General features: G+C 39.1%; 2 protein-coding genes, 1 long non-coding RNA gene and 1 pseudogene across 6 annotated transcripts in view; 3 read left to right on the top strand and 1 right to left on the bottom strand.

The window, feature by feature from the left end:
• LOC126950791 (olfactory receptor 2F1-like) overlaps nt 1–145 on the top strand; it is a 936-nt gene extending 791 nt beyond the window's left edge. Inside the window, exon 1 of the mRNA XM_050784803.1 lies at nt 1–145. This exon is cut by the window's left edge and continues 791 nt beyond it. Within this exon, the coding sequence (XP_050640760.1) occupies nt 1–145 (145 nt within the window).
• A 13,047-nt stretch (nt 146–13,192) lies between these two features.
• Nucleotides 13,193–14,144, top strand: LOC126951044 (olfactory receptor-like protein OLF3; annotated as a pseudogene).
• Nucleotides 14,145–35,306: 21,162 nt separating this feature from the next.
• On the top strand, nt 35,307–36,340 carry LOC126951037 (olfactory receptor 6B1). The gene has a single exon (XM_050784917.1). The coding sequence runs from the start codon at nt 35,369–35,371 to the stop codon at nt 36,302–36,304; it is 936 nt and encodes a 311-aa protein (XP_050640874.1). The 5' UTR covers nt 35,307–35,368; the 3' UTR covers nt 36,305–36,340.
• An 18,009-nt stretch (nt 36,341–54,349) lies between these two features.
• Nucleotides 54,350–56,588, bottom strand: LOC126950772 (uncharacterized). 4 transcript variants are annotated; one of them, XR_007724288.1, is made up of 5 exons: nt 56,302–56,588; nt 55,466–55,617; nt 55,115–55,209; nt 54,829–54,885; nt 54,635–54,676 (listed from the first exon to the last, which is right to left on the bottom strand). It is a non-coding gene; the product is annotated as an uncharacterized LOC126950772 (long non-coding RNA). The 4 variants fall into 4 exon arrangements; XR_007724291.1 differs by lacking the exons at nt 54,635–54,676; nt 54,829–54,885; nt 55,115–55,209; nt 55,466–55,617; nt 56,302–56,588 and adding exons at nt 54,350–54,391; nt 54,753–54,790; nt 55,058–55,067; XR_007724290.1 differs by lacking the exons at nt 54,635–54,676; nt 54,829–54,885; nt 55,115–55,209; nt 55,466–55,617; nt 56,302–56,588 and adding exons at nt 54,483–54,524; nt 54,753–54,790; nt 55,058–55,067.
• Nucleotides 56,589–56,773: the final 185 nt, after the last annotated feature.

The following is a 56,773-nucleotide window of genomic DNA, read 5'->3' as shown; positions in this document are numbered from 1 at the left end:
CTCCTCCGTGGAACAGGAGAAGATGATTGCCCTCTTTTATGCTGTCGTGACTCCAATGCTTAATCCCTTAATCTACAGCCTGAGGAACAACGACGTGCGGAGTGTCTTACAAAGAGTGTTGCAAAAATTTAGTGAAAAAGGATGAAGATTCAATGAATTTCTCCTCCCTTCCAACAGTCCAAAGGAAGACATTACAAAGAAGAAATGATTGCTATGTCCTTTCTCCTAAGATTTTCTGACAAGGTAGACCAAGGGGAGCATGTTTTTGTACACTGGCTCTGGCACTATAGCTCTAAGAATCACAGCCCTGTTAAATATGTGAAAAGAAAACAAAAGCAAAAAATTCCAATTGTGAAACTGGGGTCCGCTTGGAAATCTAGCCTCCTAGACTTCACACGCCTCCTTTGTTTCAGGAAATATAATGTGGACAGGGCGAAGAGCTTCTGAGTGAGACCAGCCACACTTTGTGTCTTGACCCTACCTCTCACCAACAATGTGGCTTTCAACAATCTCTGACCTCTAGTTCCCTCAGCTATTAAAAGAAGCCATAATACCTAACGTGTGATGATTTTGAAGATTATAGATAATCTTTTTAAAATACCTGGCAGAGTGGCTGGCATAGAGTAGATATTCAACTACTTAAAAAAGATTTTTAGGGTAAATTATAGGCCTAAGTATTATGCAATCCTCTCTCTCCCATATGGTTATTCAAAATGGGCTTTATAAAATTGCTGTGGATATAGTGGCTTGCTGTTCTCTGTCTGCTCCAAGTGATCTTACCCAGACTCGTGGCATCTATCACCTATCTATCCACACATCTATAATGACGTTCTTAATTTTCTTAGTTCCAGGATAGGCAAGATCTTTCTCATGGGCTCCAAACATGTGTGTCCAATTGCTTGCTTAATAACAGTTATGGAAAATGAATCATATTCTTAACATAGCTAAACTGGTACTATTGTGCTTGCTTCCTCTACGGCAAACTGCTCATCTCTTGCCCCAGTATACCATCACTATATCAATAAAAGGAACACACTCAGAATAATTCTGGATTCCTTCCCTTTACATCTAATTGTCAATGAATTCTGTTAGCTTTATCAACAATTATATATGATTGATCTGCTTTCTCTGTTTCCATCTCTACTTTCTACATTTTATTCTTTACACAATAGCTTAATTTTTAAAATTACTGTTTGTTTTTATGTAAAATAAAATACGGAAGCAGAAAACCACACTAAACACTTGTGTAACTTAGTGAATTACTCTTAGCCAACCTGCTTGTCAGCACTGCTCAGATCAAAAATAGAACTACCAGCTACTGCAGAAGCCCCTCCATATGCCCCATCCTAATCACCCAACCCCTTTTCCCAATAGTAACTACTATGCTGATCTTTGTAGTAATCACTTTCTTGCACGTCTTTATGGCTTTAGTGCCCAAACGAACATCCCTAGTCCATCTAGTTTAGTTCTGCACATTTCCACTTCGTGTGTCTTCAAAGTCCCTTCAACCTGTAGGTCCCCCAGGGGTGATATCACATATCGGCAGGTTCCGTGATGCCCACCTGAGCCGCAAAACCAGCAAATTTTTATTAGGAATTCTAAAAGGGGAGGCAGTGTACAAACAGGGAGTAAGTCACAAAGATCACATGCTTCAAAGGGCAATAAAAGATCACAAGGCAAAGGCAAAATTAGAATTCCTGATGAGGGTCCGTGTCCCACTGTGTACGCATTGTCTTGATAAATATCTTAACAGGAAACAGGGTTCGAGAGCAGACAACCAGTCTGACTAGAATTTACCAGGCTGGAATTTCCCAATCCTAGTAAGCCTGAGGGCACTGCAGGAGATCAGGGCATATTTCAGTCCTTATCTCAACCGCATAAGACAGACACTCCCAGAGCAGCCGTCTATAGACCTACCCCCAGGAATGCATTCCTTCCCCAGGGCTATTCCTTGCTGGGAAAATAATTCAGCAATATTTCTCCCACTCACACATCCATCTATAGGTTTTCTGTGAGAAGAAAAATATGGCTCTATTCTACCCAACCCCACAAGCAGTCAGACCTTATGGTTATCTTTCCTTGTTCCCTGAAAATTGCTGTTATTCTGTTCTTTTTCAGGGTTCTCTGATTTCACATTGTTCAAACACACATATTTTACAATCAGTTTGTACAATAGTGGTCCTGAGGTGACGTACATTCTCAGCTTACAAAGATAACAGGATTAAGAGATTAAAGTAAAGACAGGCATAAGAAATTATAAGAGTATTGATTGGGGAAGTGATAAATGTCCATGAAGTCTTCACAATTTATGTTCAGAAACTGCAGTAAAGACAGGTGTAAGAAATTATAAAAGTATTAATTTTGGGAACGGATAAATGTCCATGAAATCTTCACAATTTATGTTCTTCTGCCTCGAATCCAGCCAGTCCCTCTGTTTGGGGTCCCTGACTTCCCACAACACTTTTCCAGTGTTCCATTTATTAGACAATAAATTCTTCACTCATTCATTTGTAGTAATTTTAGTGTGTACTAAGTTTACCTATGTCTGGGTCTGTCTTTAAACTCTCTATTCATTCCTGTTTGTTATTTCATCTGCTCTTAACACCATGCAATTCTAGTATTCTATTTTTTAAATTATTTTGGCTTTCAATAAGTCTTCCTACAGGGTGTATAAGACATCAAATAACATGAGCATGCCTATTTTATTTGGTCCTTTTTTCAAAGTTAATCCAGCTATTTATAGAGAGATATATTTCATATAAAATTTTGACTAATTTTAGTCAAAAGTTTCCCAAAAATTTCACCTGAAATTTTAATTGTTTCTAGATTACTTCTGTCTGGAGAACTGATCTTCATAATATTAAATTGTCCAAAACAAAGCATGAAATATTGTTACAGTTATTCAGAAACTCTTTAATGTCCTATTTATAGTTTTAACACTTTCTCCACATTTGTTCAACAAATATTTGTTAAATATTTTTTACATGCTGGACACTTTTCTAGGCAAACAAAAATCTCTGCCCCCATGGAGTTTACATTCAACTTAAGGGAAACAGACAATAAAAAAAAGAAGTAATTAAGATATATGTTATGTTGGATGGTGTTAATTGCTAGGGAGAAAAATAATAAGGAAGGTAGATAAAAAATATTGTCTGGGACCAGTGGCTCATGCCTGTAATCCCAGTACTTTGGGAGGCCGAGGTGGGTGGATCACCTGAGGTCAGGAGTTCAAGATGAGCCTGACAAACATGATGAAATCCTGTCTCTAATAAAACTACAAAAATTAGGTGGGCATGGTGGTGCACTCCTGTAACCCCAGCTACTCAGGAGGCTGAGGGAGAAGAATCACTTGAGCCTGGGAAGTGGAGGTGGCAGTGAGCCAAGATCTTGCCACTGCACTCTAGCCTGTGCAACTGGGGTGAGACTCTGTCACAGAAAAAAAGAAAAAGAAAAAGAAGGAAAGAAAGAAAGAAAGAACGAATGAACGAACGAACGAAAGAAAGAAAGAAAGAAAAAAAGATTGAGAGGACTGAAAGGTCTGGCAAAGAGTACCATAGAAATCATGTATATTCTCTGTTAAAAAAACCCCTACTTTATACAATTTCAACTTTATAATTTGTGTTGCTGTTATAAATGACATTTTATTATATTTTTCTAGTTGGTTATTGCTGGTGAACAGAAATTCCATTGATTTCTTTCTTTATTTTTTTAACAGACAAATCTAACCCTGTCTCCTAGGCTAGAGTGCAGTGGTGAAATTATAGCTCACTATAGCCACAAACTCCTGGGCTCAAGCCATACTCCCTGCTCAGCCTTCCAAGTAGCTGGGACTATAGGTGTGCATCACCAAGCATTGCTAAATTTTTTATTTTTTGTAGAAATAGGGTCTTACTTTGTTGTTCAGGTTGGTCTTGAACTCTTGGCCACAAGCAGTCCTCCTGCCTTGGCCTCCCAAAGTGCTGAAATTACAGGAGTAGTCATTGATATCTGTAAGGTTGGTCTTGTGTCCAGTTCTCTTATTAAAGCTAATAGAGTGTTACAAAAAATTTCCTAGATATATAATCTTATCATCTGTAAATAATGATGGTTTTGCTTACAGTCTTTGTAAATCTTAATTATTTTCTTTTCCTATAGCATAGGTCAGGACCTCTAGTGTCCTGTCTAATTGTAAACTGTGAGAATAGGTATCTTTTCTTATTTCTAATTTGAAGAAATGCATACAGAGATTCTCCATCCAGTACACTGCTGTGGATTTGGAATAGTTAACCTCTACCAAGTTAAGGAAGTTCCCTTCTAGCTCTATTTTTAAATGATTTATTAAACCAATGGATAAATACTTTATCAAATGGGTTTTAATCCATTAATTGAAATAATCATATAAATTTTCCACTGTCAGTCTATTAAGTAGTTCATTACATTAGTCAATTATTTTATGGTGAGCCATCCTTGCATCCCTTGGGAAAACCCATATTTTATTATGATACATTATTTTTAAAAAATACTCTATTGGATTGCCTTAGCTAACATTTTATAATGTTATATTATATCATTATATAATATTTATTATATTTATATTGTGTATAAATATAATATATTACACATATTATATATAATTATTATATATTATATTACACATTATTATTATATAATATTATATTATCAACCCTAGTGGGCTTATAATCCACTTGCCTGGCCACATTCTTATTGCTTTATAGAATAAATACTATACATGTTCATAGAACGAGATTAGCAGTCATATGAATCAGATAGGGCAGAGATAATCCCAAGTAAAGACCAATCCGTAAAGCACAGAACTTACAACAAGAAATATTTATTTTCCTTCTCAAGGATCTTCTGCATGTTAGCTGTCCAAACAGTCAAGTAGTCTCACCAAGGCTATAAAGAGGGCTGTGAAATGTCATGTATTGCATTAAAACTTGGAAGAAAGAAGTGGAAATTGGATATTGATGGACAGAAGACAGTTGATATGATTTGTATATCTTTAAAAGATCCAAGATATTCAATTACCAAATTATTAGAAATCATTGAGAGCTCAGCAAGGAGATTAGCATTTCCATACCCAAGCAACAACTAAAAAAATAACAGAAACTATCCCGTGTACAATAACAACATAAACCATGAAAGAATAAATATGAAATAAATCTAATGATACACATATAGGACCTTTAGTGAGAAAACTCTAATGATTTTTTAAAATACATTTTAAAAAGTCCTAAAATAAATGAAGCGATAGCTACTTCTGGCAGCAAAGCAATTAATATCATAAAAGTCAAATTTTCTCAGAGTATGTAATTCAAGGAAATAGCAATCCAAACCTAGAAGACACTGTTAAAAATGGTACTTGATAGATTGATTTAAAACCTCACATGAAAGAAAAGCTATCAAGCAAGAGTAATAAAAGGTTTGTGTGAAAGAAGTGAAATAAAGTGAGAAAGTACCTGTTCCATGCCATATCAAAGCATATCATGAAGTAACTACAATTAAAACTATGGTACTGGTGTAGAGAAAGACAAATGCATCAGTGAATCAAGATGCAGTCCAAAAAAAAAACTTTCATATGTGGGAATTTAATATATCATATATTCATAATTTCAAATAAATTTAGGAAGATATATACTACAAAAAATGATGTTGGCACAAGTGTCTACACTAAAAGGCCAAAGAAATGTCATTTTTGTTTTGCTTATACACCATAGAAAAAAATTATTTCTTAAAATCTGAAGGTGAGGACGTGTATTTTACAAATGAGTTTCTATTTGTTTCCTCCTAGAACTGTAAAAATAACGGTAAAAAGAATAATAAATTAGATAAGAAATCCACAAAGTAAAGAAGACAGCAAATAGGAAAAAAAAGTACTGAATGAGAGATATCAGCAACATTTTGGGAGCTAGAAAGCAAATTTCTTCTTTTGCCCGGCCCTGCACTCCTTATCTCTTTTGTTTTTAAGATCCAGAGCTACCTCCGTCTCTAATGAATTTCTCTCTCCAATTCCAGCACTCACAGGGGTGGGGAACTCTCTTTAGGTATATTGTTCATTGTACTTAGAAAGTGGTTCTCAGACCATTAGCCAGAAAAAGATACCATTGCGTCAGCTTCAGAACAAGCCAGGGAGTAGAAATCACAAGGTAGTTTTCCCAGGGCAATGCCAGGTAGCTGAGCAGACAGTAAGAACAGCCTGAGGCTTTCATATTAACAATGCATGCATGGAAATCTCCACTCTCACCCTTGGGTAAGGGGAGAGAGAGAAATGCATTGCAATTCTACAGGTTTTGCTGCACAATGCTTAGCATCCTCACTAAAGATCTATTATTAACGCTTGTAGGAAGTAAAATATCTAAGTTAAAAACCAGGATAAGGTCTGTCTTCCTTTAAGTAAAGACAAGAGAAAAGTTCTAAGAAGGTTCCCGAAGGTGGTGGTAGAATTCCAAACCTGGAGAGCAAGCAGCCCACTCTAAAGCAACATCTCACTGGGGACTGGTATAAAAAAGTCTCCCTGCCCGTGCTCAGACCAGATGATGCACACAGAGAATTCCAATGGTCTCCTAAGTTGCCTGGACCAGGAGCTATTGCTCAAACAGAAGTTGAAATGGGCCAATTGGAATGAGGAAGTAGAGATTTAATTACATCTACAAGCCCATAAACTGGGCTCAAAGTTCTCTCCATCCAAAGGTGGCATAACTGAAGACATAAACGTAACACCCTTGAGAAATTAGTTTGGTGAGCTCCTCATACTCCAGGGACAAGGGGATAAAACTTTTATTTGCAAAGTTGAACGTAGGTTAGGATATTAGGTGCATACGTGACCATACAGAGAGGGAGGGAAAATAAAAGAAATCCAATAAACAAAATATAATTGGCCTCCTGAGATTTCATCCCTAAAGTTAAAGAAAGTTATCTGTTACAACTGCACTTTGTTCAAATTCCATGACTTTCCCAGCCCTGCCATCCTTCCAAGGTACAGGATGGCATTCTTAACTCTCCACAGGTGAGTCGGGAATTCTCCTTGATTCTTCAACATTTAATTATCAACATGAATAATGAAACCTGGTTCCTGTAATCCCTGGCCTTCTCCCATAGTCTTCAGGCCTGAGGGTATGGTGGCATGATGAAGTTGTCCACCAGTGGAAATCTGTCCTAAGAAAATGTGTTCTGGGTATTCAAATGAGAAAACCAGAACTTTTCAAGTGATTTAAGGGTTCCCAACCTTTAGGATGGGCCTATGCTTCCTAAGGAGTGAGCACTAGGTCCTTTTCCCTTTATGACCATTAGTTCTTTCTTAAGAGAAAAGTTAGAGTTTTTACTTTCTCCCATAGATAGCTTACAATAAGTTTCTCCATTTGTTGATTCTTATTTACATTTCAATATCCACTTACCTTTCCCCATTATCTCATTTTGTATAATTTTCTCTTTCAGGTATTTATCCATCTATCTATGTATCTATTTATTTATTTAAATCTGGCATAATTTTTTTTGAGAAAGGCATTTAATGTGTATATATATATATATCACAGTATGTGAAGATTTTTTTAAATTGACGTGAAATTTACACAACATAAAATTAACAACACTAAAGTGTACAATTCAGAGACGTTTAGTCCATTAACAATATTAAATTTCCATGTCTGTCTGTGTACAGGCAAGCAGGCATGAAAAGAAGTGTGTGGAAAGCTTGAGCTCGTGAGTGTGTCTGTATGTGGAATCCAAAGGGGGCAACATGGAGAGCATTCTTGTGACTATGCAAAGAACCCCTGGTTCTTTCCTACCTGTATGGGGATTTTGAGGTAACCACGTGGCCACTCAGCATTATACCTCTGCCTGTGGCATGATTAGCAAGTAACCTGGAAATATAGCCCCTTTTTATTCTAGTGTGACAGTAACTACACAAATGGTGGGAAATATGTTGGCATGATCTAAAAGCTCTCATCACTACAAAGAATAGATTCTAAGTTCCCAATGGGAAACAGCTAAGAAGGAACAAATCTTTCCAACTGGATAAGACATCATCTCTTCAGTCACTTCAGGATCTCTTATCATTCTTCACCTTTTTCTTGTTTCACCTACACAAAACTATGCTTAAGTTCAAATTTTCTTCTGAAAGCTAATTTTTAAATATGAGTACTCACCTGTATCTACTTCTGATGTTAGCTCATTTGTTATTAACAAGTTAAAATTGTATCTATTTATGGTGTACAACATAATGTATTTACGGTGTACATGTTTTGATACCTGTATACATTGTGGAATGGATAAGTCAAGCTAATTAACATATGAATTGCCTCACGTACTTATCATTCTTTTGTGGTGAGAATACTTAAATCCACTCTGTTAGCAATTTTCAATTATATCATGTATTGTTATTAACTATAGTCACCATCACGTACAATAGAGCTCTTGAATGTATTCCTCCTGCCTAATTGAAATTTTGTATTATTTGACAAACATCTCCATTGTGTTCTCATTATTTTCCATAATCAGATCTCTTTAATTTTTACTAGAGGGGAAAAACAGTCTCTCCAACATGTACCCACTGTAAGCTGTTGTGCTCATTACTGTATCAGACATAAAGCATGATTACCTTTTCAAGTGCATAAAAGAGGCTAGTTAATCATAAAAGCAAAAAGAATCCCTATATGAGGAAGATGCTGGTATTTCTCCTTTTTGACTTGTTGCTCATGAGGCTTGAAAGCCAAATGTCACCTTCATGGGCAAGTGGGGATAAGTGTACTCTGGTGCACTGTGACTCTTGGAATAGTCAGTCTCTGAACTGAATGAGATCAAAAGTAGAAACTCAATTAGTCCTCTTGATACATATCCTGATTTTTACATTCATTTACTCCTTGGCCTTTAAACCAGGCTTGTCCAACCCACAGTCCATGGGCTGCATGGAGCCCAGGGCGGCTGTGAACGTGGCCCAACGCAAATTCATAAACTTTCTTAAAACATTATGAGATCATTTTTGCAATTTTTTTTAGTTCATTAGCTATCATCAGTGTTAGTGTATTTTATGTGTGGCCCAAGACAATTCTTCTTCCATTGTGGCCCAGGGAAGTCAAAAGATTGGACACCCTGCTCTAAACAGTGGCTATTATTGTGCATGACACAAGGTCATGCTATAGATAGGAGTGGCACAATGGATGCACACCAGATTCACAGATAATCCTTCGTTTTCTACCGACTCCCACTATCTAGGCACATCGCCTCCTTTTTTCACCTGTAAAATATAGACAACAAGCAAAAGTTTGAAATGATGTTGTGATTACACTATATTTACTATATTATGTGAATAGATGTATATTTAGCATAATGACTGGCACAGAGTACGTTCTCAGAAAACAGTAAGAATAAGCTTATCCCAATGTCATATAGAGATCAATGCTTATTGCAATGTCTTATAGAGATCAATGCTTATCTCAATGTCATATAGAGATCAGTGCTTATCCCAATGTCATATAGAGGTCAATGCTTATCCCAATGTCATACAGAGATCAGTGCTTATCCCAATGTCATATAAAGATCAATGCAGTCACAACTTAATTCTTCTCCTAACATTCTTTCCACCTCATGAACTTTTGACTTCTTCTAGCCAAGAGTGCTTCAGGAGCTCGCTTGTTTTCTTCCCACCACTTTCCACAAAAATAGTAGACAAGATTGAAGAAAATTTTCTGAAACCAAATCCAACCATTCAATGATTTACTGGGCAATTGAGTCGGGTAAGTTATTTGAAACAATTTTACAAAGAAACAGGTTTTGCTTTGAGTTTAATGCCTGTCACCTTTAAAAATGTCAAATATATTTTGTATGGAGAAAAAACCCAAATTGACTACACTGTTTCTGAGCAAAAATGACATGGCTTGAAGTATAAATACTCTCCTTTTGCATAGGTTTTTGGAGAGAAGTAGAAAAATACCACATTTTGATTGTTCAATGTTTGTCCACTTTTTTCTTTAAGCCTTTGTTATAGAAGTGTCAAGTGTAAATGAATCCAACCTTAACGATAATTTCCACATGAATGCCACCTGTGTGCACATCATCACCACTGATAATATCTGGAAAACTTGCTACATCACAGTTGCATTTGAGCTCTTGGTAGGCAGCACTAAAGAAAGGGTATTTGAAGTAAGTCTTACATACAATGTAGGACAAATCACTGGTATTCCTTTAAAGAACAGGTCACCATAGAAACATTTCTGAGAAATTCTTCATCCCATTTTGGTATATTTTAAGTTTATTTGTGATATACATAGTTGTTTAGTTCATTGTTTAAATCCTATAACAAAGTAGTAAACATAAAACAACTTCGATATTCATACTGTCAGCAATAAAGAATTCTTGGGGAGAGAGAGAGAGAGTGTGTGTGTGTGTGTGTGTGGATAGATAGATCAATAGATTAGATAGATAGATAGATAGATAGATAGATAGATAGATCAATAGATAGATAGATGATAGAGAGTTATAATTCCCTTCTAAACCTGAAGATTTGCAGATGTCGGCAGCCATCATGATGTTAGGTAGGAAGGAGAAAATGAAGGAAAAAAGCAAATGCCCCCATATGGAGTAAATATAGTTCAAATCTTCAGATTTAAAATAACACCCCCAGAGAAGGTACTTACAATGAATTTTTTAGAGAACTCCCTTGCCTGTCAAAATGAACCTAGCAACCCCCCTCAATCTGAACTGTATTCTGAGAACTACAGTGTAGGAAGCCCTAGGTTGGGAACAAAGCAGTAGGAAGAGGAAGAATGGATGGGTCCTACACTTAGTGGTATATTATGTAGTGTAGTCTCTTCAGCTGTTGGTAAATCTCTAAAAAGCATGCGGGTACCACAAATACATTTACACCAGGATAGATGAACATTGTAAACATCACCAGTGCATATTTGTATCAGGCCTTTCATGACTAGGAAGTTTCCTAACCCGTATGTCTCTAGAACAAATACTTTTTATGCTAGTATAAAATGGGGCAGAACAAAAAGAAATTGATGAACAAATAGATCTAGCCCAACAGAAAATTACAAGAAAGGAAACAAAATAATTAATAACGTCATTATTTTTAGTTATGGGGATTAAAATCTGTTAACTTTGAACGTTTGAGCAAAATATTGCTCTTAATTATAAATGACCTATTTGTGATGAAGATTTTGAATCCTTTTATCTTTTCACACTGTGAACAACCTTACACCTTTAAGCATTGTGCATTTTTTCCCCAGTCTTATAGTTGAGCATTAATTGTCTGATGACTTTGGGATGGATGACTGAAAATTCTCAGTGCAAGGCATTGAATGCAGTGCCTCATGTGATGTGATCATTTTCACAAATTTTTATTTGACACCCAATTTCCGAAAGCTCTATGTTTTTAGCAAATTCCTTGGTGTCTTGAACCCTATTTATAAAACAATACTAAATCGTGAATATTTTATGAGCAACCATCTGAATATTGCAGTCTGCATAATAATGAACTTCAAAGTACCCCTACCACCTGTGTTATAAGTCATGTGATCTCTAACAGTCATTTCAATAGTTTTTAGGCTGAGACTAGAATCTTTCAATAAATTCAACTGTAGTGTGCTGTCCCTTATAGTTACATCATGACTAGGGTAAAGCCATTGGAATACCAACCAATTTTTGGTGTAAATCCTTTATGTACTTTTGCAAGATTCTCTCCAAGAACTCACGCTCTGTCTAAATTCCCTGGTTATGAATCACTTCCTTTAGTAACTAAGCAAATATTTAAAAAGTTTTATTTTGGGGTTCAAAAAAACTACTGCTAATGTGAGGTGATCTCGTGACTTTTCTTTGCATTTCTCTGATAATTAGTGATGCTGAACACTTTCTCATATACCTGTTGACCATTCGTATGTCTTCCTTGGAAAAATATTTATTCAGTTCCTTTGCCCACTTTTAACCTTTTTTGGGCTATTGACCTGTAGGAATTTCCTGTATATTTTGGATATTAATCTCTTACCAGATACATGGTCTGAAAATACTTTATCCCATTCTGTAGGTTGCCTTTTCATTTTGTTGATTATTTCCTTTGCTGTGCAGAAGCTCAAAAAAGTAGTTTAAAAAAAGAAAAATTACTACCTATGTCACTATGTTCTAGAATTAAAGCCTTATCTTCTATCTTTCTATCTTCACTGGTGAGAATTGATCCATTTTCTACAAGAAATGAATAAACTATACTATCCCTGAGAAAACATCAATATTAAGTAATAATCTGATGTCACTAACTACTTCATTAACTTCACCTTTTGGGGGATAAGAGATTAATTTTAGCAGTTATGTGTATCTTTTCTTCGTGCAACACCTGATCCCTAGAAGTTGGTTACCTTGGGTTGGTTTTGGTTTACTGGGCCTCTTGCATGAGATAGGTGGGGAGGAAGTGTTTCCACTTGACACTCTAAAAGTAAAAGGGCAAATTACAGAAAACGAACTCAAAACTGTTTAGTTATAAAATGTCTACAAAGACTATTTAAAATGTTCAAGGTCTCATGGATGCATTCCACTGAGGAGGGGTGAGTAGAGTTGTGTCTGAGAGGTCCAGAGGAAAAACCCAGTAAACAAAAAGAAGTTAGATGGTAGTGAACAGCAGTCAGAACTCAGACATATATTTCGTGTGAATAAAAAACTTTCTCATTTCTTCTGTAACAACTACTAAAATGAATAAACTACTAAATGAATAAGCCTGTAATCCCAGCACTTTAAGATCACTAGGTCAGGAGATAGGCGAATTGAAACCCCGTCTCTTTACAAAAAACTTAGCCGGGCGAGGCGGCGGGCGCCTAGTTACTCGGGAGGCTGAGAGAATGGCAGCTTGAGTGCTTCCGGCCACTGCACTCCAGCCGGGGGGACAGAGCCACAAAAAAAAAAAAAAAAAAAAAAAAAAGCCTAAATATATAATTTCCTTCCGCTAATAAAAGCAGATGTTTGGGAGACAAAATTATATTCCAATAAACTGAATTTTAAGAAGGTAATTTCTTTTTTCCTTGATTTCCCCGCACAGCTGGGTCCCACTGTGGTCCTCATGCCTGGATGCATTGTTCAAGCAGAGTTTGGATGGTGATTTGGCTGAGACATTCTAGGGGGAGTTTATGTTCAGATGGGTGGGCTCTCCATATGCCCTATGAATCACCTTCCAATTCTTCCTTTCCATGACTGGTTATTTCTACATCTTTAGTGTGACACTTGGAAGCTCATGGGTCAGGAAAATAAAAACCAGACATGGGTGAGTGAGTTCATTCTGCTGGAGATTTCCAGTGATTGGGGCATTCAGGTCTCCCTCTTCGCCCTGATCCTGGCCATGTATTTGGTGACTATTGTAGGAAACACCCTCATTCTTCTTCTGATCAGACTGGACAGCAGGCTTCATACCCCCATATATTTATTCCTTAGTGTTCTGTCATTTGTGGACCTTTGTTATACAAAGAGTATTGTTCCACAAATGCTGGTCCACTTGCTCTCAGCCCGAAAGCCCATCCCCTTCCACAGTTGTGTGCTGCAGCTCTATGTTTCCCTGGCACTGTGTGGGTATGAGTTCTTCCTGCTGGGGGCCATGGCCTATGACCACTACATGGCCGTGTGTCACCCACTGCGCTACACACTCATCATGCATGGAGGGCTGTGCCTGGGGCTGGCGGCCGGCTGCCTGGTGGCTGGCTTCTCAAATTCACTGACGGAAACAATTATCACCTTCCAGCTTCCCCTGTGTCACAGTTATTAATCGCTTTGTCTGTGAGACCTTAGCAGTGCTACGGCTAGCCTGTGTGGACGTCTCCTTCAACAAAGTCATGGTGGCCATCTCTGGATTGCTGGTCATCCTGCTTCCCTGTACCCTGGTTCTATTCTCCTATGCTCGCATAGTTGCTGACATTTTGCGCATTTGTTCTACCCAGGGACGCCGCAAAGCCTTTGGGACCTGTGCCTCTCACCTCATTGTGGTTTGCATTTGTTTTGGGGCTACCATCTTCACCTACCTGGAGCCACAGTCAGCCTCCTCGGCAGAGGAAGAGAAGATGATTGCTCTCTTCTGTGGGCTGGTGTCACCCATGTTGAACCCCTTTATCTACAGCTTGAGGAATAAGGAAGTTATGGCTGCTCTCCAGAAAGTTTTAGAAAGATGCAGATAAAAGGTCAAGACTCTAAGAACCTCTTGTTATCTATCATCAAAACCAAAAACGAGATAAGATCGTTGTAGACAGGACTCCCACACTTACACTAAAAGAAGACTATGATGGTCAAATCCTTGCATTTGAACAAAGTGTTCCTCCAAATGCTTAACGATTTTTTTTATATAGACCAATATCTGAAAATATACATGTCAGGGCTCAATAATATGGCTTCTTTGTAGACATCTTCTCTCAGATATCCAGAGACTTGGGGGCTTCATCTGCCCACTTTTGGTTTTATCAGTTTGTCAGTGCGTAAAAAGAATGGTCCCCAGCTTCATCAAGCAGACCTGACTCCTGTTCTTTGTTCTGTCTCTCACTACCTGTCCTCTCTGGCAAGTTATTTAAATAATATATGCCTTAGTTTTCTTTTTTGTTAGATAAGAAAATTGTACTTAGCTTCCAGAGTGGAAGCCACTTTTAATGTGATATTGATGGGAATAATTTCCTCATGAAACAAACAATAAGGATATGCAACACTTATTAATGCATTTATTTCAGTGGAGTCAAACTGTGAGAGGCAGAAAATATTGAGAAATCATGGTTTAAATAACACAGACATTAACTGAGATTTAGGTAACGTAAGCCTGCCTAACTTGAACTTATAGGAATTGAAGCTTCTTCTGTTTCTAATGCACCAGGCATGTAATTTCTACCTCATAGTTCAATAAATGGCTTGAATTTCAGCCAACACACTCACATGCTGTCCATCAAAAATAAAGAAGAGGCCAGGTGGGGTGACTCATGCCTGTAATCCTAGCACTTTGGAAGGCCGAGGTGGGGGAAATCACTTGAGGCCAGGAGTTTGAGACCAACCTGGCCAATGTGGTGAAACCCTGTCTCTACTAAAAGTACAAAAATTAGCCAGGCTTGGTGGTGCACGCGCCTGTAGTCCCAGCTACTCAGGAGGCTGAGGCAGGAGAATTGCTTGAACCCGGGAGGCAGAGGTTGCAGTGAGCTGAGATCATGCCACTGTACTCCAGCCTGGGTGACAGAGTGAGACCCTGTTTCAAAATATAAATAAATACATAAAAATAAAGAAGAGAAGAAGGAGCATACCCACTTCCTTTAGAGACCTTTTTAAAAACTCACACACAAAAAATTGTTGTATAAATTTTGCTGGTTAAGTTAAACTCAGTTAGTTGGCCAGGTACATACTCAAAGGTGATAAGTGTAATTGTTAGTAATCATGTGTCTAAAGCACAATCAGAGCTTCTGATATTAAGAAAGAAGGGGAGAATAAATATTGACGGATCTAATAATTTCTGACCATAGTACTTGCAAGAAAATTAAACACACTTCGGCTCAATGAAAGATGAGGTGATGGGACAGCAGAATGAGATACAAAAGAAGCTAAGGATTACAAGTAAAGTCCACACGCACACACACACAAACTATTTCAGATTTTAAAAGGACATTAAAGCAGTAAACAGCAAAAACTAATACTATAGAAAAGCTAATCTGTTGTTTGGAATCCACAAGAAGATAACTGATACAGACAAGAAAGAAACAACATATGGATAATTGGTATTTCTGAAGAACAGACTGAATAAAAATATTTTTTACTTTTAACTATAATTAATAAAAATATCATTTAAATAAAGGAAGAATTTGTTTAGATGAAAGAGCCTTGCCATGTACCTGAAAATTAAAGAAAAGTAAAAATATTTATAGATACATTGGTAAAAATGACTGAATTTCAAGTATAATGAAAGGATCATAAAGATTCAGAAAACAAAACAGAAAAGTCACTTAGAAAAATGTTAAGCAAGTGCATTAATTTTCTAGTGCTGTGTAACAAATTGTAATAAATTTATAAGCCTAAAAGAACACAGATTTATTATCTTGACATTCCTGTTGGTGAGAAGCATAGCTGGGTTCTGAGCTCAGGGTCTCACAAGGCTCAAATCAAGGTATCAGCTGGGGTTGTGATCTCATCTGGGACTCAGGGTCCTCTCTCAAACCCACCAGTCATTGGAAGAATTCATTTTCTTGCATGTGTGTGACTGAGGTACCCATTATCTTGCTTGTTGCTGGCTGGTGACTCCTCTCAGCTCCTGGAGGCCACCCTCAAGTCCTTAATACATGGCCCACTCCTCTCACTACATGGCAGCTTGCTTCGTCGAGAAAGACAGGAGAATCTCTATTGTGTCAAATCTCTCTGATGGCTAAGAAAGTCTGGACACTTTTGAAGTTCTCACCTGATTAGCAGGCTCCCTCAGGATAACCTCCCTTTTGTGTAAATCCAATTCAGCTGATTAATTACATCTTCAAATTCTGTTTTTCCATATAGTGTAACATTATCACAGGGGTGAAATCCCATCATATGTCACAAGTCATGCTCATATTGAAGGAGAGAGTATTGTACAGGACATGTACACCAAGAAGTGAGACTCTTGGGGGCCAGGTTGGAATTCAGCCTATGACAGCTAGAATTGGTCTTTGAAATATTAGCCGACAGGGACAATAACATCTTTCTATAGAATCCTGAACATATATATTGTTAAATAAAAATTGCATACCTAGTTAAGCCATCATCCGTTTTTAAAGGCGATAGATATATACATTTACATATGCAAAAATTCAATAAAATTATTACACATATACCCTTCATGATGACTGTAAAAACTCTAACAAAAATGTAGGCTGGGCGTGGTGGCTCACGCCTATAATCCCAGCACTTTGGGAGGCCAAGGTGGGTGGATCAACTGAGGTCAGGAGTTTGAGAGGAGCCTGGCCAACATGGTGAAACCCCATCTCCACTAAAAAATACAAAAATTAGCTGGGCGTGGTGGCAGATGCCTGTAATTCCAGCTACTTGGGAGGCTGAGGCAGGAGAATCACTTGAACCCTGGAGGCAGAGATTGCAGTGAGACGATATTATGCCATTGCACTCCAGCCTGGGAGACAGAGCAATAATCCGTCTCAAAAAAAAAAAAAAAAAATTGTAGAAACAACTTAGGATGGCTTAAAATAAAATGCTTGGAAGCATTAAAGTTGTGATAGGATAGGCAACAAACTAAAGCCTTTTAAGTAGATAATTGAGTTTTTTAAAAGCCTGCAAATGAGAAGGCAGCCACTCCAGCTCAACCAGAAAAAGCAGCAAGCTGCGACTCGACTAACTGGCCACGTGAGTGCTCCAACCACCCAATGAGGCAGCAAGAGAAGGATGCGAGCCTGCGAGCCTCACTCCGGGCTCTGCAGAACTCCAGCCCCTGCCACTGCCTCACTCCTATGCTTGGTGCTACAAGCCGGAATTTTCCTACACTTAAAATGCCACCAGCAGTTGGAAGTTAAGTTGGATACACCCCTTCAGACGGAGGTTGGGGTGGGCAGTTTAGTGGAAGCTTTCATTTCCATCAACTTCTCTCAGCATTTCTCAAATATATTACTGTTTTCTTCAAAGAGATGGAAGGTCTATTCCATGCCACCACCAGCGAAGTGTCACAGATGTGCTCCGTCATGCTGGCTGTTACGTAAGGTGGAGGTCTCATCAGCAGTATCTTGGTGAATAATGCGACAGTCGTTCAGTCATGACTGTTGGTGTTGCTTGTCAGGCTGTGGTTGATTGTGGCTTCTTTCTGTAACATTATGCAGGAACTTTACTTGTGTATTGGAATCATTGGAGGTCTTGGGCTTTCCTTTAACTTGAACCTAGCTTTGACCATGATTGGCAAGCATTTCTATATGAAGTGACCACTGGCCATCAGACTGGCCATGGCGGGCAGCCTCTCTATGCTGGCCCCCTCAATCAGGCTTTCTTTGGTATCTGTGGATGGAGAGGAAGCTTCCTAACTCTTGGGGGCTCCCTACTAAACTGCTGTGTAGCTAGAGACCTGATGTGACCAATAACGTCCAAGCCAACGAAGGCAGGGAAAGAGGTCTAAAGAATTCCTTCAGGAAACTGAAAAATCAGATGCAAAGAAAGGTACAGGTGATACAAATACAGATATTATTGGAGGACACCCCAAAGAAGGGAAATGATTAATCTTCCAAACAATTAATACATTCCTGTACTTATCCCTGTTTACTCAGAGAGATTTTTTGCTGTATCTCTCTGGAAATGTGCTCACATTTTTCTGGACTCTTTACACCTTTGGCGTTTCTTAATAATTATGACAAGAGTCGGTATCATTCCAGGAGCACTCTGCCTTCCTTCTTTCCCTTCTGGCTTTTGTTGATACACAGCAAGGACTTCTATGGGACTTGCAGCCAACAGAAAGCGGATAAGGTCTCAGGTTCTCAAGTTCAGTATTTGTTTGCTGCTTCCATTTTTGTGAACGGAATGTGCCATTTGCTAGCACCTTTATCCACCAGCTATATTGAGTTCTGTGGCTCTGTGGGATTCTTTGAATTTACCTTGGTGACTCAATTCCGTATTATTTGGAACACTGATGGACCTCATTGGACCCAGAGGTTCTCCAGCACTATGGGTTTGGTTACCATTGTGGGATGCTGCTGTGTCCTTCTGGGGCCACCACTTTTAGGTTATCTCAATGACATATGGAAATTACAAATAGACATGTGGACATACAGCATAATCTTAATTATTGCAGGTGTATAGCTCTTCACTGCTGATAGGTATCAATTATCAACTTTTGGTAAAAGAATAGAAAGCAGAGGAGAAGCAGGAAAAGGAAAGCAAAGGGAGAAGAGCAGCATAGATCTTGCTGAGAAGCCTGAAGAAGTTACTAATGCAGAGGAATTCCCCTAACTAGAAAGGCACAGACAGTGGCCCCAAAGAAGAGGAGAGTCCAGCCTGTACCCATTCGACTAACGGGTAAATGGAGCAGTTCATTACCCAAGATATCTGAAAATATTCTACTGGCCTGGGATCTACCAGTGGTGCTCAATGCAGATAATGGACATTTGTGTGGAAACCATACCAGGTGTTCATTGATGGAATTTTTGTTTCACTCCTTACCAATAGCTTAGGTTTAAAATGCCATATGCTTTGAGGAGGGGGTGGTTGATGGTAAAGGATGAGGGGAGGAAGTTAGTTTTGTTTTCATCTTAGCTTTTAACAGTGTCATGGAGATTTTAATATGTACCTTACATTTTAGTCTTTAGAAATCTTCAGAGAACTTAACTTTTAAAATAATTCTGCTGAATTCATCTATTTTGAGTGTTGTGTTAAAAAGAAAAATAATAACTAACTTGAGATGAATTTAAAATTAAAAAGTAATCTTGCTTCTTTGGTATTTGTAATGTATTGTCAGATATGGTCACTGGAAGATTTATGAATAGAAATGTTGGTTGAAAGTTGGAGATTTTATAAAATGCTGATAAATATATTTTTCCAGCACAGTAGTTTTCTGGTATATGGTTCTGCTATCTATATATTTAGGAAATTTGAAGCATAAAACTTTGGAAACATCTTGGATGTTCTAGCCAGACTGTACTTGTTGACGCTTCTTGGGTACCATTTCTTGGGATACTTATCAGAAGCCAAGTAAGTACTTGAGGGTTGTTTTCATTAAATTACTACTTTGCTCCCCTGTTCAAAGACAGATTTTGAATGGTTATAAATTATTGCCCCTGCTGAAATCACTTGGTATTATTTTTCTCACTGTAAAGGTTAGTATTAAAAATTTCAAAACTATATATTTGTGCCTTCTTAGTAAATACAGCACATCCAATCAAATGTAAACACATTTCAAACATCAGTTGAATTCAGCTTAGGTTTTCCCAAAACCCTGGTTAAATCATGAGACTATTGGATTTTTTTTTTTTTTCTGAAAGTTTTCTCCTTTGATTCACAGAGGTCTCAATTATATCTTATTCTAGCTTAGAGCTGTGTGTGTGTTTGGTGGGGGTTTTTGTTTTGTTTTGTTTTGTTTTTAGTTTCAATCTTTGCAAATTAAAGAGGGCCAGAAAAATGTGGCATCAAGCAAGCAGATAAAGATAAGACTATGAGAGAAATTGCTAAGTGTGCCTAGCTTTGAGTATTTTCTTCTTTTTTCTGAGAAGGCCTTAAAGAAATTATGGTATACTTAGAATTGTTGAACACATACTTACTCTCCACACAAAGCTACAAATTGTGTGACCCATTTCACTTACCTGAAAAGTACAGAAATGGCTTCTGCATCAGGATAAAAAGGGGATGGACCAAAACAAAAACTAAATATTTCTTATATTCAATGCATTTAAAGTACCCCTGTAATTGACAGAATGAACATATTAGATACAAAACCTTGTGTAAGAGGCTGACTTTTCCAAATAAACTTCTTTTATGGAAAAAAGTTGTACATTTCTCTCTGTTGAAAGAAAAGAAATAAAAGCCAGAGTGATAACTTAAAAATGAAGCTGCCACCCACAGGGGAAGAGGACTTGGATAGAGCCCAGCGACAACAAGTAAGTTTTAATTAGGTCTGATTAAGCACTTCCCTCTAGGAGGCCATCCTAAACGATTTCTTCCTGCTTCACAACCCTGTTTATTTGAGGCACAGCAGGAAGTTTATACTTTACAGGTGGTCTTTCTTCATCTTGGTTTTTATCTCCATTTGGCTTACACATCTGAGCAAATTACTCACCTCCTGTGATTCCAAAATCAACCCCAAAGTGATATTACAAAGTTATCGTCATGAAAATGTGATCAGATAATATGTAGCCAAAACAGTAGGGAGCAGAGATTTATAGAGTTGTATCAGATATTTAATAGAAAAAAATATTTTTATTTTTATAAAATATTGATGTTTAAGGTATTTTCAACCTTGTAAAACTTAGTTATCTATTATTTTATACTCTAAATAAATGTTTATTTTCATACAAACTTTGTTTATTGTTTTATGTTCTTTTTCCTCAAGGGTATCTCATAAATTATCTGTTTTCATACCCTGCAAAATCTGAATGTATCTTTGCCTGAATTATTTAAATAATAAATTTTTCATTTTCTCTTGGATCATTTCCATAAGCACAAATTCGATATGCCTTTGCCATCTGAAGGAAAAAAGAAACTCCTTAAGACCACATCATGCCTACCACTTGAGAATAAATCATTTTTAGATTTAAAAAAATAGACCACACTATGCATCACCTTACAGACATGGTCCCATTTCACTATGCTCCTTTACATAGAGATTCCCTGAAGGAAATAACTGCACCTTTCACTCTCATGTTCTCCCCTTCCATCACTCCCCATGAGATGCAAATTAAAGAAAGAAAAAATAAAATTAAAAAGAAAAAGAAACAAGCTTTCCTGTATTGGGCTGACTTATCCCAGAGGCAGCAACAGGCACAGCCCAGACCTAGGAAAACCTCAATAAACACTATTTGAGGAACTAGGACACAAAGGAATGTGCTCTGGAGACTCTTCCAGCACTCCCTCAACATAGGAAGGAGAAAAACAAATTTTCCTTTTTCTTATGGTATGAGTTTATAGATTTCTGTTCTGTGTAAGTAGTAACTTTAAATTTTCCGTTTTATCTAAGTGGTACAGTGAAGGTCATGAGTTGTCTGAGCAGGCCTGAGCAACAGCCACCTGGGCGTCATAGCGAAGGTTATGAGATAAGCCCATTCAAGATGCTAGAGCAAACCCTAGATAACAGCCATCTGGGCTGCATAGCAAAGGTCATATGTAATTCTGAGTTATGCACCTGTCACAATTTGATTAACTGCCTTTGTTCTGCCTCTGTATCCTTGCTTTCATGCCTCTATGCTTCATGCCACTGTAAGCTTGTTTCAAGCTAGCCCACCCCCTTTCCAAGGTATGTATATAAGTCAAGTGCTGTCTTTGTTTTTGGCCCAGCGTTTGGATGTTAAGTCTGCTGGGTCTGAGTGCACTCAATAAAGATCCTCTGGTATTCACCCCGTGGTCTCTCTGGTCCTCCTGATTCCTGCTAAACTAAGGTTTTGATCCTACCATTTGCCCAAAATCACTAGTGTATAAATCACTAGAATTTTTCATATTGCTAAAACCAATGGTCAATTTCAGTCCTCATCTCACTCAGCCTCTCTAGCAGAATATGATACAGTGGATCCCACATTCTCCTTGCATTCCTGTTACCTCATTAGAAAGTTCTCAGACTCCCATGCGGAAGCCACATTCTCTTTTAGATGTCTGTATATTAGATGGTTCACATTCAATCTCAAATCCAAGTACACTAATACCCAAGCTGATCTCATCTAATTTTATAATATCGGTAAACACTAAGGACTCCCAAATTATACACACCCAGCACAGCTCCAGTATCCAGCTGCCTACTTGATAACTCTATTTAGATTTTCATATATCCAGGCAAGTCTCTACTTTTACTCCCACCACCAAAATATTCCTCTTTATTATCTTAATATATGGCATAATTTTTATATCCTTGTTTCCTCCATTTTCCTCATTACATATTCAATCCATAATAAGCAAATTGTTTGTCTCCACATTCAAAATATTGATTTTAGAAGCTGTGTAGAATTATGAAAAGAACACCTGCCATGAAAAATTAAAGAGCTTCCTAAGCAAAAAAGTAAAAATAAAACTATTTTTCAGTGTTTGAATCTCATCTTTCATGACAGGAAAGTTTTGATTGAGTGTTGGACACTGTATTTGGAAAACTGTAGGGGTAATTTGAGGCTCTACATAATGTTATCCTCCTCAAGAAATGATTTATTTGACTTCTAACAGGCAATTATCTAGGAGCTACTTTATGAAGTGTTTTTATTTTTGTAATTTCTTCTTACTCCTAGAGAAGACTACTTTAGAAATCCCAGCTGACAGCCGGGCGCGGTGGCTCAAGCCTGTAATCCCAGCACTTTGGGAGGCCGAGACGGGTGGATCACGAGGTCAGGAGATCGAGACCATCCTGGATAACACGGTGAAACCCCGTCTCTACTAAGAAATACAAAAAACTAGCCGGGCGAGGTGGCGGGCGCCTGTAGTCCCAGCTACTCGGGAGGCTGAGGCCGGAGAATGGCGTGAACCCGGGAGGCGGAGCTTGCAGTGAGCTGAGATCCGGCCACTGCACTCCAGCCTGGGCGACAGAGCGAGACTCCGTCTCAAAAAAAAAAAAAAAAAAAAAAAAAAAAAAAAAAAAAAAAAAAAAAAAAGAAATCCCAGCTGACTATATAGATGTTTAGAAAAGATCTGTTCCTTAATAAGCCTGGAAAGGCAGCTGTTGCTTTCTCAGTTCTTTGAGTCTATCATAAGTTCTGCCCATTTTCTTAGTCTCTTGACCACTGTTACTCCGTAACATTGGTTTTAAGGCATTTTTCAGTTTTATGATTCATGATAAAAACAATTCCAAAGAAATATAGACATTGACACTATCAGACTTAACTACAAAATAACTGATTAACATATTAACATGTTTAAGAAAAGAGAAACCATGCTGGAGAATATTATCAAAAATCTGGAGTCTACTAAAAGGAATCAAATAGTGTTTTTAAATTTAATTTTTAAAAATAAAATTAACAGTCTCAATAGCAGACTAGAGAGAACTGCAGGGGATTTGTGAAGTAGAAGATAAGTCAGTAGAAAATAACCTGATTCAGGGGAGAAATAAAAAAAGAAGAAAAATTTAAAACAGTGTTAGTGATTTATGGGATATGCAAAAAAGGTTTAACATTTGGATCATGATGAAAAGGTCTAACCTACTTGTAACTGCAGACTCAAACTGAAAGAAGAAAGAGAATAGAAAAAAGAAATTTGTAAGACATAGTGGTGAAACATTTTCAAAAATTTAATAAAGTCATCAAAACACAGATGCAAATCTCAAACCGGAAAAACACAATAGAAGCATACCTAGGTATATCAGAGTAAAACTGCTGCGAACCAAAGGTAACACAATTTTTCTTTTTCTTTTATTTGTTTATTTTTGTGTGTGGTGGGGGGAGGGGTGGGACAGAATCTCACTCTGACCCCCAAACTAGAGTACAGTGGCACAATCTCAGCTCACTGCAACCTCCATCTCCCTGGTTCAAGCAATTCCCCTGCCTCAGCCTCCTGAGTAGCTGGGATTATAGGCGCATGCCAACACGCCTGGCTAACTTTTTTGTATTTTTAGCAGAGACAGGGTTTCACTATGTTGGCCAGACTGGTCTCGAACACCTGACCTCAGGCAACTCGCCCACCTCAGCCTCCCAAAGTGCTGGGATTACAGGGGTGAGCTGCCGCACCCAACCACAGTTTTTCTTTTTAAAGTATTCATAGAAAGAAATAAAATTATCTTTAAAGAACCAAGATAGAAGCAAAATGTTTTCTTCCCTAAAGGAGGATCGGAAATCTCTCTGCTCCTACCATAAGCCTTGCAAACAAAATCAACATTTGTTTACCTCTAGGGAAAGGTCAGAAAGCCTTCATGCCACTTGTCTAGACAAAAGTGAGTTGCTACTGAGGGAAAAGTAGAAGTAAAAGCAGTTTGCTCTTAGGGAAGAGGTAGAAATCCATTCAAGCTAAGATCCTGCCCTGCTACTAGGAGTCCACTAGGAAAACGGCAGAAACTCCCACCCATGACCAGTCACAAATAAAAAGCAGAGTCTGGCTGCCATGACGGGTGAGATGAGGTAGGAACACCAGTTCACAAGTCTCAGGTTTATAGGGCCTGACTAGGATGGAGGCTGGATCAGGGAAAACAAGAATATCTTTGTCCCTGTCACAAGCCTTGCACCAAGTAAAAATCAACAGCACCTATTTCTGGGAAAGAAGCCAAAGTATGGAGATATCTTGTATTACAAAGGCAATGCTATGCTTGGTAAAATTTGGGTAGAACAGGAACACTGATTAAAATCTCCTATTTAGGTTCAACAAAGCATCAATTGTTCATGGTTGGAAGAATTTGAAATCTGTGGATCACTGAAAGTAATTATAGTAACAGTATCCAAAAACACCTCAACCACTTACACACATAGTCTGACAGAAGGACCAGCACCCCATTTTTAAGTATAAATACTCTATAGCCTAGTCTCTACTGTTCTTTTACCAAGAATTTCCAGCATTTAATAAAAATTACGTTTCAAAAGCAGCAAGAAAATACTTACTCTTTGTTAAGTGAAAACATTCAAAAGAATCAGAACCAGGAATGATCTAGACTGGATCTATCTATTAAACAGGAATTTTACCATAACTATAATTAGGATATAGCAGAAAACATGAGCAATGTGCATGAGAACATGAGAAATTTTAGTACAGAAATAAAACAGAATTTTTATTTTACTTTTTTAAGAAACAGAAATAAAACTGTTTCTTAAAAAGCAAAATAGAAATTCTGGAAACAAAAAACACAACAAAAAAATAGATTACTTCTTTGATGAGATTAAGACTGACTATCACACAGGGAAGAGTAAGTGAACATGAGGTTATGGAAACAGAAATTATCCCAACTGGAATAAAAAGAGAAGAGTGAGTGGATAAAAATAGAACAAGCTGTACAACAACATAAAACAATCTAACAGATGCTTAATTTGAGTCTAGGAAGAAGAGAGAGTAACAAGGCAAATGAAATATTTTCAGATATCATGGCTAAAAGTTTTGCAAAATCAATGAAAGAAATCCCAGATTCAATAAGCTCAGAGAATCATAAGCAGGATAGAGAAAAAAAAATCATATTCAAATTGCCAAAACTCAGATACCAAATAAAATCTTGAAGCTATGCATAGAAAAAGAAATATTATACACACATACAAAGATAAAATGACAACTCACCTATCATCAGAGATAAGGCACAGCATAAGACAAAGGAGGACACCTTTAAAATGCTGAAAAGAAAAACAAAAAATCTAATCTGGAAATCTATACACAGTGAAAATTTCTTTCAAATATGAGCATGGAATACTTTTTCAGATAAACAAAACTGATGTACTTTATCGCATGTGAGTGCACTACAAGAAATATTAAATGAAGTTCTTCAGGAAGAAGAAATGTGATTCCAAATGGAAATTTGAACCTACAAAAGAAATCAAGAGTGCCAGAGATGGCAAAAATAATGAAGGTAAAAAATATTTGTTTTTATTATTCGTAAATAAGAACTGACTGAATGAAGTAAAAGTAGTAACTGTATTGTAGAGTAAAAGTAAATGTATTGTGGAGTTTATAACACACTTAGAAATAAATGCCAACAACAGTAGCACAAAGATGAGAGGGAAAAAAATGGAAGTGAACCATTGTAATCTTTTTATACATTTTGTAAAGGACTATAACATTATTTAAAATTGGACTATGATAGACTAAATATTTATGTTTTAGGCTGGGCATGGTGGCCCATGCCTGTAATCCCAGAACTTTGGGAGTCTGAAGTGGGTGGATCACCTGCAGTCAGGAGTTTGAGACCAGCCTGGCCAACATGGCAAAACCCCGTCTCTACTAAAAATATAAAAATTAGCTGGGCATGGTTGTGGGCACCTGTAATCCCAGCTACTCAGGAGGCTGAGGCAGAAGAATCACTTAAACTTGGGAGACAGAGGTTGCAGTGAGCTGAGATCGCACCATTGCACTCCAGCCTGGGCAACGAGACCAAAACTCCGTCAAAAAAAAAAAAAATTATGTTTTAAAATTTAGAGCAACCACTAAACGCATTTCAACAAAGGTATAACTAATAAGCCAATATTAGGTATAAGATGAAATTAATAAAATTAGTTAATAAAAAGGTAAAAGTGTAGAAAAAGAAAACAAAAGCAAAAGCAACAACAGCAACAAAAAACAAATAGCAAAATGGTACACTTAAATACAACTTCATCCCCTAATAGCAGTAAAGGTAAATAGTCTAAAAGACAATGATTAAAAAGCAGAGAACAACATGTAGAATTGAATAGAAAGATCCAACTATGTGCTCTCTACAATCAATCAACTCATTTTTAATATAAAAGAATAAATTGATTAAATGTAAAAAGATAAGGAAGATCTACCATGCAACACTGTGTCAGGCAGCTGGAGTGACTATAATAATTTCTAATAAATTCCCACAAGAAGGTATATTACCAGAATTAAAGTAGCATATTGTATAATAATGGAGTTGATTTTTCAAGACAATATAATAATTTTAATAATCTAATAATAGCACTAAAAATACAGAAAGAATAAATAGACAAACCCATCATTATTAGTGGAGATGTTAACATAATTTTCTCAGTATTTGATAGATCAAGTAAACAATAAGAAAGTCAGCAAATATATGGACGACCTGAACAATACCATCAACCAGGTTAACCTAATTGACATTTTTGTAACATTCTACTCAGCAACAGAAGACTACAAATGTCAACACATCTGAAATTGAAATTATACAAAATATTTTCTTTTAACACAATGATATTAAATTAGAAATAAGGAGCAGTGATACTAAATAAGAAATAAAGAATAAACCAAAACCTATGGAAAAATCCCCAAATGTATGAAAGTTAAACTCTATACATCTAATTAATCAATAAGTCAAAGAAATCACAAAGAAAATTAGAAAAAGATATTTCAAATTGAACAAAAAACAGCTTAGAGAAAAATATGAAGCACTAAATGCTTTTGTTAGAAATGTCTCAAATCAATGACTCAGAGTTTTGCCTTATGAAACTAGACTGAAAAGATAAAACTAAAGACAGAAGATGCAGAAGAAACAAAATAAGATAAAAAATGATGAGGGAAAACAGAAAAATAGTAGAGAAGTTTAATGAAACCAAGAGCAAGCTTTGAAAAGATCAATAACATTGAAAAATCCCTAGTTAGACTGATCAAGAAACAATGAGAGAAAACACAAATAAGGACACATACAATTAAAGAGAACACATCTCTACAGATCCTGCAGACGTTAGAAACAATACTAAGGTAATAGTTTAATAGCTTTATACCAAAAATTCAAAGAACTTGAATGAAATAGTTAAATTCCTGAAAAGTCAAAAGCTGCCAAAGCCCACATAAGAGAAAATAGGTAGTCTGACTCCCTATCTATGAAGGCAATTGATTTTATGATTAAAAATCTTTTTGTGGAAAAATCCAGGTCCAGATGGCTCCACTAATGAAGTCTACCAAATACAAAAAGATAATATAGTACTACTTCTACACAAGTCTTTCAGAAAATAGAAAAGAATACTGACTATATTATTTTATGAACCCAGATTTACCTGAAGACAAAACCACATATATAAAAAAAAGAGGCCGGCCAGAGCGGCTCACACCTGTAATCTCAACATTTTGTGAGACCAAAGAAGGCAGATTGCTTCAGCCTGGGAGTTCAAGACCAGCCTGGGCAAAATGGCAAACCCTGTCTCTACAAAAAAAAAAAAAAAAATTAGACAAGTGTGGTGGGGTACACCCGTAGTTTCAGCTACTTAGGAGGCTGAGATGGGAGGATCACTTAAACCTGGGAGTTTGAGGCTGCAGTGAGCCATGATTGTGCCACTGCACTTCAGCCTGGCAACAGAGCGAGACCCTGTCTCAAAACAAGCAAACAAACAAACAAAAGCAAAACAGTCCAATAACCTTCATGGACACACAAACATTCTTAATAAAATATTAGCCAATCAAGTCCATCAAGTTACAAAAATATAATAGATTATGACCATGGGGAGTTTATGCAGGAAATGCAGTGTTGATTAAATATCCAAAACTAATTCAAATCAATGTACTTCGTTTATCAACATACTAAAAGGAAAAATCAATTGATCATCTTAATAGATGCAGAAAAGACAGTAAATATAATTCAATATTCATTAATGACAAAGACTCTAAGACTAGTTATATAAGATACTCCTTAACCAAGGATGGTGTCTAGCGAATAACTTGCAGCTAACAACAGCTAACATGATGAAAGACTAATTTTCCTCTAAGACTGAAAATGTGACCTGTATGTTTATGCTCATCATTTCTCTTCAACTGTAAGTCCTAGCCAAAATCATAGGGTACAGAAAAAATAAATAATAGGGATACAAATGAGAAAGAAACAAAATAAAACAATTTTAAATTTCAGGCAATGTTATTATATACATAAAACATAAAGACTCTACATACATATATACACGCATTAGACATGAAAGAGTTTGGCAAGGTTGCAAGGGGCAAAGACAATATATAAAGTAAATTTATATACACACATACACATATAAATATAAAAAAACCATCATTAATGAACTAAGGAATTCCATTTCTTCATAGCTCCATAAAAACAACTAATGAGGCTGGGTACAGTGGCTCATGCCTGTAATCTCAGGACTTTGCGAGGCCGAGACATGTGGATCACGAGGTCAGGAGTTCGAGACCAGCCTGACCGACATAGTGAAATCCCATCTCTCCTAAAAATACAAAAATTAGCCACCATGGTGGTAAGGTGCCTGTAATCCCAGCTACTCAGGAGGCTGAGGCAGGAGAATCACTTGAACCTGGGAGGCGGGGGTTGCAGTGAGTAGAGATTGCACCACTGCACTCCAGCCTGGGCGACAGAGCAAGACTCCGTCTCAAAAAAATAAAAACAAAAACAAAAACACAACAACAACAAAAAACAACTAATAAGATGGCAAAAACTATCAGAATTAACTTTTGTTTAACTATGGATTCTAGCCAAAAGTTAAAACAAACAACGGAAAGATTAATGAAAACAGAAGCTGCCGCATCGTAGTAACAGAGTTTTGGGCATTTAAATTGCCCACCTGTCCTCTCTCACTTCCCAGATCGGTGTCAGCTGTGAAGATAACAGCCCACACTTCTGGCGCAGATTTAACAATGTGCATGAGAGACAGCAATATCAACCTTATTCTCAAAGAAAATTGGTTACAATCTTCTAACGATTTGGAAGCCAACTAAAGGGCTGGTGGAAGGGTTTACCTTTGTTTTGCTTGACTGGAGTTTTCCCAGGTCTGGGGTAGCTTCCTAGGTGCCATTTGCTGAATGCAGTGAAAAGCAAAAGTATTGGTTGCAGCAGTCTTGGTCTAGGGATAAAAGTGGGAACAAGCAACAGACAGAAAAGATTGGGAAGAAAATAGGCTGGGGAAGAAGGTACATTGGAAAATAAGGGATTTTTATAACTCAGGTGTATACCAGAAAACTAAGAAAGCCATGTGCATATCCAGAGCAGAATGCATGCTCAGAAAAGGCCTGTGAAGGCCCTAACATTTCACCTCTGAATGACCTTCAGGCTCTGCCCAGTAACAATTGACAGCTAAAACCGAGTTGTAATGGCCAAAGTGTTGAGGTGTGCCCCAAACAGAACTAGTGTCAACCAATGGTGAACAGAGAACAATAACAAAGAATCAAATGCTCCTTACAATAAAAACAACAACAACAAAAAAAAACTGGACATAACAAAAATACATGTGGACTCTGGAAAAAGAAAGCAGATAGCCAAGGGACCTCAGGCACAACACACAAGTTCTCAGAGTTTCCTTATTGCTTCCCATGTACACTGAACAGGGAACTGCAGAAGATTTCAACCTGAAACTAATTGGTATAGGAAAAAAAAAAAAAGAAAAACAAAAAACTCCAAGGAAAGCCTGTACAGCTGAATTCTAGGATAAGATTGTGTCAACATGTCCTAGAATACAGCCAATTTTTATCTACTAAATATCTCCATTCTAGAATTGCTTGTATAAAATGTTGACTCCAAGAGTCAAAAATGATTGTCACAGTAATTCACAGAATCTTCTCACAGTAGATGGACATTTTCTATCTTTGGAGGAGCAATGTGGTCCCCCTCAGTGACGACCATATCACAGCAGCTTAAAACCACGTTGAAAAATTGTGATTAATATCAAATAATACATTTTAGACAAGTCAGAGTTTTTCTGAGACTTGGAGATAAATCGAGGCCAGAGATTTGAAAGAGATGCCTTATTTTTATTTGCTACTATTTGGTTTTCGTACTTCAGTCCTATAAGAGAAATTGTATTGAAGACTGCTTGCTTAATTACCATAAACATGTGTGGCTCTCCAGACTGAATTGTTTATAACTTTTAATATGTTTATCTCCCATTGCATCAAATCACAGTGAATCTGATAGCTTTTCTTTGTGAGGGGGCAACTTAAGAGTTCTGCTGGCTACAGAAGAAGTGACTTTTAGTACACTAGAGCTTTGTACCAGAATGTGAACTATTAGTTAAATGGTACCCACGGGCAGCTGACAAAGTAACAATAAATTCTGTCATGATAAATTTACTTAGTGAACAAGTTGACATAAGTATCTAAAACAAAAACTGTCATTTAAACTTTTATTAAAATGTAGTAATATCAGTCTCCTTTGGATATCAATATCACATTTGGAGCACTTGCATCATCATCCTGTTTCAAGTAAGCCAAAGATGGAAGAATATTTGAAAGTCTGTACATAGAGATTTAACTGCAGTACATTTTTCTCTTCATCTGTCAAAAAAAAATATGGCTCTTTCCAAAGTGTGTGGTCCCAAGTGGACTTTTTTTTTTTCTTATGGAACTAATAACATATAAAACAATTAAGATCACCACAATGGGCAAATGGAAATTTCTCTTGAATCCCACAAGAGAACTGAGCTGCCATTGTCAAGGTTATTTTCTCTTGGGTCTGGACAGACATGTAGGGAAAGTCTTGGTACTCTATAAAGCCCTCAGAATCCAAAGGTCTTCACAGCTCAGTGTGCCTAAAATCACTGCCGTGTTCACCAGGAAGGTGATGGGCACCCTGGTCCCAGGGTGCTGGAAGAACCAGCCTGGTGCCACATCAGGCACATCAGATGTAGTCCTGGTGCCTAGGGCTCTCCTGTCATCTTTTCCTGGCTTTCAGCTTGAAAGCAGTGGGGTAATCTGTACCCAGTCACTCTTTCTAGGTTTAGAAAGTGGGTTCCTCACATCTATTCAATACCTGCATCTTTTTCTTCTACTTCTTCCTATTTTAGAATCGGTGAAGGCTTTGTTTTCACATATCATCCTATCAGAAGCTGCTGTGCCGAGGTAAGTGCTCCCTCTCAGAGCATTACTTTCTCACTATGCAGGCAGCCCTGTTTCAGGCTCCTACAGTGCAGCAACATTTAAACTCTAAAATGTTTAATGCTTCTTTGTTCTATCCACTCTCAATTCCTAGCAATCAGTCCGGATAATATTCTTGTCTCCCGAAATCTAAGTGCAGCCAGTTATGCAGTGAGCTGAGGGAGCAGGCTCCCCTTGCTACTTTGGAGACATCTCTTGGTGTGGATCAAAAATAAGTGCCCCAGATTATGATCCCAAACTTTAGATCCCTACCATGGACCCGATGACCTGATATCCCCGTACTGCAACCGCTGCATCTTCCTGGCAACTTGTTTGTGGTGGTGGCTACAAAAACTACTGCTGTTTTGGCAGGGGCAGAGGTTAAAAGTCCATCAAATTCAAATTACTTGGAACCTACGTATGTATGGAACCCTGACAAAATTGGGGAAAAGTGCATAGCAGCAGGCATAAGAAACAAAGATGTTTGATTCTAGACCAGCGGTAAATCTGCTATGAGGGGTAACAAGTTTGAGGATGCTTAATGGAGTAAAAACTATTATAAGTAAAAAGGCTCTACATATTTTGCAGTAAGATGATACACAAAAATACCAGTATGCAATAATTAGTGCCTGTGCACCTTTACTTAGTTAATGAGAAATAAGGAATTCTTTGTTTTTCTTGTAGAGCTTCCTCTAGAAGTGAAAACTTATGTAACTTGTGAAGAAGTATAGCTGAATATATCCATCTTTGTTTCTTTGACAAATGTTATAAGCTAGAATGACTTTTCTTTTCTTTGTGTGTATCTTTAAGTGTCTGCTGTGAGGGTGCTTTTTAATGGGTCTATGAATCTCTGGTTTGGCAACCTTGTCCCATCCGAACCCACCCTCCCACATCAAAAACAAGAATATAATAAGAGGATATTGTCATCCTGCTGACAAACAGTGATTACTAATGGTCTATACTTCAAGATGATTCTTAAATGCCTCACTATTCCATGATCTGGTCCGTGACAATAAAGTCTCTCTTTCTCTCTCCAGCCATCTCTTTTCTGCTCATTCACTCGCTCACAATTTGCCCACTCATGTAGCAATTATGAATTGCTCTCCTGAAAATTTCAAGCTGTTTCAGATCTCTGTGCCTTTGTTCACTCTGGTTCATCTGCCAAAAATGCCTTTTCCTCCTCCTAATTTACATTTCAAACATATCCAATCATTATCTATTCTCTGATACATTTACCAAGCATTTCTATACATTCATTTCTGCTATGTGTGTCTGACTGAATATGTACTTGTGTCATACTGCTTTCTTTTTAACGTTTGGGGTCATCTCTAATAGTCTCAGCTTATAATAAAATTTCAACAGGATTAAAGAACATTTCATAAAATAGTCAGAAATTTTAAATGTAAAATACACTGGTGAGTCCAAAATGTGATATTCTTCATCAGTGTGTTTCACTCTAGTGGTTAAGGACATGCCTTTGTAGTCAGCCCTGGGCTTTACGATTCTGATTTGATCACTGTCTAACTTGAAAATATTATTCAATCTAGCTAAACCACAGTGTCTTCTTTGAAATTAGAATAACAATGTATAATAACATTGTTTTGTGGATTAAATGGGATATTGCATGAAAAGAACTTCCCGGCATCTATTAAATACTCAATAAATTATTGTTAGAGGATTTTCTGAACTGTGATAGTTAGTAAGACAGTTAGTAAAGATAGTAAAATAGTTAGTAAATGATGCCATCTAACTAACTACCTTAGTAAATGGCATCACCTCTAGGTAATAAGCCCTATATTTGAGATTCCTCCTTGATTTCTCTCTCTTACCTTCCCTATCCAACCCACCAATTACTGTTAAAGGTTCTACTTCTAACGTGTATCTTAAATCCACTTCTCTGGAACCACAGTATCTAAGTTCACTGTCGCCTATTCTGAGTAGCCTCCAACTAGTTTCATAGCTCACAGCTCACACTCTTGCCTCCAAGGAGTCCATTTTGCAATGACAGAGTTATCTTTCCATTGCATAAATCATATCATGTCCCATTCCACCTTTGATCTTTTGCTTGTTTCCCACTGCTTTCGACCACTGTTCAGATCCCCGATTATAACCTCTGGGGTCCTGCACTTCTGACCCTGCCTTCCTGCCTTCTTCCTTGGCTCCTTTCCCATCCATCACAGCACGGCAATTGCACCTCCTTCAGCACAGCTCCCTCCCACCTCAGCCCTTCAAAGAGCTGGGGCCCTAGAATCTTTCCCAGCCTCAGTATCACCTCCTCAAAGGTCAGAGGGACCTTTCCTGATTACTTTAGTGTTATGTTCTGTCTGTTAACCTTGATAGAAAATATTTCCAATTTTATAATGCATCTCCATCTTTGTTTGCTTATTTTTAAAAATCTCCACTCAGTGATCCCCACCTTTACTCCCAAGAACGTCACATTCCCTGAATGAGGCCCATGTTTACTTCGCTCACGGCTTTGCTTTGGATCACAGCAGCTCCTCCTCTCCCTCCTGTTAGCATATTCTTACCTTCATCACTGCTCTAATATGGGGGAAAATCCCCTTTCATGATTATTGCTATTGGTTTTTATACAATTTCATTTACATTAACTCATTTGGATTTTGATTCTCAACGACATAAGCTGAATAAATATTAATATTCACATTGACAACAGAGGAAACTGAATCTGAGAGAGGGTAAGATTTCAAGGTCATAGCAAATCCGTGGCAGACCTTTGACTTGAATGAAGTCCAGGGGATTTTTAATACCGAAAAGCCCAAATCTCTGCTACTCACTTTCTCATGTACCTCACAGGTGATGACAGCTACTCTCTATCTCCAGGGATGGTAGATGAAAATAATAGCATGTGAAGGATAAAGGAGTTGTAAGGAAGAACTTCCAGAGCTCTGGGTAGGTGGTGAGACAGGAAGGTCAGGTGTGTCTTTTGGAATTGGCAATTGTAAAGTGTCAGACGGTGCAAGATAGTAGAAGGAGCATGGATTTTAGACTGAGACTTCGATGTGATTCCTGCCCTGCTACCAGTGACAGCTTGGTCAGTTACTTAATTCCTTTCCAAGACACGATTTCTTCATCATTAAAGCAGATATTATCTCACACACACACACACACACACACACACACACACACACATGGCTATGTGGAAATTAAATTACGTTGTGTGCCTCATGTACCCAGTTCATGGTCTGAACTATAATATGTATTAATAAATGATAACTGTTACTGTTACTGATAGAGAAGACAAGGGTGGAAAAATATAGCTGGACCAAGGAGTCTGATCAAATGATTTTTCCTCCCCAGGAGACCTAAGCCCTGTGTCTCCAATATGGAACTGGAGAACCAGACACGAGTCACCAAGTTCATTCTGGTGGGATTCCCCGGGAGCTTGAGTGTGCGGGCAGCCATGTTTCTGATATTCCTTGTGGCCTATATTCTGACAGTGGCTGAAAACGTGATCATCATCCTATTGGTGCAGCAAAATCGGCCACTGCACAAGCCTATGTACTTCTTCCTGGCCAACCTGTCCTTCTTGGAGACTTGGTACATCTCTGTGACTGTGCCCAAGTTACTGTTTAGTTTTTGGTCTATGAACAACAGCATCTCTTTCACACTCTGTATGATACAACTGTACTTCTTCATTGCACTCATGTGCACAGAATGTGTGCTCCTGGCCGCCATGGCCTATGACCGGTATGTGGCCATCTGTCGCCCACTCCACTACCCGACCATAATGAGCCATGGGCTCTGCTTCCGCCTCGCTCTTGGTTCCTGGGCCATTGGCTTTGGCATCTCCCTGGCGAAGATCTACTTCATCTCCCACCTCAGCTTCTGTGGTCCCAATGTCATCAACCACTTCTTCTGTGACATCTCTCCAGTACTTAATCTCTCTTGCACAGACATGTCCATAGCTGAGTTGGTGGACTTTATCCTGGCACTGGGCGTCTTCCTTTTCCCACTCTTTATTACTGTCCTGTCCTACGGATGCATTCTGGCCACCATCTTACGCATGCCCACAGGAAAACAGAAAGCGTTCTCCACCTGTGCCTCCCACCTTGTGGTGGTCACCATTTTCTATTCAGCCATTATTTTCATGTATGCTCGACCTCGAGCTATCCATGCCTTCAACAAGAACAAAATTATTTCCATCTTCTATGCCATTGTCACTCCTTCTCTCAACCCTTTCATTTATTGCCTAAGAAACCGAGAGGTCAAGGAAGCTCTGAAGAAACTGGCATATTGCCAGGCCAGCAGATCTGACTAGTCAATTGCAATTGATTAGAAAGAAAGGTCGAGTGGGAGCCTGTATGGCTTCCTCCATCCTTTCTCCTTTAACGACTCAGTTAGGACATTGCCCATGGTAATATGACATCACCATGTCTACATCAATCTCAGGCTCTTGGGTGTCTGCATCTGGGCATATGGTCAGTGCTCTAAGGCCATACACCTTCTAGAGAGCTAGAGAAAATAATTCTCAATGGTTGTGACCCCAAATGGGGTTTCTAAGACTGTGAGTAAATTTATGACCAAGTTGAGTAGGAAGAGAGATGGTGATGGGTGAGTTAGCTGTTTTTGGATCTGCCATACACTAATAGCTCTGGGGCCAACAAAATAGATGGTAGCTTCCTGATTTCCCATCTTTCTAAGACAGAGGTAGCAACTCCCTCAACAATCTCATTCTTGATGTTGTGCTGGGAGTGAATTTTGGCGGCAGAGCCTGCTTCTTGAGTTTTTGCAACACTTTTTGCAAGCACTTACTAACCTGTATTAAATGCCTTTCTGCTTAAACTAGAGTGCTTTCTTTTATCTGTAAGTAAATTGCACCTTACACAATTGTGTTTTGTCTTCTGATATAACTCACACAGTTGCCTTTTATTGAATTTTATATTTCCCTTCTAGGTGCCACAATGTATCCTTTAGTGGGTGAACATAAAATAGATGATACATAAATATCGTCAAATATATGAATTGCCAGATAATAATTGCCCTCATTACTTCTCTTTTCTTTTGATCTTGATATTCTCTTGTTTCTTTCTCTCTTTTATCTTCTCTTGGTTTTCCGCTTTCACCACACTCATCTCAGAGATAAGTAACAAGGTCAGTTTCAGGAATTGACAGAGATTTTCATTCCATGTCATAGTGATTCTCAACTCTCCTTACCTATATATCTAACACCTTCTACACACACACTAGAACCTCATTGATCAAATGTGCTTTACACCCATACATACATAGATTTGCTCACTCTTGGTTCATAGTTTTGCCAATAGCAAAGGGAGATATATTTTTAAGCTGTATTCAACATAGTGGGCCAACATTAGTGGGAATTTAATTCTTTTATTGTAACAGTTTTAAACAGGAGAGTTTCTTGCATTAATAACATCTTTTAGCTAAGAACAAACCACACTTTCAAGAATGCTTTCTCTTTCTTCTTAATTAAGACACGCTAGGCAGAATGGTTTGTTCCATTTTATAAACTTCCAGAACAGATGTTCAAGGAAGTAAATAACACACAACCACAGACAGTGGGGAGCAGAGATCAAAAGTCCCAGTTCCCTGAATCCAAACCTGGGTCTTTCTCTAGCGAATGGGCTCTCCCTAGAGGAAAACATACCTCTTTAAAAGCCGAGTATGAAAGCTAGTTGTAAAGAAATATAGTTGGAATTATGAATTGCTATACCTGCAGAACAGTAATAAAATAAAAATGAAAAAATTCGAATTATAGGTCCTAGAGGAAAAAAGAAACAAAAATAAAATTGCTTTAGGGAATAAATGTGCAAAAGAGAACAATGCTTAAAAATGGCAAGGATTTAATGTTTGCTTCTGGAATGTAGTTTGGTCCCTTGATGCAATAAAGAAGTTGTGATGAATATATTTCTATTTAAAACCTAGACATACAAAAAACAGATGATTTTCTGAAAACTTCAAATGAATCAAAATACAATGGCATAGTCATATAGGGATATTAAATGTGTGCGTTAAGAAAAGAAAAGACATGTTCAGTAGGGATTAGGAAATGAAAGATTAAAAAAAAAACTCTGGCAACAACTTGAATTTCAGCCCTGGATATATTTTCCACCATGTGACTTGGCCAACCCATCTATACTTTTGGAAACACTAAGTCTTCATGTGTAAAACAGGAGTAATAATAGTTGCTTGGCATTTCTTACACAATGGTTATGAGGATCAACTACCATAATGGAAAAGACATTGATTGTTAAATATCTTGGGCAGTCCAAGCTGCCACTAGATTAGGGTTTGCATGGGAAAATGGTTGGGAAGGCTATGCTCTCTGGACGTGTCTAAAATATATATTTAACTAATATACATTATTAAGGATCTATTACGTACCTGTAGGGATACGATAGCAAAATATTAAAACTTGTTACCTTTGTGAGCAGAAACAGATAGCAGATAATACCTTTGTGTGTGTGTGTGTGTGTGTGTGTGTGTGTGTGTGTATACATTGTAAGGAGAGTTGAGAATCACTATGGCATGGAATGAAAATCTCTGTCAATTCCTGAAACTGAGCTTGTTGCTTATCTCTGAGATGCGTGTAGAGAAAGCGGAAAACCAAGAGAAGATAAGAGAGAGAGAGGAGCAAGAGAATATCAAGATCAAAAGAAAAGAGAAGTAATGAGGGCAATTATGATCTGGCAATTCATATATATATATATATATATATATATACACACACACATATACACACGCACACATATATTACATACATACATGTTGCAGTGGGTTGAATGATGGCTCCCAAAAATATATTTTCACACTTTCAAAGTGGAACTTGTGATTGTGAACTTATTTGAAAAAGAAAGAGTCTTTAAAATATAATAAAATTAAGGACCTCAAACTGAGACCATCCTGGATTATCCGAGTGGACGCAATGTCCGATGACAAGTTCCTTACATGAGAGAGAAGAGAAAACAGAGAAGGGGATGTGAAGGTAGAAGTAGAGATTGGAGTTATGCATCCACAAGCCAAGAAATACCTTGGGCCACCAGAAGCTGGAAGATACAAGCAATGATCCACCCCTAGAGCTGTCAAAGGAAGAGAGCCCTGATGACACTCTGATTTTGGACTCCTGGCCTCCAGAACTATAAGACAATATATTTGTTACTTTAAGCTACCAAGTTTGTGGTAATTTGTTATGAAAACCCTTGGAAATAAATACATATCCCAATTTTGGTGGCAGTAAGTGCTACGGATGGGGAAGAAGAAAGCATGAGAGTATATTAGGAAGTGCTGCTGGAGATGAGAAATTTTAAAGAAGATGGTCACAGAATCACCAAGTGAGAAAGAGGTGTTCGAGCAAAAACCTGTAGAAGCTGAGAGAGTAAGATATGTGGCTACTTGGGCAAAAAACATTCCAGCTAGAGAAACAGCAAGTGAAGATGTGGAGTCTTGAATAGTATGTTTGAGGGACATTGAAGAGACCAAGAAGCCAGAACAGTGAGAAAAGGGTAAGGAGGTGATATGCTTTGGCTCTGTTTCCCCACCCAAATCTCATCTTGATTGTAATCCCCACATATCAAAGGGTGAACCTGGTGGGAGGTGATTGCATTATAGGGGTGCTTTCCCCCATGCTGTTCTCATGATAGTGAGTAAGTTCTCACAAGGTCTGATGGTTTTAAAAGTGTTTGTCAGTTCCCCCTCACTTTCTCTCTCTCTCTTGCCACCATGTTAGATATACCTTCCTTCCCCTTCACCTTCTGCCATGATTGTAAGTTTCCTGAGGCCTCCCCAACCATGTGGAACTGTGAGTCAATTAAACCTTTTTAAAATAAATTACCCAGTCTTAGGTAGTTCTTTATAGCTGTGTGAAAATGAACTAATACGGAAAATTCATACCAGGAGTGGGGTACTGCTATAAAGATACCTAAAAAGGTGGAAGCAACTTTGGAACTGGGTAATGGGCAGAGGTTGAAACAGTTTAGAGGGCTCAGAAGAAGACAAGAAGATGTGGGAAAGTTTGGAACTTTCTAGAGGCTTGTTGAATGGTTGTGACCAAAATGCTGATAGTGATAAGGACAATGAAGTCCAGGCTGAGGTGGCCTCAGGTGGAGACAAGGAATTTCTTGGGAACTAGAGCAAAGGTCACTCTTCCTATGCTTTAGCAAAGAGATTGGCAGCATTTTGCCCCTGCTCTAGAGACCTGTGGAACTTTGAACTTGAGAGAGAGAATTTTCTGGTGCCTGGCAGAAGAAATTTCTAAGCAGCAAAGCATTCAAGATGTGACCTGACTTTTTCTGAAAGCATACAGTCATATCTTTCATAAAGAGATGATCTGAAATTTGAACTTAGATATAAAAGGGAAGCAGAGAATTAAAGTTTGGAAAATTTGCAGCCTGACTATATGGTAGGAAAGAAAAAGGCATTTTCTGGGGAGAAATATAAGCCTGCTGCAGAAATTTGCATAAGTAACAGGAAGATGAATTTTAATCACCGAGACAATGGGAAAAATGTCTCCAGGGCATGTCAGAAACGTTCATGGTTGCCCCTCCCATCACAAGCCCAGAGGCCTAGGAGGGATAAATGGTTTCCTGGGCCGGGTCCAGGGCCCCACTGCTCTGTACAGCCTCAGGACATGGAACCCTGTGTCCCAGCCACTCCAGCCATGGCTAAATGGGGCCAACCTACAGTTCAGGCTGTTGCTTCAGAGGATGCAAGCCCAAGCCTTACTGGTTTGGTTTCCACATGATGTTGGGCCTGCAGGTGTGCAGAAGACAAGATTTGAACTTTGGGAGTCTCTGCCTAGATTTCAGAGGAGGTATAAAAATGCCTGGATGTCCAGGAAAAAGTCTGTTGCAAGGGTGGAACGCTCATGGAGAACCTCTATTAGGGGAAATGCAGAGAGAAAATGTGGGGTCGGAGTCCCCTGACAGAGTCCCCACTGGGGCACTGCCTAGTGGAACTATAAGAAAAGGGCCACCATCCTCCAGACCCCAGAATAGTAGCTCCACCAATGGCTTGCACTGTGCACCTGGAAAAGCCACAGGCACTCAATGCCAGCCCACGAAAGCAGCCACAAGGGCTGTACCCCGCAGAGCCACAGGGGTAGAGCTGCCCAAGGCCTTGGGACACCACCTGTTGCATCAGCATGCCCTGGACATGGGACATGGAGTCAAAGGAGATCATTTTGGAGTCTTAAGATTTAATGGGTGGCCTGCCAGGTTTCGGACTTACATGGGGCCTATAGCCCTTTGTTTTGGCCAATTTTTCCCATTTGGAATGGGGACAGTTACCCAATGCCTGTACTCCCATTGTATCTTGGACATAACTAACTTGTTGATTTTACAGGCTCAGGGAAGAAGGGACTTGCCTTGTCTCAGATGAGACTTTGGACTTGGACTTTTGAGTTAATGCTGGAGTGAGTTAAGATTTTGGGGTACTGTTGGGAAGGCATAATAGTGTTTTGAAATGTTAAAAGGACATGAAATTTGGGAGTCCCCAGGGGTGTAATAATATGGTTTGACTCTGTGTCCCCACCAAAATCTCACCTTGATTGTAATCCCCATTTTGTTGAGGGAGGGACCTCGTGGGTGGTGACTGGATCATGGAAGCAGCTTCCTCCATGCTGTTCTCATAATAGTGAGTTTTCACAAGATCTGATGGTTTTAAAAGTGTTTGGCAGTTCCCTCCTCACTTTGTCTTTCTCCTGCTTTCATGTAAAACGTCCCTTGCTTCTTCTTTGCCTTTTGCCATGATGGTAAGTTTCCAGGTATGTGGAACTGAGTCAATTAAGCCTTTTTTTAAATGAATTACCCAGTCTCACGTAGTTCTTTATAGCATTGTAAAAACAGACTAATACAGCAGGGTAGGAGATAAGATAAGGGAGGCAAGAATAGGCCAGACACTGTTGAACCTGTAGCCAATGTGAGAAAATGTTGGGTTTTACTCTGAAAGAGATGGGAAACCATTGGTAAGTTTAGAGCAGTGGGGTGATATGATATTTTTGCTTTAAAAGGATCTCCCTAGCTTTTGGTGAAGGACAGACTTGCATAAGGCAAGGGCAGGAAAAGAAATAACATTTATGAATCCATTATGGTATCATGGTGACACACCATGGTGGATTTGACAAACAGTAGTTGTGGAAATGGGGTGAAATGGTGTGGTTTTAGATGTATTTTGAAGATGGTGACAATACAGCATGTATATGCAGTCCATGTGGACCAGCTTGATAAAATATTCAGAGCACACTTTGTGAAGAGCTCTCATTAATCAGATTTTGCTGCAAACAAACCACCCCAAAACATAGCAGCTTAAAATTATTAAGTTTGAAGTCTGTAGTTTGAAGTCTGTAGATTTGCTGGGCAGGTCCACTGATTATGTCTGGGCTTGCTCACGTGTCTGCAGTCAACTAGCAGGTCACTGGGAACATGCCTGTGAGGTCTTCCCTCCACCTGGTCTCTTATCCTCCAGCAGGCTACCCTGACTTTGTCACATGGAAATGAAAGTGCTCTCAGAGAGGAGAAGCTTGACAAACCTCTTAAGGTCTACACTCAGCATTCACATTCTATTGGCCAAAGCAAGCCCATATTCAAGAGGTAGAGCAATAGACTCCACTTTTTGATGAAAAGACCTGAAAAGAACTGTGGCCTCTTTGGTAGTCTGTCACAGCTTTTTCCCTGAAACAAAAATAAATTTTAAAAATGACCTTTTCCAAATTATTTTCCATTGCTTTTTTATAGCTGGTAACAGATGCAACTCATTTTATACATGTCACTATGAATTTTTATAGGAGGTAACTACAAATATGAAAAATAGTACCTCTATAACACTAACAGAAAGAGACAATAAACCTGAGGAAGCACGAAAGATAGCATCATTTACATTTTTTAAAAAGTTTTCATTTAAGTACTAACATCCTAAGTTTACAGCTCAAAGCATTTTCACAAATTGCACACAGCCCATGAAACCAGCATCCACATCAGGAGAAAAAGAATCACCAGAAACTACACCCCCATGTGCATTTTCAGTCATAATTCCAAGAGTAACTGTTGTCCTACTTCAAACAGCGGAGGTGGATTTTGTGAGACATTTTAGTTAAAAAATTGAATTACACAATATGCAATCCCCTGTATATATCTTCTTTCACTCAATTTTATGTTTCTGAGATCTTTCCTGTTGTTACATGTAGTTGTTGGTAACACATTCTTATCATAGTATAGTATTTCACTGTGTGAAAATACTATAATTAGTCAGAATGGTGATTACTGAATAGTCAAGAAACAACAGATGCAGGTGAGGCTGTAGAGAAACAGGAATGCTTTTACACTGTTGGTGGGATTTTAGTGAAATCATCGTGGAAGATAGTGTGGTGATTCCTCAAGGATCTAAAACCAGAAATACTATTTGACCCAGCAATCCCATTACTGGGTATATACCTAAAGGAATATAAATCATTTCATTATAAAGATACATGCATGCATGCTTATGTTCATTGCAGCACTATTCACAATAGCAAAGACATGGAATCAACCTAAATGCCCATCAGTGATAGACTGGATAAAGAAAATGTGGTAAATATGCATTACGGAATACTATGCAGCCATAAAAATAAGTGAGATCACATCCTTTGCAGGGACATGGATGAAGCTGGAAGCCATCATCCTTAGCAAACTAACAGAGGAACAGAAAACCAAACACCGCATGTTCTCACTCATAAGTGGGAGTTGAACAAGGAGAACACATGGGCACAAGGAGGGGAACATCACACACCAGGGCCTGTCAGGGATGGGGATGGGGAGGAAGAGCATCAGGATAAATAGCTAAGGCATGCGGGGCTTAATACTTAGGTGATGGGTTGATAAGTGCAGCAAACCACCATGGCACACATCTACCTATGTAACAAACCTGCATGTCCTGCACATGTATCCCGAAACTTAAAATAAAATAAAAATTTTAAAAAGAGAAAATACTATAATTTATTTATCCTTTTTGCTCTTTCTGTATAGTGTCCAGTTTGGGACCATCATGAATAGCATTGTATGGCTATTCTAGTACATATCTTTGCTGAACCTATAGATGTATTTCTGTTTGGCATATAACTAAGACTGGAATTGCTAAATCACAGGATATGAATATGCCCAGCCTGAAAACATATTGTGAAATAGTTTTTCAAAGTGGCTGTACCAGTTTACACTCCCATCAGCACTGTATGAGCAGTTGAGAAGGTAGTTTTAAATGGTTAAAACTTCTGAATTAAGTGGAAACATTCATTATAAAGAGACATGCATGCATATGTTCACTGCAGCACTACTCACAATAGCAAAGACATGTAATCAATCTAAATGTCCATCAATGATAGGCTGGATAAAGAAAATGTTGTACATATATACCATGGAATACTATTTAGCCATAAAAAGAATGAGATCATGTCCTTTGTGGGAACATAGATGGAGCTGGAGGCCATTATCCTCAGCAAGGTAACACAGGAACAGAAAACCAATGACCACATGTTCTCATTTATAAGTGGGAGTTAAATGATGAGAACACATGAACACATAGAGAGGAATAACACACACTGGGGCCTATCAGAGGGTGGAGGGTGGGAAGAGGAAGAGGATCAGAAAAAACAACTAATGGGTACTAGGCTTAATACATGGGTGATGAAATAATCTCCACAACAAACCTCCATAACACAAGTTTACCTATGTAACAAACCTGCATTTGTATTCCTGAACTTAAAATAAAAGTTACAAAAATCAAATGAAAAGTTTTTTTCCAAATGGAAAAAAATTCCATGCTGATGGATAGGAAGAATCAATATCATGAAAATGGCCATACTGCCCAAAGTATTTTATAGATTCAAAGCTATTCCCATCAAGTTACCATTGACTTTTTTCACAGAATTAGAAAAAACTGCTTTAAATTTCATATGGAACCAAAAAAGAGAGCCTGTATAGCCAAGACAATCCTAAGCAAAAAAACAAAGCTCGACACATCGCACTACCTGACTTCAAACTATGCTGCAAGATTACAGTAACCAAAACAGCATGGTACTGGTACCAAAACAGATATACAGACCAATGGAACAAAACAGAGACCTCATAAATAACACCTACATATCTACAACCATCTGATCTTCGACAAACCTAACAAAAGCAAGCAATGGGGAAATGATTCTCTATTTCACAAATGGTGCTGGGAAAACTGGCTAGCCATATGCAGAAAAGTGAAACTGGATGCCTTTCTTACACCTTATACCAAAATTAACTCAAGATGGATTAAAGGCTTACGTGTAAGACCAAAAACCGTAAAAACCCTAGAATAAAACCTAGGCAATACTATTCAGGACATAGGCATGGACAAAGACTTCTTGACTAAAACACTGAAAGCAATTGCAACAAAATCAAAATAGACAAATGGGATCCAATTAAACCAAAGAGCTTATGCACAGCAAAGGAAACTATCATCAGAATGAACAGGCAACCTACAGAATGGGAGAACATTTTTGCAATATATCCATCTGACAAAGGGCTAATATCCAGAATCTACAATGAACTTAAACAAATTTACAAGAAAAAACCCATCAAAAAGTGGGTAAAAGATATGAACAGACACTTCTCAAAAGAAGACATTTATGAAACCAACAGACATGAGAAAAAAGGCTTATCAACACTGGTCATTGGAGAAATGCAAATCAAAACCACAATGAGATACCATCTCATGCCAGGTTAGAATAGTGATCACTAAAAAGTCAGGAAACAAAAAATGCTGGCGAGGATGTGGAGAAATAGGAATGATTTTACACTGTTGGTGGGAGTGTAAATTAGTTCAACCCTGTGGAAGACAGTGTGGCAATTCCTCAAGGATCTAGAACCAGAAACACCATTTGACCCAGCAATCTCATTACTGGGTATATATCAAAAGGATTATAAATCATGCTGCTATAAAGACACATGCACACATATGTTTATCTCAGCACTATTTACAATAGCAAAGACTTGGAACCAACCCAAATACCCATCATTAATAGGTTTGATAAAGAAAATGTGGCACATATACACCACGGAATAGTATGCAGCCATAAAAAAGAATGAGTTCCTGTCCTTTGCAGGGACATGGATGAAGCTGGAAACCATCATTCTCAGCAAACTAACACAGGAACAGAAAACCAAACACCCCATGTTCTCACTCCTAAGTGGGAGTTGAACAATGAGAACACATGGACACAGGGAGGGGAACATCACATACCTGTGCCTGTCAGGGGGTGGGGGGCAAGGGGAGGGAGAACATTAGGACAAATACCTAATGCATGCGGGGCCTGAAACCTAGATGACAGGTTGATGGGTGCAGCAAAGCACCATGGCACATGTATACCCATGTAACAAACCTCACGTTCTGCACATGTATCCCAGAACTTAAAATATAATTTTTAAAAAAAAAGAAAGAAAAGTTTATTTTCATGAGCAATTCATATCACATTAAAATTTAATAAAATATTTTTAAGTAATTATAATGTAGATATTTTATATTTACACATGAATACAAACAACTGGGACTAAGAGTTACTATTATAATCTTATTTTTATGTTTATTTAGGAAGTTACAGGATAGTTACCTCTGTACCCATTAGGAAGAAAAATTGGGGGATATAAATAAATGCCTTTATGCTTGTGTTTGGAAACCACTGGGAAAAAGTTGTAATATCCAAGGATTGTAAATATTCAAACACAGTATAACTAGGCTAATCTATCTAAAATTACAACTCTGGAAACTTAGATTGCAGATAATACCCGATTAACACTCCTGAAAGAGTCTCTTACACATAGAAAGACAAAAATTCGCTGCTGTATTGATAATTAGCTATATAAAGGAGCTCTCAACATTTAGTTTGTGCTTGTCTCGCAAACTGGGAAAAGAGCTGATGAGAATCCTCAGCACAGTCCATACAACGAACTTAAGATGAGCAATCCTGTCAATAGCTGTGATGCTGCTCCAAGAAAAGACATAGAACTTTCCATGTGTCCTTGCTGCCACAAATATGTAGTGATACGTTCATTTCCAATAACGTTTTACACTCTAAGAAAATTAGAAGCAGTTGGGCCAATGAGAAGTAACTTCCTACGTCTGCTGACGGTGACAGCATGGCACATAGGGTTATTATAGGTATATTATAAGCCAGCTGAGCTCTGGTCACAGGAAGGTAAGCTGTAGGAACTATCCTGCTTGCCCAGATAATGTTTTGAGATCCAACACTCTTGAATAGGCATCTAAAGTCAGGGCCAAGAATGGTTAAAACACAGCCAAAAGGCCAGGTGCAGTGACTCACACCTGTAATCCCAGCACTTTGGGAGGCTAAGGCAGGCGAATCACCTGAGGTCAGGAGTTTGGGACCAGCCTGACCAACATGGTGAAACCCCTCTCTACCAAAAATACACAAAAAATTAGCCAGGTGTGGTGGCGGGTGCCTACAGTCCCAGCTACTCAGGAGGCTGAGGCAGGAGAATCACTTGAATCCGGGTGGCAGAGGTTGCAGTGAGCCGAGATCGTGCCGTTGCACTCCAGCCCAGGCGACAGAGTGATACTCCGTCTCAAAAAAAAAAAAAAAACAAAAAACAAAAAAACAAAAAAAAAATCCAAGAGAGCTGCTATTTATTCTCTAATCACCTGTACCCTGAGGGTGTGAGCAGACTGCATCCTTCCTAGGAACCAAGAGTGGGAAATTGGGGACTTCTTTCCTGTTTTGTCCGCTATAACTTAATTAACTGTTTTTCTTTCTTAAATAAACTCCTATGTTAACAATCTACCACCTTGTATATAGTGGGTTTCTCTAACGATATCCGTCTAATTTGGGAATGATCACCAGACTGAAGCCCAAGACTGACACTGCCTAATGCCATAGTCTGGGCTGAATGAAAACAATGGTAAGGAAGAAAAGTGGTCTGGTGAAAACCTATTTCGATTTGATTTCACAAAAGAAAAGATCTGCAAAAAGATGGGAAGATGCCTCGAACCTCTGTATTGAATCTTGGCAAATTTCACCTTAGTTAAATATGAGCTAGAACAATGACAACAGCACATACCTATGGACACGAGGAAGCCACAGCATGTAAAGACCCAGGGAAAGAGTGTATTTCTGAAAATGGCATATGGCAGACTCTACAGGAAATTCAAGGAAACTGTTTTGCATTCTCCTAAGAATTCAAGGATTTATGGCTTTTACCATTAAAGTACATAGTCAAGGAAAAAATAATATGAGATGAAGAGTTCACTGTATAAAGAGAAAACAGATTATTAAGAAATGTTTTAGATGCAAGCAGCTGGAGGTTTGACTCAAGCTGGATTAAACAGTAATGAGAATTTATTGCTTCGAGTAACCTAACAAAGGAGGGATACATTTTAGACGAGGCTTGATCCTCAGGTCAGTGGTATCTCCGACATCCCGTTTCCTTTAATCTGTCTTTCTGCCTTCCACGGGGTTGGCTTTCACTTGGAACTGACTTTCTTTGTGGTCATAATATGTCTGTCAGCATCTTCTGGGACTCCAGGCTTCTTCTTGCAGGAAGAGAATGCCTCTCCTGGCACTTATTCCAAACCAACAGACATTTCTTTCCTAGAAACCCTTATAAAATTTCTCCTCAGATGTTATGGATTAGAATTTAGTCATATGTCCATGCCTTTCCCTGAAACCATCTCTATGGCCAAGAGACTGAAACATGCTAATGGGCTTAAGCCAGTCAGGGATTACACCTGGGACCAGAAATGGAATCGACCTCCAAAGCTCATGGGCTACACAAAGGAGAGTACACACCTGAATTAAAATTGTGATTCTGTTACCAACAGGAGTGTGTTAGTCCATTTTCACGCTGCTGATGGGAAATTTACAAAAGAAAGAGGCTTATTGGACTCACAGTTCCACATGGCTGGGGAGGCCTCACAATCGTGGTGGAAGGCAAGGAGGAGCAAGTCACATCTTACGTGGATGGCAGCAGGCAGAGAGAGCTTGTGCATAAAAACTCTTGTTTTCAAAACCATCAGATCTCATGAAACCCAATCACTATCATGAGAACAACATGAGAAAGACCCGACATGATTCAATCATCTCCCACCAGGTCCCTCCCACAACACGTGGGAATTATGGGAGCTACAAGATGAGATTTGGGTGGGGACACAGAGCTAAACCATATCAAGGAGGGAGCAGTTGATGCTGAGTGGCTCAAAACAGTACATACCCACTATACTGCTTCATTTTGGTTGTGTAAAACCCTCATTTATTTTACTTCCCAAGATAAATGGAGAAGTTCTAAAATGCTCATGCTAAAAAAATAAAAACAAAACAGAGTAAAACCAAACACACACACACTCCCAACTTCTCACACTACTGCCGAATGGAGATAACACAGAGTCCCATTGATCACATCAAGCTCCAGGTCTAAAATAAAATATCAAGCAGTCCTGTTCATATGTGCAGCTAAAATTGTTGGTTCTTTTTTTTTTCCTTTTAAAATGTCTCAAACTTGGAAACAGACAAAATAATCTTTGATTGCCTATTTTTGTTTCCAGGAAGATCTCCTGTTCATTGTCTTCCATGGTTACATGTAAGTTACACAGCAGGGAAATTTGTTTTTCTAAGCATGCTCTGCTCACCAAGGGCATCTTCACTGGTTTATTTAAGTATTCAAAAAAGACTCCCGAAGGCCACATTAGCCACCAATGACTCATAAGGATATCAGATAAGAACAGCTGCTATTTAGTAAGATGATGTCAGACATTTTTCTCAGCAGAAGCTTTTGCGTCAGCAATCTGTGTACTGGTTCACATAGCCGCCCACAGTCCTCTTCATAGGTGACAGTTTAGATCAAAGGGTTGAGATTCACACTAGGGGGTGTGTGGATTTTCCTAACTTAAAAGCCTCATGATCCATAGGAACCAGTATGTCCTATAAGGACTGCAGGGATATAGATTCCAGGATTCTCATAACAGGGACATGCCCCTTATAAGAATCACCACACACACCAAAAAATTGCCATGCCTATTAGAATAACAATTTGTCATTATGTTGTTACTACAAGTCCAGATGCAACTTAATAATCAAGAGTCCTTTTTGTTTTGTTTTGTTTTCTCAAAATCATTGTGAACCAACCATACAGTTGACACATTCCATCTTCGCTAGTTTCCAGGTTAACAGAGTCAAAATCACATAACTAAACAGTCCAGACCACTTAAAAGAAGGTGTTTCCTCACTGATCTACAAAGGACCATGGTGTTTTAGAAACCCACTTCTCGGTTCCCTTTTAGCATTCTGTAGACACTTTAGAAGTTAAGTTAAGCAGAGGCTATTAGCAATCTGGCTTGGAATTTCTCTGTCAATACTACCACACATTTCTCTGTCAAAACTCCCACAAATGTATAGTGGGGTTTTTATTTTCTTTGGTCCTATCAATTTGGGCTAGTGACCAAAGTGAAATACTTGATTCTAAAATTAGGTTTGGGAATTTCTGCATGGCCTAGAAATGGGCCTTCAATGTTCATTCGCCGATTTCTCTTTAATGACGTACACTTTGTCTTCTACCCTTCAATAAGAAGAAACAGTGGTCCCATGAGGACTCACTAATAAGCTGCACTTGGCCCCGGGGCTGTATGTCTGTGAATAAACGGCCTTTTATAACGGGAATAACAACTTTGTGTCAGGAATAACATGTATTTCAGAAGTTCCCTGAATGGAGTTACTTTGGGCTACAAGTAGAGAGTTTAGCTTTTGTCTTCATGCCAGCTCAAGACTACCGGGGTCTTTGACAGTTTGGATTGCTGGGTAAAGGCAAAATGGCTTCTTTTGGTCAAGGGAGACCTATGTGCCATCCCCTCTGCCTTCAGACACTGACAGTCTAAGGTCATTTCTTTCTAGCTGAACCGCAGGAAGTACTTAAGGTACTCTGATAGTCTAAAATTTTCCTATCAAGTCTATTTTCCTATCTGTCTTGCCTATCAAGCTAGTTTCATAGTCTGACTCACAAGACAGCACAGGTGGCATTTTAACCAGCTGTTTTGCAAACACATAATGAAGATCACTAATGTCCCAGCACGGGAAAGAGGCGTGCCCACTACCCTCCATCCTATCTCATCGTAGCCGGTCTCACCTCTTAGGGCCTCCTTGCCTCACGTATCTCTGGTACCAGATTAACTATCAGTTAGGAAGCTTTCCAATATAAGTAATAGAAAATTCAGCTCAAAGTGGCTAAAACAATAGACTGCATTGGTTCATATAACTGAACAGTTCCGATGCCACAGGTGAAGTGGCTAAGTCACTGATCCTCAGCGCACAAAGTCAGCAGTGACATTCCAGCTGGCTTTCAGTGCTGTGTATCATATGAGGGAAGTCCCTGAAGGGCTTGGCCCCTTGTGAGGAGGGGACTCCATGGCTTTTCCTCGCTTTTGTGCTGAGTCTTTATTTTTCTTCCCAAAGCCATCCTTCTTATCAAAACTCTCTGCTAAACCCCAGTTCTCCCACCCACCCCATCTTCCAATTCCTCTTGGTGAAAATGCAGCCCCTTCTACAGGGAGGTCTCGCTGCTCCTCAGATCTTTTCTTGCCCAAAGCTTCAGCCAGACCAGCCTTAGTATTCACTGCCATTCAATCCCTGAGGATGAACGTGGGTTCTCTAATTAAAATTCAATTTTTCTATCGGTGCTAACCTCCAGCCTGCTTGTTCTGTTTCTAGAGTGCCTGTTAAATAACAATCATTTTCAAAGAAAAATGGTGACTTTCATCAGAGAAAATACAGGACCCATGTTGATGGACAAATAGCTTCCTGATTGTTGGGCTTCAGCCACGGCCTTTAATCAGTGGCTATTAGTGATTGTTTTGAGAGGCACCTTTGTATTTGTCTCCCTGGAACTCAACGTCCCATCAGTCTATTTTATAGGCTGTCCTATTTGTTCCAGGATGCAGCTAACAAAAATATGTTGGCTTAAGGCCACTCTTTGACAGAAACACAGATATATATACATATATTTTTTTTTCTGGAGGGCAATTTAATATGTTGATCATTTAATAAATAAACACATAAACAAGTATGACAAATATTTATCACATGCTGAGGAAACAGAGTTGAATAATGGAATTCATAAGTTCCATTTATGAATTTTAAACTTGAAGCTAGAGAAACACAATATACACATGTTGACTTCAGATTGTAAAAAAGTAGCATAAAGAAAATAAAGAGAATACATTGATTCTATTAGTCAGATTCTTGCCAGGAAATATAGTTTACCTCAGATGATTCCAATGAAGAGATTTTAGTGAAGGCACCACTGACAGAGATGTGAACTGGGATACAGGAACAAACAAGGGATGCTGAGGCACCCAGAGACCAGCAACATTAGGAAGCCATTAACATCTCGTAGAGCTGGCAGGACAGGCTACCTGTACCTCTCAGCTACCTGCTACTTTCTGGAGGGATTCAGTTATGCTAGAGACATAGTGTAAAGCACGGGGAGAATTGGAAGGAAATCCTGCTATCTCGGTCTCCTTTTGTTCTTTTATCTCCAAAGGGAACCTCTGTTGGCTGAATCTATCCAGAAACCAGGCAGCAAAAAAAGTTGGGAGATGTAAATGATAGGACCCAGTCTCTTGGGGAAAGAAAAAGTCAGAGAGCAGATTTCGGGTAGTGGGGCAGGGCAGGTCAGGGTAAGTGTGGACTGCTTTAGGAACAATGGTCAAGGGAAGGACAGGAGGAGATAGCACTGTACACAAAGCCCAAATGATAAGCAGGAACCAGCTGTGGGAAGTACAGGGTAGTGGCTGCAAAAACCTGTCTCTGGGCTAGACTTCTGATTTGAAGCTAGTTCCTGGTGTGTCAACTTGGATGTGCCTCAGTTTCCTCATATTTGAAACAAGGCTTATAATCACACCGATTTCATTGCATTGTTTTGAAAACTACATTAAATATGGATAAAGTACTTAGACCCATGCTTGGCATATAGTCAGTGCTCGATAAAATATTATTTTATCTGTATTTGGGCAAATGTTTTATGAGCAGAGCAAATACTGAGTAAAAGTTTGTAGTGAGAATTAGAGTGGCATGTCCCATGAAAACGGCCGATAATGCTGGGATTAAAGTAAAACTTGCAGTATAGGAATTCCAATTAGAAACTTATGCTAACAAAATGAATTTATGTAAAAGTGAAAATGGGATGCTCATTGCAATGTTGTTTATAACAGAAAGATCAGGGCATGGGACAGTATTTCAAAAAATATAGTTCAATGGAGTAAAATGTAGCATATTCTTATATTGGAAAAGGTAGCTAATGACATGGAAAGTGGCTTATAGTGATGATATATTATTGTTAACTCAGCAATAATATAAATTACATATTTGGATTTAATTTTATAAATTAAATGATTTATATTTAATAATATAAATTAAATATAATTTAATTGCACTGCACTCCAGCCTGGGTGACAAAGTGAGACCTTGTCTCCAAAGGAAAACAAATAAAAAGATGTCTGGCGTAAAACATGGCTTGTGCAGGAGGCTGGGCGTGATTTACTTGATATTAAATATTATCAAAGATCTTCTGGATCAGAGGAGCTTCATCAATCTTTCCTTTTGTTATGTTGTCATGGTAACAATAGGGCTCAGGCTAAAGCAGCCCTTATAGTTCAGTGTAAATCATATTTAACATTTGAGAAGTTTCCCCTTTTGACTCATGCTTTGACTGAGACATTGAAAGATCTGCATGGCGTGCTGAGACGATGTGGTCAATAACGATATCTTGATCCTAAAATCTAGATCTACTAAAATTTGAAAAGTGTTTGTCTAGGAGTGGATGACTTGCCAGGTTTTGGTATCTCTTCCTCCTTACCCTGACCTTCCTTCTTCTTCACTACATTGTATTTTCTACTTTTTTTTCCTGTTTAAAAATGCTGTATCACTTGTTTTTCAGACAAAATAATTCCCTCTCCCTGTCACCCTGCAAATTAAAATGCTCATCTGATGCTGTTGGCCACCTCTTCAGAACACCTCAGTGTTTCTCTCCACCACCTGCAGTCGAGGGAGGGGGGGAGGTTCTGTGCTTCGCAGCATCGTTGTAACTCTCAGCATCAACTGTACCTCTCAGCATCTCCTGTACCTCTCATCATGGCCTGTACCTCTCATCATGGCCTGTACCTCTCATCATGGCCTGTACCTCTCAGCATCTCCTGTACCTCTCATCATGGCCTGTACCTCTCAGCATCTCCTGTACCTCTCAGCATCTCCTGTACCTCTCAGCATCTCCTGTACCTCTCAGCATCTCCTGTACCTCTCAGCGTGGCCTGTACCTCTCAGCATCTCCTGTACCTCTCAGCATGGCCTGTACCTCTCATCATGGCCTGTACCTCTCAGCATGGCCTGTACCTCTCAGCATCTCCTGTACCTCTCAGCATCTCCTGTACCTCTCATCACAGCCTGTACCTCTCAGCATTTCCTGTACCTCTCAGCATGGCCTGTACCTCTCATCATGGCCTGTACCTCTCAGCATGGCCTGTACCTCTCAGCATCTCCTGTACCTCTCAGCGTGGCCTGTACCTCTCAGCATCTCCTGTACCTCTCAGCATCTCCTGTACCTCTCAGCATCGCCTGTACCTCTCATCATGGCCTGTACCTCTCATCATGGCCTGTACCTCTCAGCATGGCCTGTACCTCTCAGCATCTCCTGTACCTCTCAGCATCTCCTGTACCTCTCAGCGTGGCCTGTACCTCTCAGCATCTCCTGTACCTCTCAGCATGGCCTGTACCTCTCAGCATCTCCTGTACCTCTCATCACAGCCTGTACCTCTCAGCATTTCCTGTACCTCTCAGCATGGCCTGTACCTCTCAGCATCTCCTGTACCTCTCATCATGGCCTGTACCTCTCAGCATCTCCTGTACTTCTCATGGCCTGTACCTCTCAGCATCTCCTGTACCTCTCAGCTGTACTTCTCAGCTCCTGTACCTCTCAGCATCTCCTGTACCTCTATGGCCTGTCTCTCATCATGGCCTGTACCTCTCAGCATCTCCTGTACCTCTCAGCATGGCCTGTACCTCTCATCATGGCCTGTACCTCTCAGCATGGCCTGTACCTCTCAGCATGGCCTGTACCTCTCAGCATGGCCTGTACCTCTCAGCATGGCCTGTACCTCTCAGCATCTCCTGTACCTCTCAGCATGGCCTGTACCTCTCAGCATCTCCTGTACCTCTCAGCATGGCCATCAGCATGGCCTGTACCTCTCATCATGGCCTGTACCTCTCATGGCCTGTACCTCTCAGCATCTCCTGTACCTCTCAGCATCTCCTGTACCTCTCAGCATCTCCTGTACCTCTCAGCATCTCCTGTACCTCTCAGCATGGCCTGTACCTCTCAGCATCTTCTGTACCTCTCAGCATGGCCTGTACCTCTCATCATGGCCTGTACCTCTCATCATGGCCTGTACCTCTCAGCATCTCCTGTACTTCTCAGCATGGCCTGTACCTCTCAGCATCTTCTGTACCTCTCAGCATGGCCTGTACCTCTCAGCATGGCCTGTACCTCTCAGCATCTCCTGTACCTCTCAGCACCTCCTGTACCTCTCATCATCGCCTGTACCTCTCAGCATCACCTGTACCTCTCAGCATCGCCTGTACCTCTCAGCATCACCTGTACCTCTCAGCATCGCCTGTACCTCTCAGCATCGCCTGTACCTCTCAGCATCTCCTGTACCTCTCAGCATGGCCTGTACCTCTCAGCATGGCCTGTACCTCTCATCATGGCCTGTACCTCTCAGCATGGCCTGTACCTCTCAGCATCTCCTGTACCTCTCAGCATGGCCTGTACCTCTCAGCATCTCCTGTACCTCTCAGCATGGCCTGTACCTCTCAGCATGGCCTGTACCTCTCATCATGGCCTGTACCTCTCATCATGGCCTGTACCTCTCAGCATCTCCTGTACCTCTCAGCATCTCCTGTACCTCTCAGCATGGCCTGTACCTCTCAGCATCTCCTGTACCTCTCAGCATGGCCTGTACCTCTCAGCATCTTCTGTACCTCTCAGCATGGCCTGTACCTCTCATCATGGCCTGTACCTCTCATCATGGCCTGTACCTCTCAGCATCTCCTGTACCTCTCAGCATGGCCTGTACCTCTCAGCATCTTCTGTACCTCTCAGCATGGCCTGTACCTCTCAGCATGGCCTGTACCTCTCAGCATCTCCTGTACCTCTCAGCACCTCCTGTACCTCTCATCATCGCCTGTACCTCTCAGCATCACCTGTACCTCTCAGCATCGCCTGTACCTCTCAGCATCACCTGTACCTCTCAGCATCGCCTGTACCTCTCAGCACTGTTGCCTGATACTCCCAACTAGCACTTGATGTTCTCAATCTTCCTGTAGTTTCCAAAACACAACTTGCTGTTTCAGGCCTCCTTGTCTTTGTTCAGGCTATTCGCAGGGCCTAAAATATCATTTCCTCTTCAGCTATTCGTATTTTTTATTCTTCTAGTTTATTTACGCATCACCTCCTCCAAGAACCTTACTGACTAGCAACCCCTCTTCCCACCTGAACCACCCAGCTGTCCTATCATCTCTTCTCTGAACTCAAAGAAGCAGGAATCTTGTGGCATTCATCACTGTGTCCTAGAGCCTAGCATAGCACCTGGCATATAGTTGATGCTCAAGTAAGATTGTTAAGCTGAGCTGAACTGAATCAAGGGGGATTTGTGCTTCCTGCAAGAGAGAAAAAGACAAAAAAGTTTTCTTGGGCCATGTACAGGTATTTTTCAGATA

This window comes from Macaca thibetana, chromosome 3, assembly GCF_024542745.1.
Source record: "Macaca thibetana thibetana isolate TM-01 chromosome 3, ASM2454274v1, whole genome shotgun sequence".
Taxonomy (NCBI): Eukaryota; Metazoa; Chordata; class Mammalia; order Primates; family Cercopithecidae; genus Macaca; species Macaca thibetana.
Note: the sequence above shows the minus strand (reverse complement) of the source record. Positions and strands in the feature narration are given on the sequence as shown.

Coding starts and splice junctions, on each gene's coding strand:
- LOC126951037 (XM_050784917.1), top strand. CDS start 35,369: ATGGAACTGGAGAACCAGACACGAGTCACCAAGTTCATTCTGGTGGGA.